This window comes from Telopea speciosissima, chromosome 10 (assembly GCF_018873765.1).
Source record: "Telopea speciosissima isolate NSW1024214 ecotype Mountain lineage chromosome 10, Tspe_v1, whole genome shotgun sequence".
NCBI classification, from domain to species: domain Eukaryota; kingdom Viridiplantae; phylum Streptophyta; class Magnoliopsida; order Proteales; family Proteaceae; genus Telopea; species Telopea speciosissima.
In genome coordinates, this window is record NC_057925.1 from 29,097,097 (window position 1) to 29,169,185 (window position 72,089).

General features: G+C 41.2%; 1 protein-coding gene and 1 long non-coding RNA gene across 3 annotated transcripts; one reads left to right on the top strand and one right to left on the bottom strand.

Moving 5' to 3' along the window:
- Positions 1-25,010: 25,010 nt before the first annotated feature.
- On the bottom strand, positions 25,011-43,155 carry LOC122642762. The gene is made up of 3 exons (XR_006330097.1): positions 43,146-43,155; positions 30,283-30,293; positions 25,011-25,208 (listed from the first exon to the last, which is right to left on the bottom strand). It is a non-coding gene; the product is annotated as an uncharacterized LOC122642762 (long non-coding RNA).
- Positions 43,156-49,708: 6,553 nt separating this feature from the next.
- LOC122642760 (dnaJ homolog subfamily C member 2-like) lies at positions 49,709-54,850 on the top strand. Of its 2 annotated transcripts, none has more exons than XM_043836339.1 (2): positions 49,709-49,746; positions 52,537-54,850. In XM_043836339.1, exon 2 carries the CDS (start codon positions 52,666-52,668, stop codon positions 54,616-54,618), a length of 1,953 nt encoding a protein of 650 aa, XP_043692274.1. In that variant the 5' UTR covers positions 49,709-49,746; positions 52,537-52,665; the 3' UTR covers positions 54,619-54,850. The 2 variants fall into 2 exon arrangements, with proteins under 2 accessions (XP_043692274.1, XP_043692275.1); XM_043836340.1 differs by lacking the exon at positions 49,709-49,746 and adding an exon at positions 52,099-52,536 and having other exon boundaries at positions 52,778-54,850.
- Positions 54,851-72,089: the final 17,239 nt, after the last annotated feature.

Here is a 72,089-nt window from a genome sequence, read left to right on the forward strand (position 1 = left end):
CACTACATTGGCCTTGCCAGGGTAGTATTGAATCTCACAGTCATAATCCTTCACCAATTCTAACCACCGTCTCTATCTCATATTCAACTCCTTCTGGGTGAAGAAATACTTCAGACTCTTGTGATCGTTGAAGATCTCACTCTTTTCACCATAGAGATAATGTCACCATATTTTCAATACGAAAACCACCGCAGCCAACTCTAGGTCATGAGTGGGGTAGTTCTTTTCATCTTCTTTCAACTGCCTTGAGGCATAGGCGACCACCTTTCCCTTCTACTTCAACACACCTCCCAATCCCATTCGGGATGCATCGGTGTATGCTACCATGCATCTAGTGCCATCTGAAATAGTCAACACTGGTGTCATCACCAATCTATTCCTTAACTCCTGGAAGCTTTTCTCACAAGCATTGGTCCACTCAAACTTTGCACCCTTCTTTATCAGTTTTGTCATGGGTGCCGAGATGCGTGAGAATTTCCCAATAAACCAGCGGTAATACCCAGATAGGCCCAAGAAGCTACGGATCTCAGTGGCATTCTTTGGAGTCTCCCATTCAAGAGCCGCCTTTACCTTGTCTGGGTCTACCTTGATGCCATCTTTGGTGATAATATGTCCCAATAATCTAATCTGGTGGAGCCAGAATTCGCACTTGCTAAATTTGATGAACACCTGGTGCTCCCGCAATCATTGCAACATGAACTTAAGGTGTTCAGCATGCTCCTCTTCACTTTTAGAATAGACCAAAATGTCACCAGTAAATACAATGAGGAACACCCTATTCATCATGTCCATGAATGCTGTCGGGGCGTTGGTTAACCCGAACGATAGTACTAAAAATTCATAGTGTCTGTATCGAGTTCTAAACGCCGTCTTATGATTGTCGCCGCTCTTGATCTTCAACTGGTGGTATTCGGACCTAAGATCACTCTTAGAGAAAACTCTTACTCCTTGCAGTTGATCAAATAGGTCATCAATGCGTGGCAACAGGTAATGATTCTTGATCGTAAGTTTATTCAATTCTCGACAATCGATGCATAGTCGTATGCTACCATCCTTCTTCTTCATGAATAACACAGGTACTCCCCAAGGATACACACTTGGTCGTATGAACCCCTTCTTCAATAGATCTTGTAATTGGACCTGTAATTCTTTTAATTCTATAGGTGCCATTTGGTAGGGTGCCTTGGATACCGGTGTCGCAAACTCCATTTCACGATCTAGCAGTAGATGGGTCAAATCATCTGGGAAGACATCGAGAAATTCTTTAACGATGTCAAGTTCTTCCAAATGCTGTATCTTTGCCTCGGTGTCCATCACAATGGCTAAATATAGCCTTGACATCCTTCGTTCATTAACTTTCGCACCTGGAGGGCGGATAAAGTTATTCTTCTGGACTTTTTCATCTGTTCACTTTGATAGGTGACAACCGAGCCATCATCCAACTTGAATGTCATCTTCTTCTCTGCACACATGACGTTTGCTCCACAGGCAGATAGCCAATCCATGCCTAGTATCACGTCAAAGTCCTTCATATAGAACTTAATCAGGCGGGCGGTTAAGTTCTTCCCGTAAATTTCCACCAGACAGGGGTCATAAACTTCCTTCAGGCTCACGATACTACCGATTGGTGTACTGATTACTAAATCATGCCCAATGGTCCTTGGTTGAATAGTCATCCTACCCACCAAAGCGTTGGAAACAAAAGAGTGGGATGCACCCAAGTCAAATAACACTCGCGCGGGGGCGCACGAGACAATTAGGGTACCTAGGGTTTGTATACATTAAGGATGCAATTAAGTTTTCTTGCATCCATAGGTTATTTCCTACAATTTAGTACTGTTAGGTGAACTTACCTGTCATCATCTCGGGATTCGCCACAGCTTCTTTATTGGTCAAAGCAAACATTTTTCCTCGCATTCGATTGTCCCGTGGCTGAAACGATCGAGTGTGGGACTGGATTGGTGTGTGTTGTATCTGCGGTACATGCATTCCCTGGCCATATGTCCTGCTTTGTGGCACACATAGCATCTATTGGACAACACGGCCAGTCAAGAGGCCTAGCTTGCTTGGCTCGTCACAGGTCAGGCTGGCGAAGCTGCAGTTGTCGCTTGGCTTACAGTAGGTTGGGCAGGCCGGCTGTAAGTGGGGCGAAAAGGGGTTTGGCCCACATCTAGCCGATGATACTGAGTTGGGCTGGGGCTTGAACTAGTTCCTCAAAAAACCTTGTTCGGCCATCCAAAATTTTGGTAGTTGCTTGGCCTCTTGCCCAAGCCGGGCGATGTTGTAGCTTTCTCTTTCTCCTTCAATCTGTTCTCCATGGTCTTCGCTTTATCGACCATTTGAGCATAGTCCTGAATATCTAGGTCTGACAGAATAGACCCGATCTCTGGTTGGAGTCATTTTTCAAATTTTTTTATTTTACTAGTTTTCCCCTTCAGGTGTTGTGGGGCAAAATGGAACAAGTCTTTGAACTGCTGTTGGTAGTCCAGCACGGTCTTGGATCCTTGCACGAGGGCAGAGAACTCAGCTTCCTTCTTATCTCTAAAGCTCTCAGGAAATAATTCTTAAAGAAGACTTCTTTGAGTTGCTCCCAGGTGGGATTAGGGTGAGTTGCTTCTAAATTGGGCTTGGTTGCCTTCCACCATGCTTCCACCTCATTTTACAGCTGATATCTAGCACATATTAGTTTCTACGCATCCGTACACTCAAGTACGTTGAATGCCTTTTCCAAGACGCTAATCCACCTCTCCAACAGCATTGCCTCAGAATTTATCTTAGAAAACGCGGGTGGATGGAGTTTCTTGAATCTCTCCATTAACTTTGTTGTAGAGTTTTCCGCTGTATGTTGGGGCATAGGTGGTGGAACTGTATGGGTCGGTTGGGTGGTGGTGGTGGCATTGCTCGCTCTTGCATCATGGCCACGAACTGTGTAGACATTTGGCCTAGCAGCTCCTGTTTTTGCCGCATGGTCCGCATCATGGTGGTCATGATGGTGTTCACCTCTCCAGCTACCATACCTAGCTGAGGTGCAGCGGTAGTAGCTTGGGCAGCCATTGGTACCCTTGGCGAAGTAACCAATACTTCAAAATTTTGAGCTTCAACTCCATCCGATAGCTCAAATTCTGGTACAAATCGAGGGCGTCTTCAACGACGACCACCTTGGTTGGATCTAGTATTGACCATGATTGATTTCTGAAAGAAGCTTTATGTTTAATATTCCCATACCCTCATCGGAAAAAAAAATTTACAATTTCTAGCTACTATATGTACGTTGTCATTTCCAGAGTTCCAGTGTAGTAATGTTAGCATTCCAAGAAGAAGTGATATTTGCCAATTACCATTGCTAAGAGTTTTATATCTATGAAGTTTTTTATGCCATGATATGTTATGCAAGATGAACAACTAAAGATTTATATTAGTGAGTAGTTATTTAATTTATACATGTGCCTAGCATACGAGTCTCTCCAACTTCTTCCCGGTGATAAAAGCCTATATGTATAGGTATCCTATATCACTCCTAATGTCGCCTACTAGGGCAAGATAAATGGCACAATCCTCAGCACCACTAGTGTCTGCAAGTGCCAGGAAAACAATCAATCGCTTTTCTCCCCGAGACTGAATCTCTCAAATCCAAGCTAATCTCTTCCTCAGTCGCCTAATATAGAGCATGTTGTTGGGGTCTCCAAGCCCGAACAACACAATCAGATCCTGCCATGGAGAAGTTCTAGGTATTAGGTTTCTGTGGTTACTTCTCTCATGATCATACTTATTACCATAGGGAACTAAAAGCATAGCCAGGAAGTTAAATGGATCAGCTCGAGGTTGCACATAATGCCACATTGTTCTATCGGATCTAACACGTCACTCAGGTAGGGATATGTGCAGTGTATAAATTTTCTTATTTCGCTCTGTAACCTATTGTGTTTAACCTTGGTCTGGCCAGGCTATGGGTAAGGTTTGACCTACATGCAGGCTTAGTGTTATATGTAATGTCTAAATTCCCATAATTCCGCAACCACACATTACCCTTTTTTTTTTAACCCGAAACTTCTCTGGGACCCGGGGCAGCCCCTGAAATCTTATTCAAAATAATCAAATAAAAGAATTACAAGGGGGGACTTTCCCACCTTACCCCAAACCCGCAAGGTACATCACACACACACATGGCCCAACCAGGCCTAAACACTTACCCCTCCCCTGTGAAATAGAACTAAAACCTTAAGCTGGGTAACGCCAAAGCATCTTCACGCACGATCCTTAGGAGCTCAATTGGAAGGTTGTGTTCACCATGGAATTCAGTGTCAGTCTCCACTGCACAAGCATGGTTGGCTAACCAATCTGCTGCACAGTTCCCTTCTCTGTATGTAAAACTGATCTTCGGCCTGAGAGTCCTTACCAACTCGATTGTTTCGTGGAACCAATACCACCCTCTCCATGAACCACATTCCCCCTTGGATATGCTCTGAATTGTCGCCATGGAATCCGAGTTGATATCTATGGCTGCTAACCCCATGTTTACACAAAGTTTAAGACCATCACCCATCGCTCTAAGCTCTGCGATTGAGTTGGTAATCTAACCATAAAATTTGGAGAAAGTAGCTAGGGCTACCCCTTCTGAATTCCTAATGATTCCCCCTCCCCCCCTTTGCCTGGGTTCCCTTTGCAAGCTCCATCAATGTTTAATTTGAACCCATAGTCCGGTGGATACCAGTACAATGATTTGGGGGGCTTCCTTGTGGGTGTGTAGTGCTCAATCCCAAAGAAATCTAGTATGAGAGATTCCATGAATCTTGGAGAGCTGAAAGAGCCATATATGGGGATCTCCCTCACCCAATTTCTAATAGTTTCCATGATCATACTAGCTGACCGAGCTGTCTCTCTGTCCCTTTTGTTATTACGTTCCTTCCACAATTCCCAAATGATAAAGGCGGGGAGATATCCAACTATAACCCCACACTGAGTTTTCTAATTTGCCTGACCTTGCCAGAAAGTTGTCTTCGATCCTACATTCTGAAAGTGTACTTTCTCCACCCTCATGAGCTGTGAGTAAAAGGCCCAGACTTTTGAGGCTGTCCCTCCCCAAACCAGGCAGTGGGAGCTCAACTCGCTTGTCGGCACGCCACAGCAATTACGTTTTGAAACCAGCAGGATACCCATTATCCTAATGTTGTCGTCTATGGAAATCCTTCCACACAAAATCTACCAGGAAAAAAAGCCCACTTTTGTCGAGATTGATCGATTCTACACCCATTTAGCAAAACCCTTTTCACTCGAGGCTGGTCCAATAATATTCGATACCGATTTAGTTGTGAACAAGCCATTCCTAGATGGTGTCCAAATCAGGCGATCTTCCTTATCAGAAATTGTGAACTTCCCCATTTTAATATCTTCCCTGACCACATTTGAATTGACTTGAAGAAGAAATGCATGGTCCCACTCCCCCTCCTCATTGAGCACCGCATTCACCAAAGTTGAGAGGTTCAAATGGCTAGCACCATCCACTCGATCCATTAATGGACCCCAACCAGACCAGTCGTCAAACTACAAATTGTTTCCCCCCTCCCAATCAGCCAATGAGAGTGGGAAAGAAGAACGTCTTTGCAAAGCAGCGTACGGCGCCAAGAAAGAGACCCCACCAGCCTTGGTTTTGCTAAGACAACATGTTCAATTTTGAAGAATTTCGCTCTAAAGAAAGCACACCAAATAGATTCCATTGATAAAACCCACCACAGTCCCTTCAAATGAAGTGCTAAGCCCATGTCTTCCAATCTTCTGATGCCCAAGCCTCCTTCCTGTATCGGTCTACAAACCTTTCCTCACCCTACCCAGTGTTGTCGTTTACCCTAGTCCGAATCTTCCCAAAGGAAATTCGAGCAAAGGCATTCAAATCTCTTAACCACTATTTTTGGAATGTCTAGCGTGGAGATGAGGTGGATTGGCATAGATGCTAGCACATGTTTGAGAAGAATAATCCTACCACCCGAACTCAACAGTTTCCCCTTCCAACCTACAATTTTCTTTCATAATTTGGCCTAAAAGTCTTCAAAAAAATGAACTCGCAACCGGTTTGCAAAAAGCGGAGCGCCCAGATATGCGATCGGAAGACTCTTTCGTTTGAATCCTGTTACTTGCACAATCATTCTACTTCTGGCGGCGTTGGTCGTCTCACTCACAACAAAACAGCTCTTTGACTTATTTACTAACTACCCTGATGATTCCTCATATCTAACAATGAATCCCATGATCTACTTTAATGAGTTCTTAAGCCCTTTAGAAAAAATAATGGTGTCGTCTGTGAAGAGATTATGTGATAACCCTGGACATCCTCATGGCAGTTGATAGAATTTTGCCCTGCCCTCAACAAACAAGGAATGAAGCCCCCTACGTAGAACCTCCTTGGCTAAAATAAATAGGGATGGGGATAAGGGATCCCCCTGCCGCACCCCCCTTGAAGACTTAAAGAAACTTGTTGCCTCACCGTTTATAACTACTGAAAACCAGCAGTTCTCCACTGTTTTCCTAATCAATTTGATCCACTCATCAGAAAAGCCAAATTTCTCTAGCACCTTATATAGAAAGTCCCATTCAAGGCGGTCGTATGCTTTTGCCATGACTAGCTTGAGCACAACATTACCCCCACGAGACTCCCTACTATCTTCTGAACCACCTCTTGCACCAAAGCAACACTATCATGAATGCACCGCCCCTGAATAAAAGCACCTTGCTCCTCAGAAACAATGGCAAGAAGAATGGAGGAGACTGTAGCAGCACTTATCTTAGCTATAATTTTATAAGAGAAATTGCATAAACCTATAGGCTGGAAATCAGCAATTACCTCTGGATTCGCCTTCTTTGGAACAAGCACCAAATTTGCCGAAGTGTAGCTTCTCAGTAGTTCCCCACCTTTGAAGAAATCTTCCACTGCAACCCACACATCATTGCAGATAATTTCCCAGCATGGCATGAAAAAATACCCCGAAAAACCGTCCGGTCCCAGAGCACCATCCTTGGACAGTTGAAAAACTGCCTATTTAACCTCCTCCATCAAGGGGATCCTTATCAGAGTAGCATTATCCTCCTCTGTTACTAGATTAGGAATAATTTGCAGCAGCTCTTGTTCCTGTAGACAATTCTGAGAAGAGAAGGCCTCAGAGAAGTATCACATCGCTTCAGCTACCACCCCCTCTGCACCATTAATCCAGACCCCATCTACTCCTTTGATTTTCTCCACCCCTTGCTTTCTTCTTTTCATGTTAACCATGGTATGAAATAATTTAGTGTTTCTATCCCCTTCCTTCAGCCATCGAATCCGAGATTTCTGTCTCCAGAAAATTTCGTCCTGCAACAGTACATTCTGGAGTGCCATCTACGCCTCCATCAACTCCTTTTCTGCCCATTCATTAGGGGCTTGGGTTACCGCAATTTTAGCCCGACACACTCTATCTTTCGCTTCTCTGGCATTTTGGTAGATGTTCCCGAACACGGTTTTATTCCAAGACCGTAGGCTAGCCCGCAGCGATTTAAGCTTGAAGTGTAACACCTGAAGTGGAGACCCAAAGTATTGCACTTCCCAGCAATTTCTAACACATTCCAAAAAATTTGGATGGGAGGTCCACATTTGCCGGAATTTGAAGGCTGACACTCTGCACGTCACTTTCATGGACACTTCTAAAAGAATGGGGGCATGATCTGAGTTGACCTGGCCGAGATGGCACACCTTATTCGCAGCAAAGCTATTCACCCATGCCTCGTTGAAGAGATAACAGTCCAAACGAGCCAAGACCCTACCGGTGCCTTCCTGGTTATTAGACCATGTGAACTCATTACCCTGGAAACCACCATCCACAAGACCTGCCCTATCAAAGAATCTACCAAACTCTTCCATCGAGATAGGACACGGTGCTCCCCCCCGTCTTCTCCCTTGGATGTTGGATCGCATTAAAGTCGCCACCCACCAGCCAAGGCCTTCCATGTTGGTTGTATATCTTTGACAGCTCATCCCAGAGAGAACGATGATCCCCCACAGAGCATAACGCATGCACAAAGGACAAAAGCATTACCGGCAAGGCTGCCACAACGCATTCCACTGTGATACTTTGTACATGACTCTTGATAAGAGTTACCTTTATTCCCTCCTTCCAGAAAAGCCACAGTCTATCACTGTAAGCCTCTCCTGTAGATAATACAAAATCCATACCCAATTTCCTTCCAATCCACACATTACCATTCATGCCTATATATCTATGTTTAAGTTTTCACACATCACCCACATAGAGGTTCATACAACAAAGGTTATACACATTACTTCATACATAATATCTATGCCCAAATAGGTTGAAAAAAAAACAAAGAGAAAATAAAATTTTCCTTGCCTTGCATTTGCCTATTTGCTTATCCTACATTATATGCATATTTGTATGTCATTTATCATTATTACCTATATTATTTTATTATTATATTATTATTATTTATTTTTTTTTGAGTTTATTCACATTATCACACAAAGGCCTTAATGGTCTTAATTATTCCGTTACAATATAGGAGGCATAAACCCATATGTTAAAAATGTCATTTCTACTGAAATTCCATTCTCTGGGCGTTTGGCTCAATCGCCCAGTGCATCGCCCAGAGAATTGGGGCTCAGTTATAAACAGTCCGAGAGCTCACTAGTTCACTCCAAATTTTATTTTGAGAGCTCCAAACCATCAGGGTTGTGCTCCAAAGGGCTTCTTGGCTATTTCCCCACCCCAAGCATCCTTTCAAGTTTCCCGCACATCTACGCGAGTCCAAGTAAGTTTTCTTTGCAATTTTTACTGTTATAGTACTGCCGTCCCCATTTTATTCTTCTTTTTGTTTGATTTTCCTATTTCATGCCCTAATTTCTCTTCCCCTACTTCTTGCCTTGCAACAGCCATGCCCACCAGTGGCAGACACAACACGGCAAGGAAAGCAGTGACCCGCAAGCACCTGGGGTCACACCCACTGCCATCCTCACCATTGGCAGTACCTTATTCATCGCCCGAGGAAGATTCCTCTTCTGAGGAACCAGAGTTTGACCGATTTTGGTTCTCCCAGTATGAGCACACGCTAGATTGGGCAAAATTGTCATCTAAGAACATTCACTACAAGAAATTGGGCCTACAACGGCATTTTTAAACGCCGCTATAAGTCTGAAACATGCCGCCATAGGATATAACGGCATTTATAATTTGTGCCGCTGAAATGTCAACAAAGGTACCGCCATTTTTGTAAAACGGTATTTGTTGAGTGCGTCTGTGGTTGTACCTTTTTCGCGGCGTTTTTAATAAATGCCGGGGAAAATGTACTACGATGGCGTTTTTATAGGTATTGAATTTCTATTCTTTTGTGGCATTTTTCAATAAATGCTGGGAAAAGTGTATTACAATGCCATTTAAAAAGTGTCGTTATAGTTGTTGAGTTTATACTTTTAGCGGTGTTTGTAAATGTATTTTTTTTTTTTTTTTAAATATTTCTATATTCAATCCATTAACCTGTTTCAAAGATAATAGATTCATCATGTCACCTATTTTTATATCTAAACCAAATTCATATATAAAACAGAGATATACCTCATCAAATACCCTACCCATTTCAGATTCGAAGTGCATCCACAGAGATGGGATGAAATAAGAGATTTAAGTAAATACATCCAAGTCATGTTAAAGTCTGATACATTTAAAAAGCAATGGACTGAAAGAGAGATTAAGCGATCAATAGTCCAAATCAAACTCAAATCTGACTCATTTATAAGCAATAGATAGAAACAAGGACTTGAGCAAGTAATTATCCAAATCAATAGACTGAAATAGCGTGTCCTTTTATGCACAAATTCAAAATTCATCACAGATCATCTAAAAAGAATTCTGAGTTTGAGATGCTCAGGTCTAACTGATGCCTTAACACACTTGAGGGGATTGTAATCTAATGATTGATGGTATATCTCTAGAACTGTTATGAGATGGTAAGTTACAATGAATGCTCTGGTACAAAAACATGAAGCACATTAGGCATTATGAGATCCAACACAAATACTTGTTAATGATCAGACAAACAATATCACAAGTATGGATGGTCAACTAAGTATAAGAATAGGTTAGAAATGAATGTCTCTTGAAAAGTTGGTCTCAACTATATAAACTAACTCGTTCCTCTTTAGCTATATCAAGTCTAAAAGAATGATAAATGAAACACAATATTAAGCTAAGCATGGCATAACATAGAGAAAATAAAATTTATGAACTAACAAGAAATAGAGTTTTAATTGGATCCTTATCACCTAGCATCACACTTCTTTATACTAACAATGAAATATTATTCTTATAAAGTACTTAGCCCTTCACTCATAATCAAATGAAAACATGTTTTGCAACTACAGTACAGTTATAATTGCCTCTTCTTACAAAGATGATTACTTTAACCTTAGCATTTCAAGATTCCTAGATCATGTGGATGTACCTGAGGAGTACTGCCAAAAAGATCGTCCGGAGTAGATCTGCATAGCAGGGTAAAGTCTACATCATCAGCATTGGCTTGAGCCATTTGAAGAGCTCTCTTTGCTGCCTCAGCAGCCCAACCCGTCAATCTATCTTTCCCTACCAAGGCACAAGTCAAACCAAGAAATTCAATATTTTCATATGTAGACTATCATAACCTATTAAGTATCAAGTAAGCTTCCCCTTACCCAAAAAACAAAAAAAAAATAAGCTTCCCAATGATTGTTCACTATGTAAAACATGAAAAAGAAAAAGAAAGAGGGAAGTCTGAATGGTGGGTATCAACAGCCAGCAGCATTCCCATAGTTATTTGAGATATGAAGATTGTGAGGATGAGGCTACCTGAAAGAACTCATCGATTAAGAATCTCATTGCAAACAGAAATCCATTCATCCATAAATAGTTAAGCCTCTACACTTGACTAACAGTATCAAAGTGAAAGAAGATAACAAAAATAAAAATAGTCAAGGAAAGATACATTTTTCAACCATTGTTGAGTCTGTTAATGTAAGAGAGAAACATTCCAAAACAATGATATGTCAACTATCGAACTTGTGGTTAGAATAAGAAAGCCAAAAGTTTACATCAGATACATGCTAAAAAGAAAAAATCTTTTCATTCTAAGTCACAACGTCATGATAAAAAGCTTAATAACAACCTGAATCTAATTGTACTCATAAATCCATTTGGCATTGAACCATAAGGTCATCTAATAACATCTAATAAGCAAAAATGATCAACAAATGGGTAATGTATATATGGAATATGAAACTAAAAAAATACTGATGGCTCAAGAGGGTAATCTAAATACAACAGCTAACTCTATTAGGTTCCCTTTAATGGAAAGAAATTCGCAATTTTTAGAAAGGAAAATAAAAATGAAAATGGATGTCAAATAGAATTTTCAAATATCAAGGAAAATAGATGTAGCTAAAGCAATTAATTTCAACTACTTAAGAAACCAAATTCCAATTTGTTGTGGGAACTAAATCTCATATAGAAATTACATAGAAAACATAGAGAACAAGAAATTGGCTGGCCATAATCCCTTGAGATCACATACAAGTATTATCATATTATCATATTGTCATGTCCATTTTCCTTACTTGGCATCACAGTAATTTATTTCTTTTATTCAAACAAAATGCATGCTGGAATTCCTTCAGATTCTCGACTTTCAAATGTCCAATCAACCAATTAAGAAAATTATCAAACTGACGAGAATCCCTAACAAACCTAAAAAGAAAAAGCAGCAATTATAAGAAGAAACCTCTTCCACTAATCATAATAGAGAAATTTAAGGAACTAAAGATTACTTGCTTCAAATCATTTCTCAATATCATCTATTAATGCAGGCTTCCCAAATTAGACAAGTAATGACAAACTAAATAACCATGAAACATGTATGTCTAAAGCATTACCACTGCTTCACTAGTCAGCAGAGAAGCAGTGCCACTGCCAGCATTGATCACACTTACCATCTATGCAAGTCCAATTTCCAATCCCTTTCATCATGAGAAACAAGACTCATGATCTGCATTTTGTGGCACATCCCCAACATACCCCCAAAGATCTGAAAAACACACCCACAAAGTCACATGATCTGATTTTACAACCCATCCCCAAAATCACCAAACACATGCACATGAGCTCGACTAACTACAATGCTTAGCAAAAGCTTCATCAATTTCATTAGAAGTAAAATCAGAAATTTGTTGTCATATTACAATATAGAATTATGAATCCAGTGACCCTCTATAAAGCTTTTGTGTGTGTGAGTAGATAGAACCATCAACAACCTGTACAAAATTGCCACTAAGGCCTTGCCTGTGGCAGAAACACATGCAATAATCTAATTATTATCTAAGGTCCAATGCCCACTTTTTAGGTCTCATTTACCGTCACCCTACAAAAACCAACAGCTTGCTTCCTTTTTAATCACAATTGGGATGCTGAGACTCTTTCTAAGGTGTAGAGTTCACTGAAATATCCTGTAGCAGAGAACTTTGCTGGTCTGGATGTGAAGGGATGACAAGCTGCTGGAAGGGCTTGAGAGCTGTTGTGAGCTATGCAAATGAAGGTCGCATGTTTGGATCCCTACAAAAAAAATGATTTGAAAAGCATAATAACTCAAATCAACTAAACTATGATCGATTCTCCAGTAGAAGATTTGATCCGGAAGGCTTAACGTCAAAGGAAAAACCCCCAGTTGAAACTTTTGCTTCTCCAAAGCTTAGAGATTCAACCAACTCATTCAAATACGAAAGGAGCACAAAAAAAATGGGACTTGGAAACTATTGAAAGCAATTGCTAGTAACTGAGTTTTCAACACAAGCTCCAAACCAAGCAATTTCACAAGGAAAAAAGGGAATGAATGAGAAAGAAAAAAATTATACTAAAACAAGTTTTCTAACAGTTGAGTATAAAATTCAGCAATATACATGCTCGATTGTCATAATATACTACTCTAGCCATTCTAGTCATACAAGGCATTCCTCAAACAAACAATTCAAACAATACTTTTAAACCCATTTATCATGGTAGCAGCCTTGCATGAGTAATGAGGGAGTATCTTGATCGATTTAACACTTTGAAAACATAACAACTCTCTAAATTCAGCAATGTTACCTTCACATATAGACAAATCTTACAAGACCAACATCAAGCATATACTTATATCTTAATTTTTATTGAAAGTCCACATCACTCACGCCACCCCAAACCTACTAAACCTTACAATGGGTCTCTCATCTTCTCCCTAGCATTTCTTATTTTTCCTTTCTATTCTTCTTCATCTTCTTCCTTTCTTTTCTCTCTTTCTTCTTTTCCCTTCTTTTCTTTTCTTTCCAATACCAGTGGTTGAGATCCCAAACATGCACACAACCACACTCACAACTTACTAGGACATGGCAACCACACACATACACACAAGAACACACATGCACACACACGCAAACATAAACACAAGTAATAGCATCGCCTCCTCTTCTCCTTATTATTTTCTTTCTTTTCTCTTCTATCTTACTTTTCTTTTCAGTTAGTAGCTGTGGCTAAGGCCACGTGAACCTCAACCAAGCACCCAAATACCACAAACACACATACTCATACACACAGCCTAATGGGCAGCCACATAAACACCCAAAGACACACACACTCTTGCAGCCACTTGGGTAGCAACACACATGCACCTGGACTTACACAACCCACACACGCACATCAGTCTCTCTCTCTCTGCTGGCCAAGCTCCTCTGCCCCATGATCTAGGAATTTAACTAGGGCTGATTATAGCCCTTTGATTCAAAGCATATTACCATGAGGTTTTATAGTCGAGGTTTCCAAAAGAATACGACAGCAATGACAAAGGTAGATGGACCATAGGAAAGGCCACTGTTACTTCAGGAATGACCAGAATTCGGTCTCAGTTCAATCATTTACAGAGGTTCATTATGGAAATAAAATAGAAAAAAGAAAAGAGAGCATGAACCATATTGCTCATATCAATCATAAAATATTGGTCAAAATGAACTCAGAATTGCATGAGAAATGAAGACTTGAGATTATACATTCAACAAAAGTAACTATGAATCAACAAGTCGAATTCCTTCAACCGAATAGCCATTTGATTGTCTCGCCGGCATTTGCCATGCCAGACCAAACTCACTTCCATTGTCCACAAAAATTCAATAAGATGAGAATAAAAGGGAGAACTAGGTAAAAACACATGAATTGGCTCCCATAGCCAACACACTAACCATGAATTTCCACAATTTTCTCCTAATAGAATCTCATAATCAAATAGGACAGAAGGCCCAAGAATTTAATTAACTAAAATGTAATTTGAGGAAGAATCTTACCTCAGGAATGAAGAAAATCAAGGGAAAATAGGTTCGATGTTCACTAAAAGATAATTCGGCGACCAAACACTTGTGAATTTGGAAGCTCCAAGGGCATCTTGCAGTGAATCTCTATTGAATCAACGACTTAAGCATTTCGCAGAGTCAGTTCTCAAATCTGATTTGAATCGAGCAAAACCTCAATCGTTCCAATCAAGAAACCTTGAAGAAGAAAGCCTCAAACTCCTTTTCTTTCTACTCTCTCACGTTCTCTATCGTTTTCTTTCTCTCTTACTCATGTTCTCTCTCCATTTCCCTCTTTCTCTCTTCTTTTCTCTCCCACCTTCTCGATTTACCCTCTTTCCCACTTTGGTAGCTTCCATTTACTTTGCATCCCATATTTTAAATATGAAGCGATTTTCCAAAGACTAGAAGTAAAAACACGAATTTAGCACATGCTCTTCTTAGAGAAACTTCAAAACTGTACATAAGAAGATAATGTTGGTCAACCAACGGTCCAGGGATAAAAACATGGTTCCCTAGGGAAACCAATTAACTGAAAATTAGGGTATTGCATGCCCTGGGTTATCCCATTGTGCCCCATTTTAATTTTAGGGTTTTCCATGGTCTCCCATGGGAACCCTGGTGCATCCCTAATAGGGTTTCTCCTTCCCTCATGTGTCCCACGCAATTATAGAACACATTAGGGACAAAGAAAATACATCTCTAGTCATCACATGGCAAGAGGGATCCATCCCATACTCGAATGCGCAGCAAAAATAAATCGATTCGAGTTTCTTTCGCATCCCATGAATAATAATAATTAATAAACTGAAGGAATTAATAAAGAACTGCTAACCTGGTGAGCCTCAAGTGTTGCTCCTCCAATAGACAGTGGTTCTTCCTCTAGTGAGCGCTCCAAGCAAATAGATCTGAACCTCCAATGGTGCTACCAAAGTTCTACACGCCAATCCTAGATGCCCTCAAACTCCTCAGCAGAGATCTAGGGTTTCACAAATCCTAACTCTCAAACATAGGTGAGAGAAGCAAGAAGAAGAATAAAGATCACAAGAGGGAGAGAGAGAAACCAAAAAACGCAAGAGAGAGAGTGTCTGCTCAAAAACGTGGAGAGCTTCTCTCCCTTCTACATTTTGGTCCCCTATATATATTATTTGGATTTAATTAGATCCTAGTAGGATTTAATAGAACCCCTGTGAGAGTCTAACTCTCTCTCTCTTTGTTTGGCAGTTCTGTTTAAACTCAAAGTGCTACACAGGTGAAGAAGTAGAATCTAATAGGGAAAGTATTAATTAGATTCTTTATTTAATTATTAATGGATAATTACAATTAGCACCAAATCCATTAATTAAATAAAGAGCCAATTAAATTAGCAAATTCCAAATAACTCCCTATATGATAACTAGTTATCATATATAACCCCCCCACTAATCAACACCATCATTATGGAATCTAGGGCACGTACACTTGTACTGCCAAACCCCAATCCATAGTACATGTCCATATATGAGCGTCTGTGCATCTGATCGGGTCCCGTAAAACTCGATAAAACACTTTGTTCAAATAATTATAAATAATGTATCATTTTATGTAAAATAGATTTTTGCAAAATCAATTCCAAAACGGCACTGGATCCAGATTCTGATCCGACCATGCACAGACAGTCTCTATCTTGGTGTTCCCCAATCGGGCAGTGGTGACCATGTTGAGTAACTCCTTCACTCACAAAGCGTTCACGCATTCCCAGAACACCAGCTTTGACTCACTTGAGTCTCAGTCATAGATGAACCAAAGAATGCGGTCACACTTTGCAGTGACAGGGTTCCCTCAGGTACAGGGTGTCTGTGACACATGTCTGTCCCTTCCTACATCTGGCAGTAATACATGAGGGAATCGACAAAGTAGATTCTTCGCCAATGCACACATCAAACATGTGAGCACTTGCATTCGTACCCTGACATCACATGTATAGGCATACCCAATGCGACGACCATATGATAAGGGTGCCCAACTCAAACCCTAGCTGTGACTACCATTTTAAGTAAAACTTAGGGACACATAATGCTTAAAAAGTTTATATCGCATGTGACAATATCAAACTAAAATGTACAAATGTACAATACAAAGGTGAACCGGGTTGAACCGGACCAAACCGGGTTTAATGGACACATACTTGTCCAACAATCCCCCACTTGTACATCAAAGCCAATTCCCCATACATTTTAAACCCATGCCCTCCATGTGTTTCTCAAACACACTTGGTGACAAACCCTTTGTCATGGCATCAGACACATTTTCAGTTGTGTCCACTTTGGAGATACTCACGTCACCCTGCTGGATAATCTCTCTAATGAGGTGATACTTCTGCTGCACGTGCTTGTTCCTCTGATGAGCCCTAGGCTCCTTAGCTTGTGCAATGGCCCCTCTGTTGCCTCCAAATCTGATAGGAATTTCCTCAGCCAAACACCTCCTTTTGCTGCATCACAAGCTGCAAGGTATTCTGCTTCGGTAGTAGAATCAGTTGTAGACTTTTATTTCATACTCCGCCACACAATGGCACCTCCACCCATTAGATATACCATCCCGGGTGTGGATTTTTTGTCATCCTTGTCAGTTTGGAAATCCAAATCTGTGTATCCCAATACTGAAAACTGATTAGATCCAAAAACCAAAAAATATTCCTTAGTCCTTCTCAGGTACTTGAGGATATTCTTGACAGCACTCTAATGCTCGCGTCCTGGGTTAGATTGATAATGACTTACCATACTTACTGCATAGCAAATGTCCAGCCTCATACACAACATAGCGTACATAAGACTCCCTACTGCTGAGGCATGGGGAATCCTCTTCATCTCTTCAATGTCTGTCTGAGACTGAGGACATTGAGATCTGAAAAGACTGACTCCATGTCTGAAGGGAACACTTCCCCTCTTGGAGTTCTCCAAACTAAATCTGGCCAAGACTTTGTCTATATAAGTAGCCTGTGACAAGCCTAGCATCCTTTTTTGGCGATCTCTTACGAGTTTGATCCCAAGGATATAGCTAGCTTCACCAAGGTCTTTCATCGAAAACGTTGTGGATAACCACTGTTTTACTGATGAAAGAAAACCTACATCGTTACCAATCAGCAATATGTCATCTACGTATAAAATAAGAAAACATACTGCCCTCCCACTGATCTTTTTGTAAACCCATGGTTCATCCATGTTTTGATCAAAATCAAACAATTTGATTGATTGATCAAACCTGATGTTCCAGCTCCTGGAAGCCTGCTTCAGTCCATAAATAGACCTCTGCAATTTGCACACCTTTCTTTCTTCCTCTAAGGAAGAGAACCCCTCTGGCTGTTCCATGTAGATTTCCTCTTATAGGAACCCATTCAGGAATGCAGTATGCATATCCATCTGCCAGATTTCATAATCCAAGTATGCGGCGCTAGCCAATAAAATACTGATGGATTTCATCATCGCCATGGTGAAAAGGTTTCCTCATAGTCTATACCCTCTTTCTGGGTATAGCCCTTTTCCACCAGTCTCGCTTTGAATCTTTCGACCTTTTCATCTGCGCCCTTCTTCCTCTTGAAGATCCATTTGCATCCAATAGGCTTGACGCCAAGCGGTGGATCGACTAGAGTCCAGACCTTGTTGGAATGCATCGAATCGATTTCAGAGCGCATTGCCTCCAGCCACCTAGTGGCATCAACATCCTTTAGAGCCTCAAAGTATGTTATCAGATCATCATCCGATTCAACCGATACCATGTGGAACTCTTCCACTGTTTTCTCTTCGGTTAGAAGAGTTAGCCTGGTGGGTGGTCTAATAGTCCTCCCACTGCGTCGAGGTTCCTCAGGTGTTGGTTTTTTAGCGGGTATGTCAGTTGGTCTCACTTCTAGAAGTAAAGTTTCTGAGCCATCTAATAGCTCTTTTATGACTACTGGTTTGGACCTCTGGGTCATCATTTCTTCCTCCAAAAATATAACATGTTTACTTATAATGACCTTTTGGTCAACTGGGTCATAGAAATAATAGCCTATCATGCCTTTGGGGTAGCCTAAGAACTAGCATCTCGAAGTCCTGGATTCCAACTTGTCTGTCTATTGTTTTCGCACATGTGCTATGCAACCCCATACCCTAAGGTGTTGAATACTGGGCTTTCGCCCTTTTCACAACTCAAAGGGTGTCTAGGCTACAGACTTAGATGGAACCCTATTCAAGATATATATCGCCATCTCTAAAGCGTACCCCCAGAAAGAAAGAGGCAGCTCACTATAAGTGAGCATCGTTCTGACCATAACCAATAGGGTCTGATTGCGTCATTCGGATACACCATTTTCTTGTGGTGTGCCTGGATTAGTTAGCTGATTAACTATCCCTTGGGATATGAGATGTTCTTTAAACTCATCCGATAGGTACTCCCCTCCACGATCTGATCGTAAGGACTTGATGCGTTTATCGAGCTGTCTTTCAACCTCGGCTTGGAATTCTTTGAATTTATCAAAGGAGTTCGATTTCCTACGCATCAAGTATATGTAACCATATCTAGAGTAATCATCGGTGAACGTGATAAAGTACTCATACCCATATCTTGCTTGTATGTTTATGGGTCCACACACGTCAGTGTGTATCAATTCCAACAGATCTGTGGCTCTAGCACCTTTATTGCTAAAGGATTTCTTGGTCATTTTGCCTTGAAGGCATGACTCACAAGTGGGGAATGATTCCACCCTCAGACTCTCTAAGGGCCCTTCCCTCACCAATCTACTGATTCGGTCCACATTAATGTGACCCAATCTTAGATGCCACAGATATGTTGAGTTCACTAGAGCTGCCTTCCATTTCAAATCAACATTTGGAATAGCATTCGTTCTAATAGGGCAATCTAGAAAATACAAATCATTTTGCATATATCCGGATGCCACAAAGGAATTATTAAAACGAATAATCAATTTAGAATTAAAGGAAAAACTATATCCATCCAAAATAAGTTTTGAAACTGAAATTATCTTCCTCTTGAAAGAGGGTACATAATAGCAATCCTTTAAAACTAAACCAGCAGAACTAAAATTTAAAATAAAAGTTCCCACAGTCATCGCCAAGGTCTCAGCTCCAGTGCCCATCCGAAGACGCACTTCATTTCTTTCCAGGTTCCTTGTCTCCTTGAACCCCTGCAAATCATTGCAAATGTGAACAGTGGATCCACTATCCGCCAACCAAGAATTGGTCGGTTCAAAAGACAAATTAGACTCATAAAGAACATGAACATCACATGTACCTTCTTTAGCAGCCTCTGTTTCATCCGGCTTCTTGTCTTTCAAAGTTGCCAGGTAAGCACGACAATTTCTTTTTCAATGACCCTCCTTCTTGCAATAGAAGCACTTGCCATTGCCTTTATTGCCAGACTTCCCACCCTTAGCTTTCAGGGTCTTGCCCTTACTTCCCTTTTTCTTCTTCTTCCCATTTGAAGAAGGCTTTGCCTCAGTTGCATTGACCTCAGCCTTGCCTTTTTTCAAGGACGCTTCAGCCTCTACCAGTGCATTGGCAAGCTCGGTGAGCTCCATCTCCTTCTCAGACATCTTGTAAGACATCCTAAAAGGTGCGTAGGCAGAAGTGAGTGACGCTAAGATCACATCAGTCTTATATCGTAGGCTGAAATCAGTCCCCATGGATTTCAGTTTTTCAAACAGATTGATCATTTTCATTACATGATCCATCACTGGAGTCCCCTGGGACATCTTGGAGTTATAGATTTGACTCACTGCATCAGAATGTGCGTGTGTCAACTGCCTGTTGAACAATTCAGCAAGCTTATCCATTTTACCCCCAGCAGTGCGTATATCCTTGACTAAGTCTACAACTGACTTTTCCAACGATCCTAGGATATAGAGTGATGCCTTGGAATCCCTCATGAGGAACTCTTGCATCTCTTCATTTGCCTCAAAATCGTTCGGGTTGGATTGAGGAGGAACTTGTTCATCTAGAACTGTGTACAGTCCTTCAGCAGTCAGGAGCAACTTAATGCTCCGGTACCAATCAACATAGTTTGTACTATTAAGTTTGTATTCGCTAATGAGTGTTAACAGGTTGGAATTAACGACAGCCATCGTATATTAATCTACACATGTACAAGTAAATAACCACATGCTAATTAATGACCATTGAAAATAATAAATTAAGCACAAACATCAATGGTCTTTCATGATTTGGGTTTCCCTCATAACCCAAAAGATGAATTGGATACCTACAACCCTTGCATGCTTAACTTACCCTATCGGGAGTAATTATACACACCGTGGCAGTGTGGACTAAGCTGTCCTCCTCATGGGCTTCCAATATTTTTGGCCACCTGGGTGCCATGTCCAGATCCTGTTGGCTGACACACACCCAAGTCATGTACTTACCTATCGCATTAGTTAGAATCATGGAATCATGAAACATGACCCACTGTCGCAGTGCCCTCTCACTGTCCATACCCTAACGTATCTCGATAGAGGTAAATATAGATAAATGTGACAGTGGTCCTAGCAATTTCCTGTCAGCGTATGCAGGGCATATCACACAATCTCTATATTTATCTTCAATAGGAGGCCATGGACATGTCTACCGATTAAGACTAGTCCATATCATACATGTATTATGATTAAAGAGGGATTAAGCAACTCTCACACACATATCATGGATGGAATAAAATAACATAATTAATCAACATTAATTAAAAGTGATTATGGGATGGCAACATTTTTATCAGAAGCAATTAAAGAACCCTCCCAATAAAAATAAAATTAATAACTTTGGGTGCATTTATCATGCCATGGATGCCACGCCTCGATCATCTCCTCTGCCCGATCACGTCTTCAAAGTAAGTGACTTGCATCTCCATAAGCTTTGAGCGCCACATGTGGATCATCATCAACATGCCCTGGGAGTCCTAGCTCCTCTAAAATTACAATGGAAACCTAGGAAAAATTCTATACACTTTCCTTTTCAAAATAATAAAGAAACCCTGCATAGAGAAACCAACCCACCATTTGGGCTGCCCATGGGGTGGAGTACATTTATTTATAAAAAAGATAGGGGGAGAGAGAGAAAGAGAGAGAAGCATCACATCCACCCATAACCCCATGTATCACATACATAAACAATCCATCCATTTATTAGAATGTCATTCCCATAATCACAACATAATATAATTTCATGCATGGGCATTAAAACAAGTGAACCAAAAATTAAAACATGGATTCCTTCAATTATTGAACCACCACATCGCATGTGATAACATGTATCCAAGCCCATAAAATTAAAATAGCATTTTAATTGCAAGTGGATAAAGAGGGAATCTCTTCACCCATCATCATCCTCCAAAAACAAAACAAAATAATAAAATTCTATTTTGAAAAATAATACCCCTTTTTTTTTTTTAAATTAAACTGGAGGAAAAACAAGGGGGGTGCATGCAGCCCACTTGTGCAGGTTGCAGACACTCCCTGCGTAGCCCGCAAGCCCAAGGCCCACGGGCAGCAGCCCATGGCCAAGCCCGCAGGCCTACTACCCATAGGCTTGCTACCCACGGACAGCAGCCTGTAAGCTGCAGCCCGCAAAGGGAATGCACACATAGGCAGGCAATAGGGGGAGGGCGTGCGCAGAGGCTTGGCAGCGTGCGCTCCCCCTCCACATATAAACATGATTAAAAAAATTTCAATTAATAAAATTAATAATCACTCCTTAATTGGATACATGCTTCAATAATTGGAATAAATAAAACAAACCAAATCCATCATCACATGGGTAGGTTGTTACACTAACAACCTTGTAACTACCCATGTGTACATGGGAAGGTTGTTACAACAACCATATTCTAACCACCCATGTACCAACTTGCATCCCACTCATGATAATTACATTAAAATATTAATTACCTAATATTCATGGGTGGGAAAAGTGTCTCTGATACCACACTGTTGGTCAAACAACGGTCCAGGGATAAAAACATGGTTCCCTAGGGAAACCAATTAACTGAAAATTAGGGTATTGCACGCCCTGGGTTATCCCATGGGTGCCCCATTTTAATTTTAGGGTTTCCCATGGTCTCCCATGGGAACCCTGGTGCATCCCTAATAAGGTTTCTCCTTTCCTCATGTGTCCCACACAATTATAGAACACATTAGGGACAGAGAAAATACATCTCTAGTCATCACATGGCAAGAGGGATCCATCCCATACTCGAATGCGCAACGAAAATAAATTGATTCGAGTTTCTTTCGCATCCCATGAATATTAATAATTAATAAACTAAAGGAATTAATAAAGAACTGCTAACCTGGTGAGCCTCAAGTGTTGCTCCTCCAATAGACAGTGGTTCTTCCTCCAGTGAGCGCTCCAAGCAAACAGATCTGAACCTCCAATGGTGCTACCAAGGTTCTACATGCCAATGCCAGATGCCCTCAAACTCCTCAGCACAGATCTAGGGTTTCACAAACCCTAACTCTCAAACACAGGTGAGAGAAGCAAGAAGAAGAAGAGAGATCACAAGAGGGAGAGAGAGAAACCAAAAAATGTAGGAGAGAGAGTGTCTGCTAAAAAACGTGGAGAGCTTCTCTCCCTTCTGCGTTTTGGTCCCCTATATATATTATTTGGATTTAATTAAATCCTAGTAGGATTTAATAGAACCCCTGTGAGAGTCTGACTCTCTCTCTCTTTGTTTGGCAGTTCTGTTTAAACTCAAAGTGCTACACAGGTGAAGAAGCAAAATCTAATAGGGAAAGTATTAATTAGATTCTTTATTTAATTATTAATGGATAATTACAATTAGCACCAGATCCATTAATTAAATAAAGAGCCAATTAAACTAGCAAATTCCAAATAACTCCCTATATGATAACTATTTATCATATACAACCCCCCCCCCACTAATCAACACCATCATTATGGAATCTAGGGCCCGTACACTTGTACTGCCAAACCCCAATCCATAGTATATTTCCATATATGAGCGTCTGTGCATCTGATCGGGTCCCGCAAAACTCGCTAAAACACTTTGTTCAAATAATTATAAATAATGTATCATTTTATGTAAAATAGATTTTTGCAAAACCAATTCCAAAACGGCACTGGATCCAGATTCTGATCCGACCATGCACAGACAGTCTCTATCTTGGTGTTCCCCAATCGGACAATGGTGACCATGTTGAGTAACTCCTTCACTCACAAAGCGTTCACGCATTCCCAGAACACCGGCTTTGACTCGCTTGAATCTCAGTCATAGATGAACTAAAGAATGCGGTCACACTTTACAGTAACAGGATTCCCTCAGGTACAGGGTGTCGATGACACATGTCTATCCCTTCCTACATCTGGTAGTAATACATGAGGGAATCGACAAAGTAGATTCTTCGCCAATGCACACATCAAACATGTGAGCACTCGCATTCGTACCCTGACATCACATGTCTAGGCATACCCAATGCGACGACCATATGATAAGGGTGCCTAGCCCAAACCCTAGTCGTGACTACCACTTTAAGTAAAACTTAGGGACGCATAATGCTCAAAAAGTTTATATCGCATGTGACAATATCAAATTAAAATGTATAAATGTTCAATACAAAGGTGAATCGGGTTGAACCGGACCGAACCAGGTTTGATGGACACACACTTGTCCAACGGATAACACAATCACCATGCTCATTCCGAGTTGATCTGTCAAAATACAACATTACAACGTACAAAGAGACAAAAAAAAATGGGAAAAAAAAAATCCAACCAACTAACAACCGAACTCTTACTCCAAAAACGAATACATTTCGTACATAGAATGCAAGCTATAGGGACAAAGAAGAGACCTAATTATCCAAGGAAGTACGCTCATAACTTGTCAAATAACTAGCACCACTCGCCGATTCACCGCTGCTCTGTCGTTTGAAAGAGATTTCAAAGAGGTTTGAGGGTTTAATAGATCTCTCCTAAAGACTTTGTGGTCAGTGGTAGTCAACAAAATATCTGTTTCCCCTGTTTTCCTTGTTTACCCATGTTGGAACTCTTATCATTTTGAATATTAAAGATGCTGATCTTAAAATGGAGGTACTTTCTTTCTTTTTCTTTTTTTTTTTAATTGATTCCAATTTTGATTCCCTTTTTTCCCCTTCAATATTTTAATTCCCATGTCGTGCTTTATTGTTCTATAAATCCCATGCTTCCCACCATCACAAACCTCTTCCAATTCTCTAGACCCTTGCACTTCTTCTATATCTATTTTTATATCTTAATTAATAGGTATAACGTATACATTTTGGTTTCTTCTTTTTTAATATTTGGGTCCTGTGTCTTTGTTGTATTTAAGGTCTAATCAAATCCCTCTACTTGGTTTATTATAAAATTTCTGCTATAAATATAGCCCGGTTTCCTCTTCTGGAACTTCTTCGGGGTCAACTCTGCTTCCAAACTCTGGTTCAGAAGAAGACCTTCAGCTTGTAATGGATCAAAGGAAAGAGAAGAGAATGCTATCAAACCATGAACCGGCGAGATGAACTGATGGTCCAAATGGCTTAGCTCAGTAAGGAGAATAACCAGATCCTTACAAGTATGAACTTCACCACTCAGCACTACTTGGCCATTGAAGCTGAGAATTTAGTTTTGAGAGCTCAGATGGGGGGAGTTGAACAACAGGTTGCAGTCCCTTAATGAGATCATCCAGTACATTAATGTGGGCAATAACGGTTTTGAAACTGAGGAAACTCTAATCGGTGCTGATAGCTTTCATGAACCCATGGAATTCACTCTATCTAAATCAGCAACCTATCATGGCTTCTGCAGACATGTTTCAATACTGAAACTCCTTCCATATCCCATGGCTCTCTGAGAAGCTTGAGACTGCAATAATGGTTTGTTTGTGTTGTTAGTGGTGTTTGTTTAGGTTCTCAACGAGTGTAGAGCTACAAGGGGGTTTCTTTTTTCAACTCTCTCTGTCACTCTGTGACACTCTTTGTAAGTTCTACCCATCTTTCATCTTTTAGGGCCTAAGGGCCTAATATTAGGGGTAGAAGTCACCAAGCTTTCCTTGCAGAATGCAAAACAATCAAAAGAGCTGCAGGCTGCTCAAGAAATGGCATATTCTAGAGGTGTTGGAGTGCCAACTGGTAATGGTGCTAGCAGCAAGTATTCTGATAGCAAGACTGATGGCATTTAGCCTGGGAGAAAGGGTCGTTTCTCTAGTAGGTCTAGTGAAGTTTCTGGAGCAGTATATGATGATGTGGAGTTCTGGAGTCTTGATCCAGATGATATTAAAATGGAGTTGCAGGCAAGAAAACAAAGAGAGGCTGCTCTTGAGGCTGCTTTAGCAGAAAAGGAAAATGCAGAAGAAGAATACCAGAAGAAAGTTGAGGAGGCAAAGAAAAGGGAGACTGCTTTGGAAAATGATCTATCAAGCATGTGGGTTCTTATAGCTAAGTTAAAGAAAGATGGGGTAGTCGTGACGGAGCGCAATGTTTGTGAGAGATCTAATAGTGAAAACAATATTGCTAGTGATCCAAAAATAAATGGTGATGAGAACAATGAGATCAACCAAAAAGATCCCCAACTTTCAGATGGTCCAAAAACTGTTCATGATGGTCCTGAGCTAGAGCCTCTTGTTGTTTCCCTTAAGGTAAAAATCGGCAATGTTAACTTGATGTTTCATGCATATGACTGGTATTTTGTCATTAAATTCTTCATTCTTCCTGATTGATATTGGGTCTACGAAATGCTTTTATCCAACTGCACTTTGAGGTTTGTTTCATTTATTTCTTCGAGTTTGGAGTATTTATTGTTTTTTCAGTTGCAAATTACGATTTGGGGTGCTTTCCTCATGTAATAATCTCTTATTCAAGATCATGTATCACTAGAATAATGCATTTGTGATGGCTATAGTTTCACCAACTATACAGTAGGATTTGTTACATTGTTGAGGTTTTAATGGTTTCACTCTAAAACTCTAACAAGAGTTTCTAACCCCAAAAAAGGAAGAAAAAAAAAAAGACATCCACAGCAACTAGTAATTAGAGCTAGGTAATTTCTAATAATGATCAGAATTCAGAACCGAAAAAGATATCAAAAATCTAACATCCTAAACACACTTAAATACAAATAGAACAATGATGAAAGTAAAACCTATTCTATTTTCTTTTTTCCCCACCTTTGTTTGATCAAAACAAATCCTTAGCTCAAATTCTACTGTTTTCACTTTTCACCATCACATCACCAATATAAACACAACATACACAAATCCATAGATAAACACAGAATGAATCAAAGCAGAAATAGAGAGAGCAAGAGAGAAAGGAAGTTTAAGATAAATAAAAAAATTTAAAACAAGAGAACTTAACTACAGAAACCCTAAACAAAAGAAGAGTTGATCAACGAGTATGTAAGAACTAATCCTTTCCGACAAATCAAAGCATGTAAGAAAAAAGAAGAGGAGAAGGGTTGAATGGGATCGAACCTTGTGAGACTTGCGAGAATTGGTATGACTGATGAGAATCTCCGAAATCACCAGTCCAACTAACAACAGTCGCTGATTCACCGTTGCTCTGTCTCTTGAAACAAATTACAGAGAGGTTTGATGGTTGGGAGAGGAAAAAGAGCGCTGCTCTAGAGTTTGAAAAGCTTTTTGAGAAAACTTTGAGAGAGAGATGGAAAGAGCGGGGGAAACGAAAAGGTTTTTGAGAGAGAGATGGAAAGCGCGGGGAAGTGAAAACAATTTTGGGTTTTGTTTTTTTGGAAATCTATTATTTTCTACGTTGTATTGCAACATACAAAAGCATTTCTTTGAAAACGTCGTTAATAAAAATATTAAATAATTATTCCACGGTAAGCTACAATTGCACTTGTTAAAAAAAATGCCGCGGAAACTAATTTGTTTAACGAGGATTGTGCACAAACGCCGTTATATATTCATATATGACGATGTTTATACCTATATGCCGTTATACCTTTATATATGACGGCATTTTTAACAAAATGTTGGTATATCTTCATATATGATGACATTTGTAAAAAATGCCGCAATAGCTCAACCCAAAGTGCCGCCGTTGCACCAATTTCTTGTAGTGATTGTGAATGGTAGGATGGTGCAAGTAGATGACTTCCACCAGTATGGGCTTTATGCCAAGTTCAATGCCCTAGGCTGGGCACCGATGCTATCTCCTACACATCCATGCTACCCGAACCTAGTTCGATATTTCTACTGTAACCTTGTACCGGCCTTTGGGGTGCAAGGGTTTGGATTAGAGAGCACAGTGAAAGGGGTAGACATAAAGTTCACTACAGCCATATTAGCAGAGATTCTGGGACTGTGCGATACAGGCGACAGGTGTTATTATAAACCTAGGGTGGATATTTCTGATATGTTTTCTTTGGAGACTAGGAGGATTGTCTTCAAGGCTTTGACTGGGCTGAAGGAATTCCAAAGTTTGAGGGGGATTACAAGCCCACCGCCAGGATTATTAGCAGGTGTATTTCCTATAACATCTATCCCAAGGGTGGAAACCGGGGTAGCCTTTCTATGCTCCGGACATACATTACCTATTGCTTGCTGAGGGCCGGCAAGGGCGTCTAGTGACCAACCTCCCTTACCTACTGATGCAGGTCATGCTCTATCATGCCTAGAACCCATCTGATGGGAGCCTGCCCTATGGGAGATTTCTAACCCAGGTGTTCCTATATTTTGTGGTTCCGCTTGCTGGCGAGTATGAGGGAGGTGATAGGTCGAAGCTTATCAGTAAAACCTCCATCCAGAAGATGAAGATGCAGGGGGAGCCAGAGAGCGACTCAAGGTTTGAGGAGGAGGAGATGGAGGAGGGGCATAAGGCAGCAAAGGGAGCTGTGTTAGGTGAGCAGAAGGGTGATCCGGTGGATCCTAGTACACAGTTTTGAGATCTACCTTCCTATGGGCCGATCGGAGCTTCTAGTTCTCAGGTGCCACCTCAGGTGCCTGAGTCCTATGGTTGGTCAGACATGATGGCACAGTTCCAAGGTCTCCACATTCAACTTGCCTAGATGTCAACGTAGATGGGTTAGGGTTTCACTTCCCTAGAGGGGAGAGTAGGTTCCGTTGAGTAGCTCCTCAATTTCTAGGATTCCTACTACTGGGTTGACTCTCGACAGGCTCGGCCTCCACAAAGCGATGATCCTCCATCGGAGTTGTCCTCCAGCTTCAGTTTCACACCTAGGATTTGATCTTTTTACTTCAACCTGACTTTATGTAGTTTTTTTTCATGGTTTATGTACTTCTTTATTTGCAATTTTTATCTTTTGTTTATTTCCCCTACTGGCTATATCTGGAAGTAGTTCTTCCAATAGAACATCTGTGCAATGGCTTTTGCCATGGTTTTAAATTTTTATATTAGAGCTTATTGTTAATGTTCTATCTTTCTTTATTATCTATTATTCACATTTGCCCCCTATTAATTTAATTATCTCATGTTTTACTTTCTTGCAAGTTATTAATCCTATTCCACTGTCTGTGAATGTAGAAAGAGCTTCTCACTCTGATACCAAGCTCTGTCACACCCCAAACCACCCCCTTGGAGGATTAAGTAGGTGACTCAAATTGCACTGCAGCAATCCGCCAAACCCTAAGGATCTAGAAGCAGTTAATCCATTCACAGACACACACATCCACAATATTACAAAATGTACAATACAGAGTGCTGTGGAAAGCTATATTTACATTAAACTTTAAAAGAAAAACAAAGGAAGGAAAATATATACAACAATAGTGTTTTTAGTTCATTCTCCCTTTCACTCCCAGAACATCAGTAGCTCCTAACTCTATCAGACACAGCTTTATAAAAAAGAATATAAAAAGGGCAAGGCAACCCGAGCCCCAAAAACAAAGTTGTAAAACAAAGAGGGAAACTCCAAAAAAAATAAAAGGAGTCCCACAGTCAAAACAGAGTCAGCTACACCCCTCACAGGTCTTCATCAGCTACCACCGATAATACTCATACCAGCGGTATGACCTCCATCCGGGTCCATACCAATATCATCATAACAACAATAGCTCGCATCCGGGAGATAAGCCTCCTCACCACAGTAACATCCACCTGCAGGTGAGTTACTTTGCCAACTACCTCTACAAATCCAAGCCCATGTGTCTTCCTTTTGCCATCCTACGGTCCATGGCTTACCCGCTAGCCTACCCAAAGAAGAAGGCTGATTTGCCCTATGGACGACTCCTCACGAAGATCTTTGAGCGGTTTGGGGTGAAACTAGAGGGTGAACCGAAGCTGATGTCTGATGAGCTCCCACTTGACCATCTGTCCCTTGGTTGTATGGGTGTCAAGACTGACACTTACAGCGACGGGGAACCTCTCCCTCCTATGTCGATTGGTGGTACTAGCACTCCTCGCTGCCATGGCATCGATGTCGCATCCTCTTCTTCAGCACCTACCCCTTCCATGAGTGACACTGACAAGATCCTTGCTGCGATGGGGCAGTTACGAGTGACATGACCTAGGGTTTTGCAAACATTCATGGACAGGTTGCCAGGGCAGACCAGCGCTTCGATAGGTTGGAGAAGGAGATTCACAACATTAACACCCATTTATACTACAAGGGCAACGATGAGGACGAGCACTGGGGTGGCAGTGATGCGATGGAGGACTAGGCCTCATCACGTCGAACTCTTCTTTGACTATAGCAGTACTTTTGGATTTTAATTTCTTTTTCTTTTTTTGGACAGTAGAAACTTTAGAGTATGCAGCTACAGGTTTTAGAAATTCTCTTTGGTGTTGTTAAGTACTATTAACGTTTGGAACAGTGGCTTTTAAGGAACATGCATATATCTATCTATCTATCTATCTATATATTTATATAACTCTTCTTTCCACAGTTGTCCCAAACCTTTGCTATTATTATTATCATTTTTTTTCAGGTTTCACACCTCACCCGTCATCTTCCTAAGTTTGCACGCAATTAATTATTCTCTTTAGAGGCTTTTAGGTAATTTCTAATTGCATAGGGTAAATCAGGTGTTTTTGATAGACTGTGTTGGTGCAAAGCATCACGCTCTGATACCATGCTGTCACACCCCCATCCCAATAAAGAATAAACTAATTATAAAGGTGTGACTAGGACAACACTTGTCATCCCAAAAGACTACCAGGATCACGATTGCAGTGTCCCAATACACAGGCTTGGTTTAATACAAAAACACCATAAAGTCAGAGTACGAAAGGTAAGGAATATTTCATTTCCAATGATCATAAAAATAAACGAAAGTGTTTATAGTAGTTAATTCATGTTCATACGGCTAAGTGATACATAAATAATTTTGACAAGTATCCTGAATGACCATATCATAACTACCCCAAAATATGTATAATAATAAATATTTGTACAAGGCACGCGGCCCCAAAATCAAAAAGGGGAACAAGTCCCAAGTATCAATATGGTCCGTAGGCGTAGTCATCAGAAGGACATCCATCACCCTGCTCCTCGGTCATGGCCTCAAGGTCCTCTGTATTGATATCATTGTACTCCGAGGCCTGAACCTCGAGTCCCACAAAATAAACATCTCCTGTAGCATCATCTAAAAAGGTGTGCATAAGGGGAGTTAGCTCCACTGAGCCAATGAGGGAGGGAAAATGCACAAACACACAATACATAGCAAATAGTCCATGGTGCATGTAATTATTACCGTATTGCCACCTAACATTTTGAAGCGTCAATAAAGAACTTCATTGTCTCTAAATAGCTTCTGCTTATATTCTTTCTGTTGAGCTTTACTTTCTATGCTCAATTTTTTTTATATAGCAGTAAAATGAATTCTGGACCTTTTCAATAGCTTGCTGTGCAATTTGTATTCATGTTCAGATCTCCATCATCTTTATTGGGAAAATGCTGCGCAATTTGTATTCATGTTCACCATTATGGTCGGATGACCATGGCTTTCATTGGGGAAACACCCCTATGGTGCAACTTACCATTATGGTCGAATGACCATGGCTTTCATTGGGGAAACGCCCCTATGGTGCAACTCACCATTATGGTCGGATGATCATTTCTTTTATTAGCGAAACGCCCCTATGGTGCAACTCACCATTATGGTCAGATGACCATGGTTTTTATTGGGGAAACGCCCCTATGGTGCAACTCACCATTATGGTCGGATGACCATGGTTTTTATTGGGGAAATGCCCCTGTGGTATAATTCACCATTATGGTCGGATGACCATGGTTTTCCCAATGGGAAACCCCCCTATGGTGCAACTCACCATTATGGTCGAATGACCATGGTTTTTATCGAGGAAATGCTCCTATGGTGCAACTCACCATTATGGTCAGATGACCATGGATTTTCTTGGCACATCATTAGCAACAACATTGAAATATGCTTAAAAGAATAACTCCAAGGTTTTATTGCAAGAATAATCCATTGCTATGATTTACTGAAATAAGCATTGACATTTTTATTGGTCGTGGCCAGATGTACTATGGAAATAACCTTTGTTTTGATTAAAACTAATAGGGACCAACTTCACAAAAATGGAAACTGACCTTATTGATAGAATTTTTGTAAATTTTTTACATTCCAAGACCATGGTATGGGTACTCCCTCCAAAGTCTCCAAATGAAAAGCTCCAGGGGCCACTTGTTTAGAGATTCTGTAGGGTCCTTCCCAGTTGCACGCTAGCTTTCCCATAGATCTCGGTGAAACCTTCTGAGCTTCAACTTTGAGTTGTAATGGTGCGCCGATCACTATTGGTGAGCAACATTCCTTACCCAGGCTGTTTCTTGTATTTCCTCCAATAAGTCCAAGTTTGCTCTTAACTCCTCATCATTAGTTTCAGGATTGTAAAATTGCACCCTCGTTGACGTTTCCCCTATCTCTAAGGGGATTACTGCCTCTGTTCTATATGTCAGTATGAAGGGTGTTTCACCAGTCGCAAGCCTCGTTGTCATTCGATATGCCCATAAAATGTTGGGCAATTCCTCAGCCCGTAATCCTTTGGCTGTCTCCAATTTCTTTTTGATTCCATCTAGTAGGATTTTGTTCATGGCCTCTACTAGGTCATTGGATTGTGGGTGTGCTACGGAGGTCTTCCTCAGTTGAATTTCATACTGATCACTAAATTCCTTGAATTTCTGCTCAAATTTTTTTCCATTGTTGATGATGAGAGTTCTTGGAATTCCATACCTACAGATGATAGAGTGGAGGAAGAATTTCCATACTTTTGCGGCTAAAATTACTGCCAAGGCCTCTGCCTCTACCCATTTAGTAAAATAATCTGCAGCCATAACCACGAACTGTCTACCTCCAAAAGCCTTTAGGAAAGGTCCTAGGATATCCATACCCCATTGCATAAAAGGTAGCGGGCTTGAAATTGAAGTAAGCTATGTGGCTGGATGACGCGTGATTGGCGCAAACGTTTGGCATTTGAAGCATTTGCGCACAAAACTCTTTGCTTCCTTGCGTAGGTACAGTCCAAAGTATCCTTGTCTGATGACTTTGTGGGCTAGTGCTGTGCCCCCCAAGTGTTGTCCGCAAATGCTGGTATGAATCTCCCGTAGAACATATTCTACTTCGAATGGCCGGAGACATTTCAGGTAAGGCATGGCATACACCTTCTTATAAAGTACTCCTCCTATCATTGTGTACTGCGCTGCCCTCATCCTTATCTTTTTTGCTTCTTCCTTGTATGTAGGCAGTGAGCCCCTTTGGAGATAAGCTATTAGGGGGTCCATCCAATAAGGTTTCATTTCAATGGGCCTTATGTCTTCTGCTCCTTCTATGCTCGATGTACCGATCACATCTATGTACACGGTCTTGCCGAGATCTTGAAATTCCGAGGTGGCCAGTCTAGAAAGTGTGTCTGCTGAGGCATTCTGTGCTTGAGGTACTTATAGTATTTGGAAGCTGGCGAACTCATTAATTAGGTTTCGTACTTTGCTCAGGTATTGTGCCATGCGTAGTTCCTTTGCCTCATACTCCCTATTGACTTGATTGACTACCAACTGGGAGTCACTGTGGACAGTAATGTTCTTTACTACCAAACTCTTGGCCAAATTCAGACCTGCAATTAGGGCTCCATATTCCACTCCGTTGTTGGTGGTCTGGAATTCAAACCATAGCACATACTGCACTAAGAATCCCCCCGGACTTGTTAGTATCAGTCCTACGCCACATCCGCTTGCACTGGATGAACCATCCATAAATAAGGTCCAAGTCTCTATCATCTCCCTAGGCTCGGTATATGTTGCTAACTCTTCCTCGGGTAGGGTGCATTCGATGACAAAATCCACCAACGCTTGAGCTTTAATAGCCATATGGGGCTTGTACTGAATGTCGAATTCCCCTAGCTCCACCAACTATGCCACAAGTCTTCCAAAATGGTCAAGTTTGGCCAGGATTTTCTTTAGAGGCTGATTTGTTATCACTTCTATGGTGTAGGCTTGAAAATATGATCTCAATTTCCGGGCAACAGTTATTAGTGCATAGGCATGTCTCCACAATGTTGTATCTAGTTTCTGCATCTAACAGTACCTTACTGACGTAGTAAATAGGTTTCTGCACCTGACAGTCTCCCTAGACCAATACTGCGCTTACCGCCACTGTGGTGATGGCTAAATAAAGCAGGAGCATGTCCCCTGGTTCTGGCTTGGCTAGGAGCGGTGGTTGGGCCAAGTACCTCTTCAACTCTGTGAACGCTTTTTGGCATTCATCCGTCCATTCAAAGGTAAGCTTGGTTCCCTTTGTTTCTCTCTCTCATGCTCGATTTTTCAAAGCCTTGAAAAAAGGCAGGCAGTGGTCACGTAAGGCCGAGATGAATCTCCCTAGCGCCGCTACTCTCCCAGTTAGCTCTTGTAATTCTTGAACTTTGTCGGATGGACGCATTTCTAGTATGGATTTGATCTTTGTGGATTTTCCTCTATTCCCCTTTTTGAGATCATAAAACAGAGGAACTTTCCTGAGGTAACGCCGAAAGCGCACTTTGTTGGGTTTAGCTTCATCTTACTTTTTCTTAAGACTTGGAATGCCTCATCCAGGTCAGCAATATGGTATTCTGCCTTCAAGCTCTTTACCAGCAAGTCGTCTACATACACTTCCATATTGTGCCCTATTTAACTCTTAAAGATATTGTTCACCAGATGTTGGTACGTGGCTCCGGCGTTTTTTAATCCAAACGGCATACGAGTATAACAATATGTATCCCTCCCAGCAATAAAAGAAGTTTTCAGGATGTCATGTTCATACATCCTGATCTGATCATATCTTAAATAGGCATCCATAAAACTCAACATCTTATGGTCTGTCGTTGCATCTATTAACAAATCAATACGAGGCAAAGGGTAAATAGTCTTTAGGGCATGTTTTATTCAAATCAGTAAAGTCAATACACATTCGCCATTTGTCATTAGGCTTTGGCACCATACAACATTAGAGAGCCATTCTGGATAGATGGCCTCCTCTATAAAGCCTGCCTCTAACAGCTTGGTTACTTCTTCAATCACCTTTTCCTACTCTTTGGGGCAAAAGTACTCTTCTTCTGGAAAACTGGTTTGGAGGCGAGGTACACGCTAAGTCTATGCTCAGCTAGTTCCCGGTCTATTCCTGGCATGTCAGATGCTTACCATGCAAATACATCAGTGTTGGCTCTTAAGAAACCCACGAGGGCCTTCCTCTACTTCTCATTCAGGCTTGATCCAATCTGTGTGGTACACTCTGGCTCTCCTTCAACAATTTCAATGGGGACCAAGTCTTCCGTGGGCTCAGTTCTTTTATGCTCGGAGGTGTCCCGGTTATCATCTAGATTGATCATGAGCATCAGTGGTTCTTTTCCCTTAGCCCTCTGATACCCCTCGTAGCACCTTCTAGTAGTTATTTGACTTCCCCGGCATTCTCCTATTCCCTGCTCGGTTGGGAATTTCATCACTAGGTGCATGGTGGATACCACAACCTGCAGAGCATTAAGTCCAGGTTGTCTCAGTATTCCATTGTGGATGGAGTTCACCTTCACCACCAGGAAGTTCATTCTTACTGTAACGAACCGGGGCTCCACCCCTACTGTCACCAATAGTTTGATGGACCCTTCAACATGCACTGAGGCTCCGTTGAATCCGTATAGAGGGGATTCAACCCTTTTCAACATCTCAGGTTTCAAGAGAATTTTTTCAAAAGCATCGTAGTATAGGATGTCTACCGAGCTCCTGTTGTCCACAAGTATTCTCTCCACAGAACAATTGGCGATAGTCATCTTGATCACCAGGGCATCATTGTGGGGAGACTGGATATCTAATAAGTCTTCATCTGAGAAGGTAATTTGATGCTCGGTTCTCCTCTTTTTCTCTGGGACTTCCGTTTGGAAAATGCTTCGGGTATGGTTTTTCCTTGAATTGGAGGTTTCACCTCCCAACCCTGGGCCTCTGTAGATCGTGGCTATTTCTCTTATGGGGCATGATCCTCCCTGTCCGACCGAGCAAGCAAATGGGCCTTCACCTCGGGTTTTTGGACGTGATAGTCTTGTCTCCTATCACCGTCGTCCTTTTTGACAAACCGGCCCAGTCAGCTCCTCTGGATGAGCACTTCTATCTCATCTTTCAGCTGTCTACAATCCTCGGTGTCATGGCTATGGTCCTGGTGAAAGCAACAGTACTTATTCTTATTGCACTCATGCACAGGTTTCACCATTTTAGCCGCCCAGCATATAGTCACCTGAACATTTATTTCGTTCAAGATGTATGCTCTATTGTGGGTGAGGGCCATGTAGACAGGTTCTGACTCATCTCTCTTGGAGACCCATGGCTGTTCAGGAGTGAACCTTGGGCCAGCCCGCCACCTCTCGTCAGGTGGCAAAAAATCCTATCCGTGAGGTGAACGAATCACAATAGGAGGAATCCCATCCAAGGCCTCCCGGAGACCCACCGCGATACGTAACAGTGGAACAATTTGACGCACTGCAGACCTGCTGGCAGGATAAGATGGAACAGATGATGGAATTGCAAAGTAATTTCTTACAGGGGATTCAAATACCCCCACCTCCACCGCCAGATAGAGAAAGGACTCCTTCCTCGGAGCATAGCGAGAATCAAAGTAATGCAAACAACGTCCGACGGAAGGATAGAGAAGTGCAGGGAAAGGCCAAGAATCAGAGTTCCCTAATGACCAAAGTTGAGTAGGCTCTGAATGACAAAGTCTTGGTTGGAGTTCTAGGGCCAGATCCAGGAGGTCATGCGAGGGAAGAACCTAGCCCCTAGTCTTGACTTCCACTTCACTACTGACCTTGCGTTCACAGATGAAATCCGGCTGGAACCTCTGCCGAAGGGGTTCAAGATGCTGACCATAGACTAGTACGCGGGCACCACTGATCTGGAAGATCACTTGGAGACCTTCAAATCCCTAATGTTCTTTTAGGGTACCTCAGACGCCATCATGTGCAGAGCCTTCCCCTCCACCTTGAAGGGGGCGGCGAGACAATGGATCTCGCATCTCCCACCACGCTCTCTCTCCAGCTTTGTGGGGCTGGGGTGAGCCTTCCTGGCTCACTTTGTGAGTAGCAGAGTCCATAAGAAAACTGCTGTCAACCTTCTGGCCATTAAACAGTGCCCAAATGAGTCAATTCAAAGTTTTCTCACAAGATTCAATAAAGAAGCTTTAGAAGTACGGAACCTAGACCAAATGGTGAAGTTTCAGGCATTGCGCAATGGCATTCGAGATGTGGAGTTGAAGAAGTCCTTAATCATGGATGAGCCAAGAGATATGTATGAGCTTTTCTCACGCTGTGAGAAGTACATTAACTTGGCTGAAGTTCTGGCCACCAAGCAAGAAAAGGAGGGCAAATCTGAGAAGAAAGGCTAAGAAAAGAAAGACACACAGGGAGAAGAAACTGGCGCCAAGCGCGCTAGAGACGAGAAGGATGGAAGCAAAAAGAGAGAAGACAAGAAAGTGGGAGGAACAGTGAGGGTGGCCGCTGCGGCAACAGCGGCAGCGGTGGCTCTGGTAAACTTGGATTGATTTCTGGTATTGGTCATGATGGGGACTTCGCGGGTCTCTATTCTTCTATTCCCACAGACGGTGCCAAAATATTGCACAAAGATTTCTATCGGAGGAAAAACCTTCCGACGATGCAACTACAGGTTAGCCTTGGGCTATGAATGAATTGGGAAAGAAGAAGGGGACATTGCAAAATCTCTTACTTTCTTTATTGATCAAAGAATAGAACCCATTACACGAGCGCTCAGGGCTCCTATTTATACAAGTTTGGGGCTCATCCCCTTTCCATTTTAGTAAGGTGGTTCTTGCAAGCTCGGAATAGGAAACCCTTAAGAAAGACCGAGATTCTCTCACCAAATCTTGGGATCTTACCATATGTGGCATGTGGGATTTTGTTAGCAGCATGTTCCCACTTGGAAGTTGTACTACAATCTGGGATGACTCATCCTAGCTGGCATAACCGTCTCGAGCGTGGTTCTTTGGAGCCATGTTTTGGAATTGGTTTACTTGTGGTCCAAGGGAGACCATGTGTGAGGGGGAGATTGGTCACATAAAATGTGGTGTATCAAATTCTATCAATTGCACATCAATGGGGGACATGTCTTTATCAACACTTACAGAATGATCTTAATTGTCTCATCTAGTGAATTTCTTTTGAACTATGTGAAATAATATACCAAGTTGGATGAGTTTTTTATATCTAATCCAATTCCTGGGTTCGATCTACATCAATTCCTCCCACCAAAAAAAAAAAAAGAGTTTCTTTCAATTTTCAGCATTGTTCAGAAGAGTTTGATACTTGGATGACCCAAGTACAATATGGAAAAGTTGCTAATTCGTGAACTAATCATTTTTGTTGAATATATATATTGGAAAAATTGTAGAATCTATATAACTTCCAAATAAGTCTTCACATTGTTCATGGAAGTCTTTTCTTTCCTGTATATTCTTGAGATACTGAAAAGTATCTGTAGACACTGAATTTTGTCACCCCCTCAGCGATGATGACAACAGGACACGGACAGATATCGGTATCTCTCTCAGGAAGGATTCTTGTCCCTATATTTAAGCCAAATCACCCTAACATCCCTAAAATGACTTATAAGACCCTTTTACCAAATGCTAAAGGAGGTACTGCTCACCTTCCCCAACCACGGCAGTCTCACTAGTCTGTTAGTGGGTCGTGGGGGTCGTGGGGCAGGCAGCCCATTGCGAGGGGTCCTCCCCCAGACAAAATTTTTTCTGAAGAATCAAAAGAGAGGGAAAAAAACCCAAGAAGACAGGGCCCATGGGCTCAGACACACCCTGAACCCCAAAAATGGCCTATTTGGGCCCAAAAAGTGAGGAGAGAGGGACCACACTATCCACGGCATCGTGGACAGTGTCCCACGACCCCATGGAGGTCCCCCATGGCAATGGTGTATGGATCCATGCCGCTGCGGAGCTTTTTGACGTCAGCAGGCTGATGTCATCTACGACGCTGTGGAAAAGTCTCCCACTGCGCCGTGGAGGACCTATCTGGCCAGAGATGTGGGGTACTCCCCCCTATAAATAGGAGGGTCCCCCTCCCTTCATTTCATGGAATTTCAGGGTAGGGAGACCCTTCTAGTGTGAGATCCACCCCCTTTCAACCCTGGTTTTTTCTCTTGATAGTGTCCGTTAAAGTGAGGTTCCTGAGTATGGGTAGATCCACCGATTACCCGCTTGAGTGAAAAACGCTCACCTCCTAGTCAAGATGTTATTTTGTTTGCATACGGATAACAAAAGCCTTCTTTTATAGCCGTTATTCTGTCTGTATACAGATAACGAGAATCCCTTATACAGCCATTACTCTGCCCAAAGTTTGAGTGACAAAACCCATCTTATATAGTTCTTACTCTATCCGACAAGAGAGAGGCAAACCGATAGTCTGTCTCCACCTGAGCCGTGGGACATCACATATTTCGTATTTGGTATATTTTCATTTATTTTTTGTATTTCTTGACAGGTATCTGTCTCTTTCCTTCTTATTATTTTTGACATAATGTAGACAATTAAAGTAACTTGCTTTAGTGTACATAATAAATGATTTTTCTTTCTTTGTCATGATTAGTACATCATAACTTAGCCTTGCATGTTATTTTTTTTTTCGATAAGTAAGATGATTGTATTAGAACAGGAGAAAAAAATACAAAAGAAGGCATTCTCTAAGAACCCAAGAAGGGGAAGAGAACCCAAGTCACAATGGGACAACCCCCATCAAACAAGAGCCACGCCACTAAAATTACAATCTATAATAAGTGACAAAATTCGAGTCCTTCTTAAAGCAGTCAAGAAGTGCAGGGGGAAATCTCCTGGGTCCCAAATTACCCCATGGGAGTCACAAGGGACCACAGCCATAAAGTCTGCTGGTTGATTTTGTTCTCTTGGTGAATTCTTTTGTTCTCAGATCATTAGCCAAAGCAAGAATTCTGCTCTTGATAGGCTGCACTTTCCAAGGTCCCACAACCCTACCAGAAATGGTGTCAATCGCCAACTTGGAATCGGATCTGATGGAAACATCAAGGATCCCTCTCTCTATGCACAGGGTGATGCCTCTAAGTATAGTAGCCATCTCCATGGAGAGAATGCAAAGTTCCAGCCCCTGGTTAGCATATGTAGCTACAGGTTGTCCAATCGCATTACGTATCACCCCTCCAAATGTAGCTCTACCATCGGATAGCGAACCATCGCAATGAAGGGACCACATGTTGTTAGGAGGTAAGAACCAAGAGCAAGGTCTCGGTGTCCTAACAGTCCAATGAACTTGCAAGTTCCAGGCCGAAGCAATGTGGGAATTAGCAAGACTAGGGTCCCCACTCAAGGACCCAGATTTAACTGCAGCCTTAACATCCCACTTGATAGCATCCACAATCTGATCCTTTGATCTAGCCTTTTGGCAAAAAATTCTGAAATCCTTTCAAACCAAATATGCTTGACCGTGGCACAAAAAGCAAGTTTTAAAACCAGACCTAAGCCTCCAGCTGTTCCTGCCGCATATCGGACCCAAATGGCAGCGTCAATTATGTTCATGGGAGCCTGGCCATGAAGAGAACAAAGCCCAAACACCCTTCTCCATATATCAATGGAAAAGGGGCAAGCAAAGAAGATGTGATTTCTGCTCTCACTTCCAGCCCAACAAAACTCGCAACTATGTTGTACCGTGATCCCCCTGCGAATAAGATTATCCCTAGTGGGTAAGGCATCGACCAAACACCTCCAAGAAACAAAAGAGTGGGACTTAATGTTGCCTTCAAACCAAACTACTTCACTCCAATCCATGGGGTTGGCCTTAACACAGGTGGCATTTCAAGCAGATTTGGTGGAAAAGATACCTGTAGGGTTGCCGGTCCAAACTACCAAATCTGGGCTGTCACCATGCAATTTATCAATAGAGGGAAGGGCTCTCCAAACATCAATAAGGTCAAAGGAGGTCGAAGGGCCAGGCAGCCAAACTCCATCACAAACAATTTCCTTAACAAGCGCATGGTGGGCTGCAAGGGCATAAGACCCTGCATCATAGCAGATCCTACTTCCAAACCTATTTAGAAGAACTCCCTCCGGGTGCCACTTGTCAAGCCAAAGTTTGGTAGATCTGCCATCTCCAATAAAGGTATTGATTAAAGGCAATGCCTTGTCTCTATACTTCAGAACTTTCCTCCAAACCTAAGAATAGTTATGTAGCACCTTAACTATCCAAAGCGATTCCTGCTTGAGGTACCTATGCTGGACCCAATGCACCCAAAGCTGGTTTTGCTTAGAGACAATCCACCAGATTTGCTTCATAATGCTAGCCACATTCATCTCTTGATCCGCTTGAGCCCTAGACCTGCCTCAGTTTTAGGCTTGCATATCGCATCCCAAGAAATCAAATGCATTTTCCTTTCAAGCGAGGGGCCTGACCAGAGGAAATTAGAAAACATGGATTCAAGCTATGAAATGAGGTTACCTGGTAGCCCAAAAATACCAGCCTAGTAAATGTAGCACCCTTAAAGCACAGAGGAGATGAGCTGAAGGTGTCCAACATAAGATAAGAACCTGGCTTTCCATCCCTCCAACTTCCTTTGAACCAAGCCTAAAATAGGGCTGCAATCTTTCAAGGACAGCCTGCCCGAAACAAGAGAGACACCAAGGTACCTGATAGGAAGTTTGGTCTCAGAGAAACCTGTTAATTCCAAAAGTTCCATACTACTAGAGTGGGTAAGGCCCCCTACAATTATAGAGGACTTAGATCTATTGAGATGCAGCCCTAAAAGGCATGCAAACTCATCAAGACCCCCCAAACTAGCCAAAACATATTCGCGGTTGGCCTTCACAAAGAGCAATAGGTCATCCACAAATATAAGGTGAGATAGATGAAGAGTTTTACACCTAGGCAGCAATTTGATTTGACCATCTACTTCTAGCCTTCGCATAATCCTCGAAAAAGCTTCCATGGCAACAGTGAACAAGTAAGGAGAGAGGGGGTCACCTTGCCTGATACCTCTACCTCCCCTAAAGTAACCAGTGGGGCTGCCATTGATGAGAATGGAGAACATAGCGGTAGTCACACAAGCCTTAACCCATCCAAGAAATTTCCCTATGAAGCCCTTCCTTTCCATCACTCCAAATAAAAAGTTCCTGCTCAAGGAATCATAGGCTTTGTGGAGATCAACCTTCAAAACCACAGTGGGGTTGGCTACTTTCTGCTTAATTCCTCTCACAATATCATGCAAACTAGAATATTATCAACTATAGATCTCCCTTTGAAAAATGTTGATTGGTTGAAGCTGATCACATCACCAATAACCTTCTGAAATCTATTGGAGATGATCTTAGTAATGATCTTGTAGAGCAGGTTGCAAAGGGCAATGGGTCTATAGTCCGCAAAAGAGTAGACATCTCCTGATTTAGGAATCAAACATATAAAAGTAGCATTTACAGAATAGGGCATGAAAGAGTTCTCAAAGAACCATTTAATAGCCTTGATAAGATCCTCCTTAATAACCTCCCAGGAAGTTTTGTAAAAGCTTGCCCCGAAACCTTCAGACCCTGGGGCCTTAGAGTCTTTCAAAGCAAAAACCACACCCTTGATCTCCTCACTACTAATCTCCTTTTCCAACTCCATGGTCTAAAATTCAGAAATAGCCCCCGAAAGATGGATAGAGCCCGAGCATGTTCCCTCATCAATAGAATCAGCTCCAAATATAGAACTTCACAGCCTCTTCTTTAACTTTTTTTAGGTTCATCAACCACCACTCCATCCTGATCTACCACCTCTAGAATATGTTTTCTATTGAAACTGTTGCGCATGGACTTATGAAAAAAGTTGTTATTTCCATCCCCTAGTTGGAACCACTTTACTCTAGATCCATTTGCAAAGCACTCCAAAGTTTGCCCTTGGCCTCCCTCTTTAGGATTACTAGAGATTCATCCAACGGATTCTTGGAAATGTCAAACTGAATTCTGTTAAGATCCTCTTCGGCCACCTTGACTGAGTGAAAAACATCCCCAAAAATCTCCTTATTCCACCTCTTTAGTTCAAGCTTTACATTTCTCAACTTTGCAGCAAAACAAAGAAGTTGGTTGGACTGCGGCTTTATAGGGAGAGCCCAGCCTTTCTTAACAACTTCAGAGTAATCTCCAAGAGTGGTCCAAGCATCAAAGAACTTGAAATGCTTTGGACCTGAATTGATGCTATCCAAAATCTTAAGGATGATCGGACTGTGGTCAGAGATGCCTGGGCAAAGGAAGTTTGCCTTTGAAAATCTTAGTTTATCCAACCAAAGGCTATTAACTAAGACTCGATCAAGCTTGCAACAGATTCTGCGGCTGCCACTTTGGTTATTGTTCCAAGTAAACATTTCTCCCTTCCACTTCAAATCAGCAAGGCCCGAATTAAAAATACAAGAGTTAAAGTCCTCAACAGCTCCCTGGAGAATGGCTTCACCTCTAAGCTTCTCATTCTGATGTCTCACAATATTAAAATCTCCCATTACAGCCAAAGGATCGAGAATTCCAGTAGCAATCTCCTCTAGGTCAAGTCTCCCCTCAAGAGTGTTAAAGGCATAAACAGCTGTGCAATGGAAGGCCAAAGAGGTACCTATAATTCCAACTTTCAAATGGATAAATTGAGGTTTAGTTTTAATAATATCAACCTTTAAACTCTCCTCATCCCAACCAATCCAGATTCTGGTGTGGTGTTCCAGACCGCAATTATGAGTAAATTTCCATCCTCTTTTCAGGTTTTGAAAAGTTGTAATCACATTAGTCTCCTTAACTTTTGTTTCCAAAAGAATAGCCATCTTGTACTCCTTTGCAGCAAGCATTCTTTTAACACTTCTTTGTTTTTCAGGGGCATTCAGCCCTCTCACATTCCAGCAAAGACTATTCATTAGGAGCGATTTAAAGGGGGGGTTGGAGCCAACTTCTTACCCCCCAAAGCCAATCCAATCTTAGTCCCCTTCACTGCCGAATTAGCATTGGCAGTGACTTCAATAAGATGAGGCTTGAAGGAAGTCAAAATTCTTTTCCTTCCCTGCTCCCTTAATCCTTTCTCCTCTTTACCCGAATTTAAGAAATTGGGGACATGGGGGTTGGACATACCTTCTAGGATAGGATCTTTCTAAGTTGAGCTAGCCGATTCCTTCCTTCCTTTTGAGTAGAGGCTGGCAGATTTGGGGATCAAAACTGATCGAGTATCTTCTTTAGCTCCCTCTTCAGTGACATCGCCATCAATCTTACCCTCCTCATCAAGAATCTTCAAGAGGGAATCCCTAATAGAGCCTCCCCAATCAGCATTGCTTTCCAAATCTGTAGTAGTAGAAATATTACCCTCCATACTTGACCCATTTTTCCTCTCTCCACCCTCAACAATTCCTTTCTTCATGGCAAACACATGGGCTTGAAGAGGAGAAGAACTAGCTGTCACATGCATGTAATTTGAATTTTCCCGATTCTCCAAATCATCCCCAGCCGTTACAGCTGCACTACCATTCCTTCCATGGCTCTGGACCGGATCTACTAAATTAGGCAATATTTCCTCCTCCTCCCCATCTTTCTTATATAAAGAATCCCTAGGATCTTGCCCATCTTCCAGCTCTTCTCCTAGCAAGATATTGTAAGAATCAGCATCCAGCATCAGCTCCGTTGGATCATAAGCAACTTCCTCTGTTAGATCCTCCAGCAAGGCAAATGCATTTACATGAACAATCTCCTTCCCCTTACTAGCTAGAATCTTGGTGGGAGAAATAGGAAGATTTCTTGGAGTGGTAGATTTGGATATCCCCAAAGATTTCGTCCCTTCTCTATAGGGAGAAAACGTGATCCCATTAGATCTGTTACCCAAAGTGGCGCCAACTTTTGAAATTTGAATCATAGCCCCATCACCACTGTGCATGGCCTGAGCACCACCACCAAGAGCAACTCCAGCCACCTGAGAGGGACATGCACCAGATTTCACCCTCCACTCTTTTCGGCTATTACCCTTCTGTGGAGCTTGGTTAACACCACATTGACTAGTGGTATGACCAAAAGTCATGCAACAACTGCAGCGGGGAGGGCACCATTCATACTTCACTTTTTGAAAAAAAACCAGCCCTTCATCATCATGGACAGCCACTAGATCTGGGAGATCATGAGTAGCTTCAATTTCAACACACAATCGGGCAAAGGAGAGCCGCGCCTTAGTCTTTGTCATTTTGTCAGTGGCAATCAGCTTGCCAGTAACACTAGCAATCGAACTCAAAGCCTCCACATTCCAGAAATGAAATGGAAGGTTGGGCAAAGTAACCCAGACAGGAATGGAGTTCAGTTCATGGCCCTCCTTCTAGGACTTTGACTTTATCTTCCTCCAAATTGAATCGGAAAACAAAGAATCCACTCTCTAAAAGATTAACATCCACGTGCCCAGATATACACCATTGTTTCAGCAGAACTTCCTTAACAAAAGAGAAACTTGGCCTGCGGCCATTGAAGTGCCCAAGAAGGGTGTTCTTCCATTTTGATAGTTCTGCCCGTAGCATGGCTGAAGAACATTGTGCAACACGCTTACCATCAATACAAACAAGCTCAATAAAACTCAATTCCAAACCTTCATTATTAAGAGAACTTGAAGAAGATTGGAAGAATGAAGCCCAGGACACCCCTTGCTTCACAGCTTCTCCATGCTTATCCACACTCGAGCCAGCCACTACAACACCACATCCCGAAGAGGAGGACCTCTCACTAGTAGCAATCTCCCTCGGCCAAGGAGGACCTGCCCCACCACCAAAACCACCCCCTGTTGGCCTTGAACCACCTCCACCATCCAAAGAACCCCTAGCTTCCCCCTCACCCGGATTGGGAGGAGGAAGAAGACCATCAGCCGAAGCCAATGGCCTGTTGGCCATCACCGAGAGCAAACACCTAGAACCCCACACTCAAAATTGCTAGAGCTTCTCTCTCCTCTAATTGTTTGGGGTTATTGGACCTTCCTCTATTTCTAGCCTTGCATGTTAGTATAGGATATATTATTAAGAGAGAATATTCGAAACAAGCATCTAGTGGAAAGACCGGTTTATCCGGACTAGGTGGGTGCCTAACACCTTCCCACTCTCGTAACCTGACTACTTACCTTGAATCTCTAACGAGACCATATGGAATCATGTAGCACTTTTCGCTGTTCCCGAATGGGGCTACACCCATTGGGTCCTAGGCCCTAATCCTAGGTGGCTACTCCATTTCTTTATGAAGTATGATCCCAATCCCCATGATGATATGTCGGAACAATATGTTGTTATTCATCGAAGCCAATCCTTGTCGCCATAAGGCTGAGGAACCCTCGTCCCGAGGACCGCGGTACTTACAATATCCAAGCACTTAAATTAAATAGAATCTCTGGCATGAGCAAACACAAAATAGGTATGGAAATAATAAAAGGAATTCTCTACAAAAAAGTCCTCAAGATAAAAGCTTGTAGTATGAGTTCTCTCAACTAATTGATAACTTTTTCTGCAAGGCCTCCAAAGAACATAAGCCATGTACAATACTATCACTGTTGAGAAGGCTATAGATGACCATGTCCTTGGTCCTCCCTTTGTGAATCCAATAGTTCCTCAAAGCACCCTCTCTAATGAACCCAATCTTATCAACCACCCTTTGAGATCTCAAGTTCTCCAAATCTATCAAAGCTTCAAGTCTGTCCAAACCTTGCAACTCACTAAATATTGAAGAGATCACCATCTTCACAGCGTGTGTGGTAAGGATCTTAGTTATCTCTTGCAACTCTCTCTCTATCTTCAACTTCAGAGAGAGAGATAGAACCGAAATACAAATAGAAATTCAATGTTGTATTCTATACCCATTACTCAAAAAAAAATCCATCCTAAAACAGATCATACAAAATTCCCAAAATTATACCAAAAAATCCATCAAAAATATACCCAAGACCCATTTCACAGAATCCAAGTACCCAAGTACCCATTAATCAAAAAAAAAAAAAAAAAAAAGTTGTATATAGATCGTACAAAATCCATAAAAACACATACCCACAGATCATTAAAAATCCCTAAAATCTATACCTAAAACAGAGACAGAGAGGCATAGAATCCCTAAAATCCATACCTAAAAAGCATATTTGCTCAAGAAATCCCTAATATCCATACCTTTTTGGCTGAATCCTTTCAATTATAGGGATGGTGATCCAATTCCTGTCAGATCTTCTCACGATAGGGATGACTGACCGAGAAAGAGAGAGAGAGAGAGAGAAAGAGAGAGAGAGAGAGAGAGAGAGAGAGAGAGAGAGAGAGAGAGAGAGAGCGAGAGAGGAAGCAAGAGAGAGAGGGAGAGAGAGGGATGAGAGAGTGGATTGACTAGGGATTTACCTTGAAGGTCAGAGTTGCAGGTTGGCGTTCTCCTCCTCTGCTCCTTCTCTTCCCCTTCTCTTCCCCTTCTCCTCTCCTTGATCGCAAAGTGCTTTCTCAAAACCAAGACCTTCACGAGTTTACTCGATTTTTTCCCCCGATAAGTTGTTCTCGTTCTTTATAGACCGTATCTGAGACAGTCTATAAAGAATGTTCTTTGAGTGATTAATAGCTCCAGTTCATTCTGAAAGACCAATAAAGCGACCCGACCAACCAAATACTTTTATATGTTTTTTTGTTCTCAAACAACGGAAGAACGGCAAAGAACGCCATTCCGACCATTACCAAACATAGCCTTAGTGAATGAGGAGAACACTATCCACATAATAGCGATAAAACACATGCTTTTCAAAATAAAAGAAGTGATTCAAATCATACAATTTATCATATAAAATAGATTTTAAATCATGCCTTTGAAACATCGAAACTCTACGTAACCCATAGCTAATTTTCTCAGTCATAAGAGTCTCAATGTGGCACTGCTATCTCATATAATATATCAAATCAAACACTGGGGACAAACTCAGGATCTTGGCTCAAAGAACCAAATATTGTGTTCCTACGGCATGGAAAACATGTTCCTTAATATATGCTCTGCCTCACCCCCCCGATTCACATGCTACAAAAATAGAAATGCAAGCATCAAGCTCTTGGCTCCCGGAACCAGAACAAAGTTCTTGGCGTCACGCTCTTGCCTCACTCCTGTGCTCAGCATTCCATCCCAACAACACAACCCCCTGTTGGAAGGGTTACAGTACAACAATGATAGTCCATCCATAATGCATAAAACCATATGCCTCATCATAATTAAAATCATAATGCTTAAATCACCATGCTTTAATCAAATCATAAAGTAAAACCATTCATGCATAGTCTGAATTTAAAACATGTTTAAAAACATCATGCATAGCGTTCAAATCATAAGTCTCTCATAAAACAATAAATCATGAAGATTTATAGAAAATAATATATAAGGGAATCGTGTAGTCTCACTCACCTTGATGTTGTTCCAAAATCGTTTCTGTTAACATTCAAGATACAACAATCCTCAAATACCTATGTCCATATACATGTATCCACTATTAGCACATTACCTAATCTAACACTATATAAACAAATACGTTTTCCTCCCTCTAAAAGTTCGTCTATACTCCTCTGACAAAATGCTACCAGAATTTACTTGACGAATGAAATCGGTATAGAAATACCTTTTCCGGCATTAAAAGATTCCAATTTTTTTTTATTAATATCAGTAGATCCTTTAGTTAACAATACCTAAAAATATCAGCTTCAAATTCCAAGTCGTTATTAGCGATTTACAATCCACAGGTTCAATACATAGATTCTGCCAAATTCTGCGCACTAAAACCATTAAATATGAAAGAAATAACTCCTGAATCCAATATACCTCAAATTTTATTTCACTTAAATTAGGAACATAAAATTAATATTTCTCCAAAATTCGGACTTGAAATTAACTCCCAAATTGGGTATCCAATCCTCTAAAGTACAATGTCCAGATTCATTATATTTCTGTACACAGTGGTAAAATGATAGTAGAATACATATTTTTAAATTCCAAAATATTCTTAAATTCTTATGAAATGATATACACTCAACAATGATCATGGCCTCCCAAATTTCAGTATTTTATTATCTTATCAAACGAAATCAAAATTGGGTTCCATATTGTGATCCCCATACGTAAATCCCAATTCCAGTATTTTATTATGTTATCGAACGAAATCAAAATTGGGTTCGTTGCCTTTAAATCCTCACATGCTTGTGTCATACTTGTGACGCTGTAACACCTGCGAGAACCGGTAAGTCCTTAAATTGGGTTCGTTGCTTTTAAATCCTCACATGCTAAAATCTCTCCCACACACGGAGGAATGAATAGCCAATAAAAACCCTTATTGGCCGGTAAGTCCTTAAATTGGGTTCATCGCTTTTAAATCCTCACATGCTAAAGTCTCTTGGCCTACTCACGCTCTCTCTCTCTGTCTCTCTCACAGTTCTCTTACACATCTGTTACAAAACCCTACAGTTCGCCTACACGTCTGTTACAAAACCCTAGTAAGCGTAGTGAATAGAAGAGGAGGAGAGCAAGAACGATTCGGTCTTCTATTTTTTACTGTTCTGGTTAGCTTTCCGCAGCTGCGCTTCTACATTTACGAGGCAAGTACTTCTGAGCACTTTTTCTCTTTGTCCATCTTTTTTTTCCTGCTGAAATGAATAGGTCGGTGTTTCTCTGTTGATTTTTCATGGTTTTATGATCAATTATTTTTATGGTTAGATTTCTGTTGAAGTGAATCTTTCGACGATTAGAGGGGGAGATTGGTTTATTGTTTTTCGATATTCCTGGTTTATGTTCTTGGATGCTCGAGGAATTATACTTTTTACATTTTTATCGTTTGCACGCTTGGGTTGTTTCGGTTTATTTTTTTATTTTTTCCTGAAAGCTGAATTTGTCTTCAATTTCTTGTGAGAAAAATACATTATTTCTGTAGTCGACCCCAAGTAGTTGGGAAGGGTTTCATGAGTTGGGTTGTATTATATTTCTTAATTGGTTTGTGTTTTAGGTTGGTTTTTCCATATTGGATTAGTTGCTCCGGGATTAGTCTCTCCTTAGTTATTCTGTTACGATTGGAAGAATTCACCCTCATAAACCAGTTATATATGCCCACATCCAAGTTCTTACGGGACCAATGTGAGACTATTGTACACAACATTACCCCACCCTTCCGGATCAGGTAGCCCTTTCTAGGTGGCTCCACCCTGCTCCAGGATTCTGTCCGGTGGCAGGTAGCCCCTTCCTAGCGGCTCACACTTTGGCACTAGGTCGCTCCTTTCAAGTAGCCAACCGCAAAGGACGGGTCAATGAAAGCACCAATGTTACGATTGGAAGAACTCACCCTCATAAACCGGTCTACAAGGGGAGGGAACCCAATGTATATATGCCCACATCCAAGCTCTTATGGGATCAATGTGGGACTATTCCAATTTATATTTATTTGTTTTAACCTTTTTGCTTTCAATATTTTGATGATTTCAGTTGTATTTTTGGTATTGAACTTGGTGTTCTGTAATATGAGTTTTATTTGGTCATTGAAGTTGATGCTACTTCTAACTGCTCTGATTCTTGCTGGTGTTTTGGGATCTGGGACATTGCTTTCTTCTTGCTGCTTAGTGATTTAGGACTCCTCCCCCCCCCCCCCCCCAAAAAAAATAAAACTCTTGTCTGGCACAGTATACAATGTTCACCTCCATAGAAGTGCATCTCTATCGATCCCTTTCATCATAGATTAGCCTTCTTTGTATGTTCATTGTTTGCTTTGATTTCAGTTTGAAAGCAATGACAAGGTTTGCTGTACAATTGGTGTGTCATTTCCTTCTTTGTTTATAGGTTTTTATGCTAATATTTCTTTGAAGTATGTTCCTTTTCCTCTACTCCTTAAAGTGCCTGTCTCCCTTTCCTCTGGCTTGCAATTCATAACACAAATTTTTTTGTTGGGGGTATATATCTTTGGCTCTTTAAGAGCTGATTATTTCAGCTGCTTTTTTAGGTTAATTCAGAAGTTTTGAAGTTGTAACTCTGATGTTGAATCTGGTCTGTACTTTTGTGATGCAGTTCCACGTTGGTTTAATTAGGATTATAATTTTAATTTTATCTTGTTGGAGTTAATGATAGGGGTTAGTAGAAGTTGAGTTTTGAGTTATTTTGTAATTTTTTTCTTTTATTCTTATTGATGGAGTCATAGATAGAGTTAGAGTTAGAGTCAAATTCTGTTTCAATTTTTGGATTGGATTAGGACTTCTTAGTTTGCTTCTATATAACAGCACGTACCCAATGATTCTTTGTTAGATTTTGGATTTTGAATGAGTTTTGAAGTTGCGCTACCTTCATTGGTTGTGGCATGGTATTAATGTTCCCCCTCTCTTCGTCTTCCCTTTCCTTCCTCCTACTACCAGCTATGATTCTTCTTTTCCCTTTCTTTATTCTTCTTCTTTCTTGTTCTTGCACTGTTTATTTTCTGCAACTAACCTATGGGCAGACTTATCTGGTACCTCAAGCTCCCTTGTTATTTACTCTTTGAGTCTGGGGTCTGGGTCGAAGAAAGTCGATCCCTGGGTGGCCAAAACCCGTAGAGTCTCTTTCCAAACGACATGTTCTGTTGTGAGAACTAAGTGAAAACAAGGAACTGATTTACCTTCTGCTGCTGGACGCCTGGACCTGAGTTGCAGATGTCTTATCCTCTTTTGATTTCTGTCTTGAACACCCATCAATTGAAGACTGTAGATCTTTGAGTAACCGAACCATTCCATGAGTTTCATCCCGATTGAAGGTCCCATTGGTGAGTTATCTTACCTGGTTCAAAGCAAGTTCTTCCGTCTTCTATCAGCCGACACAAGGTAGAAAACAAGTTTATGGTTGTACTTTTAATTCCATTATATATTTTCTTTTCCAATTTTACCCCTCCTTATTTAGTCTAGTTCTGCTTTGTCTTTATTTTTATTATGTTCCAAGTTGGTCCCTATTCTTTAAATCTTATTACTCCCATCTTGTCCTTTCTTAGCCTACATTAGTTACCCTTTACGAAGATTCCCTTTAATTACAAATCTGCCACTCTCTTATAAACTTCAAAATATTTATGGTCTTGCCACTATTGTTCTTTGATTTGTGTTATATAGCACTTGGGTGGCTCCCTAGCGAATTTTTATGACCCAAGTTCCAAATTATTTTATATTTCTATTCCTATTATTTTCTTCTATCCTTAAAAAATTAGATATTCTTTAGTCACTTTTGCATGAGCTCCACCCTGTCTAATTAGTAACAGAATTTCTTATGACCCTTAAGGGAAGAAAGGAGTCTGCCTGCAGAACTGGATGGCTAACAACAGATAAAATGAAACAACATCTGATTTCACTAAAACTTGTTCGTTACTAGGTTGTTAGTCTGCTTTGTCTTCACCTTTAAGTGTTTCATTGCCATCTATGATGATTTCCAATCAATGGCAGAGGCTAATACTTTGTAATCTTAGGCACTCCTGATTCTGCTTCTTCTACCAATCAAAAGGCTCTGTAGTGAGTAAATTAATTTGATAGACTTGACATCTTAAATACATTTGGATATCCAATTTCACTACCTTCCACTTCCAAGCACTTGCATTAATAGGACACTTAGATTGATGAGAAGCTGCAGTGATGGGTGTACAGAGTCAAGGCTTTGTCATGTTCACAATTGTGCCACTTTGCCTTGGTTGCGTTTTAGATGAGCTTTTGCTGAACCCAGTTACTTACAAAATGCAGGGCAGCGTATCAACACTGATATCTTATTCTGAAACTATGTCAAAACTGTTGTCTGGTGTTGAAGTTTTGCAGAGACTGAGAGTTCATAGTTCTTGAGTCACTGAGTTAGTGGATCCTTCTGATATCATCATGACGCTAAATTGTCGGCTTATTACATATTCATCAGATATCATAGATGGAGAGGCGATCTATGTTTCATCAAATTGCATTCCTATCAAGGCTGCAAATTTTGAACCTGCAGGGCATGCATTCCATTCTGCTGCACTCAAACTTCTTGGTTTTGGTGATGATGGAGATACAGATGCTGTTGACCAGAATAGTCCCCCTGACAAGAGACAAGATTATATGCCATCGTCTGATACATATAGCAGCAAAGGTAAAAAGAAATCTAGTGAGGGAATGCTTCAAGACCATTATGCCTTGTTGGGTTTAGGGAACCTACGTTTTCTGGCCACTGAGGAGCAGATAAGAAGAAGTTACAGGGAGGCTGCTTTGAAGCATCATCCTGACAAGCTAGCTGCTCTTCTTCTTGCTGAGGAAAATGAAACTGCAAAACAAGCAAAGAAAGATGAGATAGAGAATATTTTCAAAGCCATCCAAGAAGCTTATGAGGTCCTGATTGATCCTGTGAAAAGAAGGATGTATGACTCCACTGATGAGTTTGATGATGAAATTCCTACTGATTGTGCACCTCAGGACTTCTTTAAAGTGTTCGGTCCAGCTTTTATGAGAAATGGTCGATGGTCAGTTAACCAACCAGTACCATCATTAGGTGAAGAAAATACTCCATTGGAAGAAGTTGATAGTCTCTATGGTTTTTGGTACAGCTTTAAGAGTTGGAGAGAATTTCCACATGCAGATGAGTTTGATCTTGAGCAAGCCGAGTCTCGTGACCATAAGAGGTGGATGGAGAGGCAGAATTCGAAACTTAGAGAGAGAGCGAAGAAGGAAGAATATGCACGAATACGTACACTTGTTGACAATGCCTATAAAAGGGACCCTCGAATTGTGAGGAGAAAAGAAGAAGAGAAGGCAGCGAAGCAAAGGAAGAAGGAGGCCAAATTCCTTGCTAAGAAGTTGCAAGAGGAAGAAGCTGCTAGGCTTGCTGAAGAGGAGAGACGAAAGAAAGAGGAAGAAGACAGAAGGGCTGCTGAAGCTGCTTTGAATCAGAAGAAAGTGAAGGAGAAAGAAAAGAAGCTCCTGCGTAAAGAGAGGACACGTCTACGAACACTCTCAGGACCTGTTGTATCTCAACGTGTGCTTGATCTTATTGAGGATGATGTGGAGACTATTTGTATGTTATTTGAGACTGAACAGTTGAGGAGTCTATGTGATGAGATTGAACACAAAGAGGGGATTGGACGTGCTCAACTAATAAAAGATGCATTAGGAGGGAATAGAAATTCTGAGGAGCCAAAACAAGCTGAAAGGAATGCACGACAGAATGGGTCACCAGAAGTTAAGGGAAACGTGACTGTTGTCCAATCAAAGCAAGAAAATCTTTTAGGCAGCTATGAGAAAAAGGAGAAACCTTGGGGCAGGGAGGAGATTGAGTTATTGAAGAAAGGAATGCTGAAATATCCCAAAGGAACACCCCTTAGGTGGGAAGTTATTGCAGAATACATTGGTACTGAAAGATCAGTAGAAGAGATCCTCAAGGCAATGAAGACAGTTCTTCTACAGAAGCCTGACTCTTCCAAAGCTTTTGACTCATTCCTTGATAAGAGAAAACCAGCACAAACCATTTCATCCCCACTGCACATGAGACAGCAGGAAGCTGATGTCCCTGAGAAAGTTCCTGAGATAGTTAATTCCAAAAAGCCTTTGAATAGCAATGGAGCCCAGAACCACCCTGAAGCTTTGGTTGTTGCAAATGGAGCTTCTTCAAGTACCGAACAACAAGATGAGTGGTCTGCTGTTCAAGAAAAAGCACTAATTCAGGCTTTAAAAACATTCCCAAAGGAAACCAACCAGCGTTGGGAACGGGTTGCAGCTGCAGTTCCGGGGATGACAGTGATTCATTGCAAGAAGAAGTTTGCTATGTTGAAGGAGAACTTTAGAAACAAGAAAAATGTGGAATAGTTGGATTTTTTTTTCTTCTTAAAATGCAGTTCGGCTGTGTCACACTTTTACGGGAATTGTTTGGTATCTAGTCGGCAAGATTCCTTCATTTTGAAGATTAAATTAGCTTAAGCTACTTGGTATACAGAGTATTTTTCTCAGCATCGGCTCTTACATGTTGCACCACATGGTATCATATTTTTGAAAGATGGGAGTTATTCATATGAAATAACACAGTAGATTCTGGACTCTATTGTTAAAGGTGCTAATATCTTACAAAAATCCATCTCATTCTTTCTTTAGAGAATATTTCAATCTACCAAATTTGAGATGATAAAAGTTTCGGTGAGAGTTGACTTGTAAAATTAGCTGACTACATGTTTTAAAGTACTCTTTTAACAAAAACATCCTTCCAAGTTTCAGATGGCTCTATTATTTGTTGTTTTTTTTTTTCTGGTAATCTCTATTATTTGTTGTTTGAAATGTGTTTTTTTGTACGAGCTACCATATGCACTTTGTGACATTTGCTGTTTGACTTTCCCAGCCGCACACTACTTCCTAAAGCATTTCTGCTATATTTGCTGAACTACTAGTATGCTGGTGGTGTATCATCTTAGTTGCATTACCAGATTCATTGTTAACAGTTTCAAATTTTCTTCCACTCTATTAGATTGGAGAATCTAATCTGGATGCGTTGCTGTTGTTAGTTTAAAGGGCAAGAGGTCGCTGCTGGTTGTGTAGTGCCTGTACCAGCGCAGGGCCAATGAAAGCGTGCACATGGGTATCAACACAGTTGAGATTTTTTGTTTCAGAAGGGGCTGGGTGGTAATTTTATGCGTTCCTGTGTTGACGTAGGATCCACACAACCAGGTAGCATTCTTTTTCCCTAGTTTAAAACATGATCTTTGTAACATCTTCTTAATCTTCAAAGGCCTGGCCTGTAATCTCATCCACCTTGTATTACAAAGCACTCCTTGAAAGGCCCTCACTTGCAATCACTACTGCAAGATCTCATCCTTTTTTTTTAAACCAGGTTAACTCAGTGCCCTGGCTGGACCTTAGAATTTATGAATAAACAGAAAAAGAAATTAGAGAGCAAAAGGGGGGGGGGGGACATAGCCCCCCTTAACCCTAACCCAGATACCAAAAATGGGAATATTTTACTTATCCAAAAAAAAATAAAAATATAGATGTCTCCAATACCTTCAAAAGTGCCATTGATTTAAGATGTGATTCCCATGGTTCTAATACTATGGTAAATAACAGGATTGGATCACCAGATGACATAGTACTCATGGCACATTATCTCAAATCATTGGAACTGGTAGGATGAAACATTTTCTCTCTGTTGCAATATTCCTTTTGCTCAAATTAAAAGATTTTACATTGTACTGGAGTATGAAATGGATTTTATAGGCAGCATCTCGAGTCTGGATATCTCTAAGGTTGTAGTTGGAATTCGATTGATATTTCAGTGTTGCACACTGAGAGCAGGAACTAGAAACCCAACCCAATTTGAACATTATTTAAAACAGGATTTAGATTAACCCACCCTTGAAGCTAAAAAAATCTGGTTGTCATAAAGTTCTGGAGGGCAACTGGTTTGACAATCAGATGTGGTTCTCATGCAAAGGTTGAAAGGCTGAGATTGTGATACAATCTTGGTCACAGATCAAGCACCCAATCAGCATGAAGGGGAAATTCAAAGGAGTACCACAACACATCTCAGGCCCAGAAATGAATTACATAAGTCTTATAAATGGCTGGAAGGGTTTATTTAGTGGAATGATAATGTGTAACAGACTTCAGTTGTAAGGGTTTATAAAGACCCAGCGTGTGTAGACAAATACATAGAAAATTACGTTTCAAGTCCTTTCCCTAACTCTAATTCTGGAGCTTCCCTCCTGTGCTCGAAACAGGAGAAACACCCTTCCTCCCATCTCTTTCTCTGTCTCTCTTCTCTGAAACACCTTGCTGATTCTGCAGTTCTTGAGAACTCAGTATCAGATTGTCAAGGTTGAAAAATTCCAAAAGGTGGATCCCATGAAGATTGAGAAGGTGCAAAAGGGCAACGCTCTTAAGGCTGAAGGGATTGAACATGCTGTGAGGGATTGACAAAACTGAGCTCCCTCACCTTTCTAACTTCAGTGTTTGCTTCAATATTCCAGTTTATCAAATTATCTCCACCTTACTAGTGTGTTCTCCTCCGCCTTTCTGGTGTGATTCTATCGGTCGCTTCTTTCTATTTGGTTTTGTTTCTCTCCTCTCCCTTTATCCTTTCCTGCTGCTTGATTTTCTTCCCTACCATGAGCAACCAACGACCTTTACTCCCTGCTCCATCTTTACCACCCTGGCCTGGTTCTTTTAACTACCCTCCCCAAACCACCCCCCCCCATCTAGAACCCTATTCAAACCAAAACCCTCAGGAAACAGTAGAAGATCACCTTGATGAAGAGTATACCTTCTTTGTGGATGATATCTTGGAAGATAACACTCCAGTTGATTGGAACTTGACTTTAGTCGGCTATATTATTCCGGGGAAGACGAATTGTCGCCAAGCTATTGATGAAGCCTTGATCAAAGCCTAGAATACCAGATTTCCAGTCACGGTTGCTATGTTTGATAAGGACACCTTTCAATTTCATTTTTAACATGGTTTGGATTTACAAAACGTTGTCAATGAAGGTCCTTGGTCGGTTTCAAACAACATGATCATCCTTGAAAGGTGGAACCCAAATAAGGAATGGAGCTTCACTTCAATTCTGTTTTGGATGCAACTACATGATGTCCCTGAGGATTTCCTCCAACTTGAGTTTGCTCCAAGATTCGGTTCTACTTCTAAGGTTATATGATTATTCGTTCTGTTAAGGGAGACAACCGTATTCAGTACATCAGAATGAGAGTTCTTTTGGATATTTCCAACCCTCTTAAACTACACTATCATATACAAAGGAAGGACAAATCATCTCATAACATTGTGATTAAGTATGAGAAGCTCCCTCTCTTTTGCTTCTATTGCGATATTATTGGACATGAAGAACAGAGATGCACAAGGCTTTATGAAGAGGATTGGCAACATTGATGCAGTCATGGGTGCAATGAAGATCCACCCTGTCAAGATTTTATCAGGCGCCATTATATGTCTAATATCAGAGGCCCCATTCCTGATTCTCGTATGTATAAAATGCCCCTACCAAATTTCTTCAAGCTCATGTTTCTTCGGCATCTGAGTCTCCAAACCATGTTACTCAAGCTTCGCAAGCTTCTCCGACACCTGTCTCCGCCGTGAATGGCGACACTGGAACTGTTCTCCTCTCCAATCGTCCCTTCAGCTTCCATCCTACCAATGAGGAGCCACGTGGCACACATGTCCAACCATCATTTAATCCAGCCCACTTTGAGCCGCAACCCACTTTCCCAAGTACCTCTCACCCCAACACCCATTATCAAACTGAGGCTCCCAACATTAATAACCCACCTATTCCCATGTAAACCCTTGGCGAAACATTCCTCTAACCCTCCCTTCACGTCCTTCCCTATACCAATCACTAATCCTCATCATTTATCAGCCCTCCACATCCTCCAACAACGTCCCACGCCATGGTAAACCTATTGCCTTACCTCTCAAATTTCTCCTTGGCAAACCCAACCATAAATAACAAAAACCCAGGTCCCAACCATAACCCAACCATAAATATCAACCCTACTCCCAATACCCAAACAACCTCTCATTCATGGTTCTCTCAACCTTAATGAATCCCCGGCTCCTAACCCAAACCCTTCGTTGGTGAACCAAGTAAACCAGTTAAATCAGAACCAATTCCATCTCAACCAAAGTATGACTCACGGTTCAAACCAGATCACCCCTTCACCAAAGAGAACCTGTACAGATATGGAAAATGAAGCATTCAGTGAAGATAACATGGACATTTCTATCAAGGATGAAAAATGGGAGGCTCAGCATTTTTTATCGTTTGGCCCCGTGGCGGCTGGGGGAGTTCAACCCCACGAGTCTTTATGAAAATCATAAGTTGGAATTGCCAAGGTTTGGGGAGCTCCTAGACAATTCAGTCCTTGAAAAATCTCCTCAAATATGAAAAGCCTGGTATCTTGTTTCTGATGGAGATAAAGAACAACAAACAAAGTGTCAAGAAGACTCGTAAGAGACTTCCTAGTCACTCTTTTCTTTGTCTTGTGGCATGGCTTTGCTTTGGTGGAATAGTATTCAAGTTGATATCATAGCTTCAAGTAATAATTTTATTGATGCAAAAGTCTCTTTACATGGCTTTCCCTCCTTTCTTACTGGAATTTACGGTGACCCAAGAAGACATCATAGGCAGGAGGTTTGGAATAGTATCACGGCTTTTGGCTCCTCTAGACAAGAAAATTGGCTGGCTGTAGGTGACTTCAACGCTTACCTTTCCTGGAAAGAGAAATCGGGTGGTAAGGCTCCTCTTAATAGGGATTGTGATAATTTCAAATCTTTTATTGATGGATGCAATCTGATGGATTTGGGCTACAATAGTCCCCTTTTTACATGGAGCAATAAATGGAAAGGCAAGGAGAATATTTGGATCCGATTGGATAGAGGTTTCGCTAACCCAAGTTGGTTACAAAGTTTCCCTGATTTTTCTATTTTGGTAAAGGATGCGATTGGCTCGGATCATGCTTCCATCTGCATTAACACCTCTAGTTGTGTTACTGAAAGGGTTCGACCTTTTAGATTTGAAGACATGTGGTTTTCCCACCCGGACTGTGGCAAAGTGGCAAAAGATGGTTGGTCTTCCGCTGTTCATGGTTCCCCCGATGTTTGGGTTGCTAGAAAATTGGATAAATCTAAATCAATTTTCAAGAGACGGAACCGGGATTGTTTTGGCAATATCCATGTTAAAATTCAGAAATTAAAGGAGGATTTGGAGCTGATTCAATCTCAAGCAAATGATGACTCTTTCCATGAGAAAGAATCGGCAATTATTTCTGAATTGGAGGAAGAATTATTAAAGAAGAAATCATTTGAAAACAAAAATGAAGGGTTGATTGGCTTAAGGAGGGGGATCACAATTCTAAATTTTTCCATGTTCTTACCCTTAGGAGAAGGCATAATAACAGAATTTTAAAGCTCAAACATCCAGATGGTAGGTAGACTAACTCTGAAGCCAAGGTTCATGACCTTCTATGTGATCACTTCAAGGAGATTTTTAAGGATGAGAGTTCTAATGAGGCGGCGATTGCTGAGGTTCTAAATGGTATCCAGCCTTTGGTTTCTGAAGATATGAACTCCAATCTCTTATCTCGGATATTGAGGAGGTAAAATCGGCTATATTCTCTCTTGCTCCCCTTAAGTCCACTGGTTTTGATGGCTTCCCTCCCAAAATTTTTGGAGGATTTGAAGGATGATATTTTTCAATTTGTGGCTGACTTTTTCAAGAATGGTGTTCTATCTCCTCATCTGAACCATACTTTAATATGTCTTATCCCTAAATCGAAGGATGCGGATACTTCCGATCAATTCCGCCTAATCAGTTTATGCTTGGTCACTGTGAATATCATCTCCAAATTAATTGTTTCTCGGCTTAAATTGGTTATGGATTCAATCATTGACATCTCCAAATCAGCTTTAGTCCTGGGCAGGTAAATCTCCGATAATGTCCTAATTGCTCCTGAATTATTTCATTTTATTAAAAAAAGAAAGAAGGAAAGTCAGTCCCAGTTCATGGCAATTAAGTTGGACATGCGTAAAGCATACGACTGGGTTAATTGGAATTTTATAGAAAAGATGCTTATCAAGTTGGGTTTCTCTGTTTCTTGGGTTAATTTGGTTAGGTCTTGTATTAAATTGGTGTCATATACCCTTTTAATCAATGGCTCGGAAAGGGGAAACATTATTCCTTCTCGGGGCATTAGGCAAGGGGATCCGCTTTCTCCGGCAATATTTATCATTTGTGCTCAAAGCCCTTTCCTCCATTATAAATCTGGTCGTCAGTAGAGGAGATATTCAAGGTGTTAAAATCAGAAATAGAGGAGAGATTTTCTCCCATCTTTTATTTGCAGATGATTGCCTTTTATTTGGCAAGGCCCATATCCAAGAAATTATTGCTTTGAAGAAGTGTCTTGATCTTTATTGCCAAGCTTCAGGCCAAGAGATAAATCTCAAGAAATTTTGCATCACTTTTAGCAAGAACACCCACATAAAGTTCAAAAGATGGTTCTCCAGAGTTTTAAAAATTCCTTACAGGGATGGACCTTCCAAGTATCTTGGCCTTCCGTCTGACTTTGGGGTTTCCAAAAAATTACTTTTCTAGGATATCAAGGAGTGTACGGTTTCCAAGCTTCAAGGTTGGAAGAAAGCTTTATTATCGGCTGCGGGCAAGGAAGTTTTGTTGAAATCTACCGCTCTTCCTATGGCTAATTATGCTGGTTCTTCTTTCAAACTTCCAATATCCATCTTTGAGGATTTTAGGAAGGCCTCCTCAAATTTCTTCTCGGATAATGAGTCCGATAATCATAAAATGCATTGGGTGTCATGGGATAGGATGTGCAATTCAAAACAAAGAGGTCGCCTCGGTTTCAAGGATCCCATTCTTCATAATCAAACTTTACTTGCAAAAAATGCCCAGCGTTTGCTTTCTTCTCTGGATTCCCCTTGGGCTAAGATGTTAAAGAGCATCTATTTTCCTAATGTTGATTTTCACAAAGCCAAATTGGGTCACCAACCTTCTTGGGGATGGCGTAGTTTACCTGAAGGAAGGGATTCTCTTTCTTTCGGTCTTCTTTGGTTGGTTGGCAAAGGTGATTAGGTTTCGATATGGAATGATAACTGGATTCCCTCTTCCTGAAATTTCTAAGTTGTTTCTCATAAGCCGGATGATTGCCCTCTTGAGTATGTGGCTGACCTCATTGATCCTTAGTCTAGAATATGGAAGTTGGAGCTGTTGGATGCTTTTTTCCTCCCTATGGATAAGCGAGCTATTCTAAAAATAAATCTCAGCCTCTACCCTCATGAGGATAAATTGGTTTGGGGTGGATCAAAATCTGGAATTTTCTCTGTTCGATACATGTACCATCTGCTTAAAAATAAAAAGGAGGTATCTCTGCTCAACTGCCACCCCCCTCTTCTTCATTGACTTCTCATAAGAATTATCTTTCAATGACTGATGTTTTTTGGAAAAGGATTTGGAATGCCAAGACTCTACCAAAGATCAAAATGTTTTTGTGGAAATGTTGTGCCGATGGCATTGCCGCAGGTGAAGTTCTTGCTGTTAGGAAGATTCCTATCTCCCCTTACTATCATAGATGCGGAAATATCATTGAATCAGTGGGGCATATCTTTCTTACCTGCCTGTTTGCAAGGGCAGTATGGTTTGGCTCCCCCCCTTTCACCCCCCCTTTCTCATATGTTCCCTTTTTCTTGTTCTCCCAAGATGAGCGATTGGTTTAAATGTTGGGATTCCATTTTCCTTGCTGATAAGAAGTTAGCCCAAGATCATTTCTCATTGGCTTCATTCATTTTGTGGTATATTTGGCGAGCTCGGAATGAAAGTATTTTCAGAAATCAGCAATGGACTCCGGAGATGGTTATAAAGCTTGCTGAATCGGCTTTCCATGAATTTTGCCTTGCAAACATTGTGCCTCCAAAATCCTCACATGGGTCTCCTCTTGGGCAGGAGGTTTCTTCTCCTCGTTGGATTCCTCCTTTGTTTCCTTTTGTTAAAGTCAATTGTGATGCAACTTGGGTGAAATCTACAAAAAAAGGAGGTATTGGAGTTGTTATTAGGAACCATCTGGGGAACCTGCTTTCAGCTTTCTTTGTAGGTATTACCTATAACTCAGTTTCTTCTACTGAAGCGTTTGCTATTCGTGCTGGTCTTCTTCAAGCGGCGAAGTTCGGTTATCTTCATATCATGGTGGAGTCGGACTGCTCGGTTGTTATCAATCAACTCAACTCTTTGTGTTTTGATGTTGATGTTAGCTCTATTGGCAATGACATTATTCAGCTGCAAAAGTCTTTTGTTTCTTGTAATTTTTCTTTCATTCCAAGGTCTTCCAATTTTGTGGTGGATTCCTTGGCCCGGTCGACCCTTTCGGTTGAGTCCCCGATTGATTGGCCCCTTACCTCTCAGTGGCTTCTGAATCTTTGTGTGAAAGATGCCTCTGCTTGTAATGGCTCTTCTTCTTAATGAATTTTCCCTCTACCAAAAAAAAAGAAAAAAGATGTGGTTCTCATGGCACATACGTATTTGTCGGAACATATTTGGTGAAAGATAATCGACACTTGTTCATTTATCTACCATTGTTATAGGACTCTTATTTGCTTGGGAATTGGATTTCTGCACAACATGTCTGGATATAGAGTTTCAAGGTAAAGATTTGATTAATACGGCTGAAGACTTGGGCTGTGTTTGGTATGCATTCTTTGAATGCATTCTAGGTCGATTTTGCATTCCCGGGTGATAAAAACAACTATTTTTATCACTCAAGAATGCATAATAGACCTAGAATGCATACCAAGCGAGCCCTTAGTGTAAGACCCAACACCGTGGTATGAACTTGAATAAAAACAGGTAAAGATTAGTTAGCTCATAGACCCTAGAAAAGTTGGTTGGCTGTGTTCTCACATAAAGCTCCAGGGGGCATCGATTCCATGGTGGGTTGGTCCATCCCAGGCCATAGAACACCCAAACCCCATCAGGTTCAAAGTTCAAACCAGTTCACTATTACGTGGTATTTAGATCTTGTGGACATTCCTCCCCTCCCCCCCAATTTTTTTTAAATATAATAATAATAATAATTGGTGTGGGTAAAATGTTTTAGCCCTATTTTAAAGATTTTGGTACTTCAAAAACCCACTATTTTGAATCACATAAAGGATTATTATGATAAAATCAACCATTGGATTAATAATACATTGATTTAGTAAAACCGACATTTGATGGTTGTTGCGTCAAGAAACCTCCAGTGGGTCCTCTAAGGATCTTGCATAGAGGAGTGAACAGACAAGGGAGATAAGTGCCAGTGGGGTTTTGGTGAAGGACTGTCCGTTGCCTAAGTTAAGTCTCTCTTGCAAACAGATGAAACAGTAAGAGTTTCAAGAGTGTGATCCCTTTGCATGAGGTATTACCTTTCTATTTATAGGGTTGATTTGGTGGATTGATGTGGTACAGAGAAGATTCTGATTTGACTGGAGATGAGACACTTCTTGCTGTCAAGAGATGGAGTGTTCCTGTTTATCTAGTCATGGAGAGTACCGATCTGATAAGGTCTCTCACTTGTCAGGAAGCCTTGTTTGGTGGGCATTCATAAATGCTCATTAATGCAATTGTGGCATAGGGTATGGCTTCCTTTTCTGGATAACCATACTAGTTGGTGGTGATGTGCCAAGGCGTGGTGATTCACCTTGGCCTATCGAGAGTGGATTTTCCCATATGGTTAACTAGTCGACTAAGTCGTATTGGACTCTTGCATCTGAATACCACACGGGTATGACCCATCGGTTTTTCTTGATCGGGTTTCTTCTAGTGCCACGTGTCACACTGTCATTAGGTGGCCATTTTATGGTATAACATAAAAGGCCCCCACTCTAACGGAGCCAATTTGGGTGTGTTGGAGTAGAACTATTTTCTTGACGTTCGCCTACTTCTAGCTGATTGTTCGTATCTTCTATCCATGGAGAATGCTATAGCTCTACGCGTTTGGTCCATTTTCAATAGGCCGAGTGGGATTCATTTCCTTGTTCGTGCTCGAGCGGTAATGGACTCGTCACTCTCGCCTGAGCGTTGAGATCTCCTGGTTCTCAAACGTCGTAAATCTTGAGATTAACCGAGTGATGGTGCCATTGTTGATCCTTCGTAATGCAAGCGTGTAATCGTCATATCATTAAAGCTTCCCTGGGAAAACGATTCTTATTCCCTGCATTTATGCTTATGAGTATCTATGCATTGAACCTATGGGAATCTGGCTTTTCACATGGTGCAATCGTCTTTTTCAGTGAATCTTCATCAATACACTTATTGGAAAATATCGCCATCTGTGGATTTCCAGGCATTGGACTTGTAGACTTCCAATGGGAAATCGTCATGTCACTTGTGGTAATTATTCTTCCTTGGGTCCCATCGGACGCTTGACTGTCTCTCCATTTGGGCTGTCCCATTACTCTCTCATCTTGGCCGTTCTTTCTTCTCCACTTTACTTCGTTTTCTGCATTTCAGTTCCTGTCTCTGCCCTCATAGACACCGTGAAATCTTCTACTATGACCTTTGCTCTAGGACATGGCGCCCTTTGTTCTGACTTGAAATTTCTCATCTTGGTGTGGCATCGAAACATCTTCTCAAGTGGAGGTTGACGCTGTGTTGTGACTGTGTATGTCCGCTCTTTTCCCCCCATCGATTGCATTTCTGCAATCTGTTTTTCATACCTTATCTTCCGATGGCCTTACAAACCTAGACCTCATCTTCAGATGGCACCTAGCATGGCTATGCTGGTGATGTGGTTGGGCTGGTTTCCCCCCTCAGTCATCTAGAGGAGTCACCCGTGGCTCGCATCTTTGGTGGGGGAAGAACACGTGCCCCGTGGGTTGCTTCTAGTGTTTGTACTGGATGGTGTTTCTCTTAGGAGGTAGGCTTAGGGCACTGGATGAAGCTGGGAACAACTGGTTCTAATATGGTTCCCATGGGCATAGGATCAGTTGGGCACTCTTGGCTTCTCCTGTGAAGAACATCAAAGATTTCTTCACAAGACTGCTAAGCAGCAGTAGTTTGGCATCTCTTCACATGGCCTGAAGCTGGCCATTCTACATGCTGATTCTTTGGGGGGAGGACTCTGGAGATTTGGATGACCTGGAAGATCCGCTCGGCGCTGAAGATTCGGAAGACCTCAAAGACCAGCAGGACGCTGAAGAATTCTTTCATTCAGGCCCCGAGCCTCCTTGTAATGTAACTCTATAAAATATTTCCTTGTAATAACCAATGTCGTTCGCCTGATTAATAAAATGCACCTTTTGTTTTTATCATGTGTTTTCTCTTGTTGATACCAAATGACGCACGTCTTTTCCGATTCTCTACCTGTTCTAAGGCTCTCGATCGAGTAGGTTTTCTTAAGCATGCTTCCCTCCTACTATTCTCAACCGAATGGCTAAGGCACCTTCAATCCTTTGCAGACTTCGTTGTTCTTGGCCAAGTGACGAGGCCCCCCCCCCCCCCCTTTTTCTTTATTGGAACATTCTTTGGTCTCATCATTCTCGACTAAGTGATGAGGGGTTTCCCTCCGATGCTCTCGATCAAGTATTAATAGATTCTACACACGGCTCCCTACTTAGTCACTCGACCTCTTTACTTTTCATAGGCTCTATTCCTCTTCTTCACTCGGCGTGCAGGCTCTAAATTTGTTTCTTCCATGCCTCTCTTTTGAGGCTACGCCACGAACTTCTTGAAAGTAGCCCAGATCGAATTCAGGTAGACTAACACTATAAGCATCAAAATAGTCAGTACCGAGTCAAAAGACCACAAATATTCACAAGACTCAAAAAAATAGAAAAGGGGCTCACCACGGGTGACAGTGTCGAGCGAGAAAATTCTCGTCGGACAGCAAATTGGTGTCCTAGGGATGAGTTATGGCTTGTAGTAATCTTATGGTCACCTCATCTGAATTGTTTAGCGGAGGCCTAACGTTCAGTGACTTGACATTCGTCTCGAACTAGGTGTTACCGAGCGGCATACCTTCAACCCCAAAAGCGAAGAAAAAACGATGTTTCCAGCCTTTAATGGAAGAGGGTAGGTCATTGATGAACTTTATTTTCGAGCGTTGGCTTATCACAAACCAACCTCGGGAACCATAAAGGGCGCATGTGGAAGAGGTACAAGAAAAGGTTGAAGGAGACTGGTCGTTCAGGACTAGTCAGTAGGGCAATAAAACCAATAATGCTCCTATACAAGTTAGGAGCGAGTTGGGAAGGGGAAGGTGATAGTACGCAAGAACCTCACTCATGAACTCTTAAACGGGAAATCTGAGTCATCCAAGAAAGTACTCCTCAAAGAGGTAAACTTCCTTCTCGAGCGGGTTACACGAGGAGTCCTCTGCTCCGGAAGACCTAAGAATAATAGAGTCTGGAATATGGAACTTAGCCCTAAAGGCAACCAACTCATCAAAAGTCATGGTGCTGAGGATCCCCTTAGTGGCCCAGCGAGGGAACTGGTCTACAAAGGCCAAGACAAGCTCCCGGGGAATGGCAGGCATGGGAAGGGCAGGCATCCCTATAGGATGCAGAGGCTCACCCCCTGTAGCCACCTCTGGGGGAGGGTCAACACCGACGGTGCCATAAGTGGAGGTCCCACCTGCGGAATCAAAAATAGGGGGAAGGTCAAGCAACCTTCCCGAAGGATATATCTGCTTAAGGGCAACAACAGTGGCCTCCGCCTCAACCCCCTCTTTGGTAGAGTGCCTACCTCCACCATAGACAATAGTTCACAAAGAAGAAAAGACATGAAAGAAAATATAGAAAATTAAGCTTAGGAAAGAGAAGGCCTTACTGGTTAGAGATACTTGGAGAAGAAAGTTGAAGACAAAGGCGGTAGTCAGAGAGGCGAGGTGTCGACAGGGATGAAAAAGTAATGCCTAAACAAAGGAAACAGAGCCTGTGGAAGTTTGGAAGAAAAAGGAAAACTTATTTGCAGAAGAAATAACACAAAGAGAAGGAAGACAGAAAGTGAGGAATGAAGAAGAAGAAGGGTTTTTAACAAAAACCCCAATCGGTCCCATAGGGAAGCATTTAATACCATAGTTGTCACGGCGTCACGGCGATCCAAGTCGGTGGAGGGGTGTCACGTCGATATATCGACATGTCGCCCGCCATGGCGTTGCCATGGCGAGCATGTCGACCATGTTTTATTTTTTATTTTCTCTATTTTTAATGTGTTAATAGATGTATACTCAAGCCATGTTTTATTTTTTCTCTATTGTTTCTCAAGTTTTAAGAAGAAAATTCAGAAATCGAAGAAGAAATCGAAGAGGGAAAGAAGAAATCGAAAGAAATCGAAGAGGGAAAGAAGACAGGAAGAAGAAATCGAAGAAGAAATCGAAAGAAATTGAAGAGGGAAAGAAGAAATCGAAGAGGGAAGAAGAAATCGAAGAGGGAAAGAGAGTCAGGAAGAAGAAATCAAAGAGGGTCGCCATGGCGTAGGTCGCCATGCAGCCCTCTCCAGCGCCAGGACGCCATGGCGTCGCCATGGCGACGCCATGACAACTATGTTTAATACCCCTCAAAAGGCATAAAAGAAACGGAAACGGTTAAGTTTCCATTTTTGTTTCTCCCCTAGTATCGTGCGGGGCAAGAGAGGACGTGGCACACATTCATTCGTCCACCTAGCCAACTCAGTCCCACCAAGCGATGCGGGAAATGACAAGCACCCATCCCACCCTACATAAACCACGCATCAAAATTCGAAGTACCTTCACCGCTCGATCGAGAGTGGTGGAGGAGAGAAAATTCAAAAGGTCCCGTCAACCGATGGACTTCCACCTCTCGATCAAGCATTGGGTCTTCCTTTGAATTTCTCCCCCTACCAGTCTCGATCGAGCGATGGAGGTTCAGCAGACTGCCAACGCCCTCGATCGAGTGTTGGATTTCTTTTGAATTTCTTCCCCCAGCACTCTCGATCGAGCGGTGGAGGTTTCTCGAACCAGCGATGGATTAAGGGTTTTGACAGGTTATGTTCAATGTGAAAACAGAATTTTTAAAGCACCAATAAGTATCCAAGACATGCACTCATAATCGTGAAGATCAAACAATAATCTCCTATCAAACGGTAAGCAATTTCTCCAATTCTCTTAGAACGTAACTACAAGTTTTAAATCAAAACAACAAAACAGAATTATTTTATGCACAACAAAATGCATGATTTTATCAATTAGGAAGCACCATTCAAAGCACTTCATCATACCATCACAATCATGTATAAATTTTACCTTATGCATGCATACTTTTAAAGAAAATTTCAGTGGCACCTATCTTGAATCAAATAGTGAAGAATAAAATACTCTTCTCAAACACTTAAGTGCATGCATCAATTAAGCAATATAAAAATCTGATATGAGTATGAAATAATTAACTAAACAAGAGACATGAAAATAAAATTCTGGTTTGACATATATAAAATATCAAGTACAATCATGCACAGTACTCGCCTCTTCGAGAAAATTCGATTAGACAAAAATACCAAAAGTTGTTGGAATCTCAAGTTTGCTAAGTGCTCTAATGGTGATGATCTTCTTCTTCTAGGGTTGAGAAGCTTTAATGGAGTTCAAGGAATAAGGTAATGATGAAATTAATTTCAAGATATTATTTAAATTCGGATTTGGGAAACACAGATTTTTGACAAAAAAACATACCTTCAATAAATTCGCGATATCTCTCTGTTCCGATCTCCGATTGGGATGGTTCCAATTGGGTTGCGAAGTTAAGGGACGAGGCTACTTTTTATTGTGAAATAGAATTTTCCCAATTCGACTCCTAAAAGGGTCGAAATTGGCCATCAAGTGACTAGTCTTGCACAGTCCGAATCCCCTTCTTCTCCTTTCTTCTTCTTCTCTTCTCTTCTTCTTCCTTTTCTTTCTCTTCCTCCCTTCTTCAAATTTTCCAGCCCTTCTCCTTGAACGATTTTTTTTTTTGAATGAGGGAATAAGAGAATGAGTAGAATCATGGCTTCCTTCTAGTCTAGCCATAATGACTTATTTTCTTCCAACTTGGACTCTCTCTCTCTCTTCCTTGCTTCTAGCCCAAGAAGTTCTAATCCAAAGGTCTTAAACACTCCCAATCCTATCACCACATCACTCAACCACTAGGATGCTATTTAAGTTAAATTAGATTTTATCTATAGGAATAATCCTATTTAGTGCAATTATCCTTCAAATTTTATTATGGTGACACCTAACCAATAGGATAGAAGAGATTGAAATCTTTTAATTAATTAGATCTTTTAATAAAGAAGTAGTCCACAATAAGAATCCCTAAATATAGTAACTTCTATTTTCTAATTCAAATCAAAGAAGGTGTACTTCCTATTTTTTAATATTTTTTATTTTTTATTCAATAGTGAAACAGAATCCTGGATTTATACAAATTACCCCTTCTCTCTCTTTGGGGGGGGGGTGCTTATCTATGCACAAGCAAGGAAACCTCTCTCCCACGTTTCTCTCTTTCTAATTTAAAAAAAAACTCTCATGCTAGAATCGTGGAAGCCCCCCTTTTAAGCCCAATAAAAATTAGGGAAAATTACACTGCCACCTTCTGAGGTTTGTATTAAATACAGAACGATCCCCTGTGTTTCTAAATTATACAACCACACTCCCTGAGTGGACGATGTTAAATAATACAATTAAAATACCAACTTTGCCCTTTTCTAATATCCAGTTAAATACTACTCAATAGGAAATGCCCACTTTGCTCTCTTCTTCTTCTTTTGGTTTTCTAACTTCTTTTTTTGGCTTTTCTTCTACATTCAAAACCCATCAATTGAAACCACCATAGCCAAACAGATCGATTATGTTGGTTTTCCGGTAAAATTCCCTTGGTTATATCTTGATTGATCATTGTAATTTTTTTTTTCCCTTTTTACAGCTACTTAAGTTCTTGAGTTCTTCTTACTTCTCTGTTAATTTCCTCCATAGTAGGTGAGATCGATAGCTTTCTATTACGCCCTCTCTAGGGATTCCAAAAGTCGGATCTGACAAATAGAGCTTCAACAAACAACTGGTGGGGAGAAGGCGAAAGGAGACGAGATTTTCCTCTCCTTTAATTACTAATCAAAACATAAATAATCAGGTTTAGAATCTCAGTTTCCACACATCCACAGAGAGATGAATGAAAAAATGTCAAAGAGGAGGTGGAGAAGGAAGACTCAGAAAGGATGTCTTTCTTTCGGATCCCTTTCTCCCTAACCCAGATAAAAAGGAAATCTAAAAGCAAAAGAAAAGGAAGACTCTCTCACACACTCTCTGCAAATCTATGTTCATAGACAAATGGTTTTATTGCTTCAACGTAAGACACAGTTTTAAGAAATCAAACTTTATTTGAAAAAGGGAAAATTGTGAGAATCATAGAGCATGAGGTTCGTTTGCCACTTTGCCCAACATTACAAACATCTCCTAATAAGCAAATTAATTATTGATATCATCAGATCTCAATGATCTCATCTACCTTCCTCCTTTTGCCTTTCCCCATAAGTGTTCCTCAGACTCTGGTTCTAGGCTTCGAAAAACCATCGCAAGAATAGTGTTCGATTCCAAAGAAATCTGCAGGGGTCTCTCCTAGTTGAAATAGAATTTTAGATAATGGATAGTGAGAGGGTTTTCAGTTAATTGATGAAAAAAAGAAAAGAAGACGAAGGAGAAAAAAGTGGGTTCAGAAGATAAAAGAGAGGAAGAAGATGGGAAACAGAGAAAGGGTTTTGTGATAAAACCCATCTGCAGGTGGCCTCGATCAAATCATACAAAGGTAGATTGAAAGCCCCAATTGCCACAACCGGTAACCAGAGCAACAGATTGATTCCTCCGAACAATATGTTAGGCAAAAGGGTCTGAGACCCAACAAAAACACCATCGATCGTTGCAAAAACCTGCTGGAAATCTCCATTACCTCGACCTGTGGGCAAGTTGTTCAGTTTGATGTAAGCTGATACAAATGTTGCAAACTTGGAGGATAATCAGAGTCATATTCAGCTAGAAGACTCAAGTGCACAGGTTCAGCAAGAAGCCACTTGGGCAACAGACAATCCATTGAATGGGAGAAGAATTAGGAAATTACCAATTTGGGCAAATGATTACAGCATGATGATGTGGGGGGGGGGGGGAATAAGGTTGTTAGCTATTTTGGTACAGCTGTTAGTTTGTTAGGATTGTTAGGAATTTGTTGTTGCTCCCATATAAAAAGGAAAAATTGTATTCATTCTATTAAGAAAGGAAAAGTTAGTTTAGTCATTCTCTTCTCATGATTCTTGGCTGAAATTTTCCAAATCTCTGTTTTTCTTTTGAACGTGGTTCTTCAAGGGAACAACCACCTTTCTCTTCTTAACATTTGGTGCTTCCATTGCTTTTTGAACTCCATTCTTCAGTTCATGGCAGAAGGAACTAGATCTACTAAGATTGATGAAGCAATTAAGAATTTGCAATCGTTTCAAGCTGCTCAAGTCCACGATTCAGCTGAATTCAAGAAGAGCACTGAAGCCAATTTTGCAGAGCTTCACAGTGCCTTAAAGCAGTTCATGTCTCATGTTGATGCTCGATTGGATTCCTTACAATTCAACAACGGTGGTTCTACATATGATGGTGAATCAAGGCATGAGGGTATGGTTATTCCACGAACTCCTAATCAGTTTGCTATGAATAGATCTATGAGGCTTGATGTACCAAGATTTGATGGAACTGATGTTGCGGGGTGGGTTTTTAAAGTTGCCCAATTCTTTGAGTACCATCAGACACCACCTGATCAAAGGATTCTCATATCT

Excerpts from the sequence above, each read along its gene's own strand:
- LOC122642760 (XM_043836339.1), top strand. The coding sequence starts at position 52,666 with ATGACGCTAAATTGTCGGCTTATTACATATTCATCAGATATCATAGAT.